This window comes from Malus domestica, chromosome 05 (assembly GCF_042453785.1).
Source record: "Malus domestica chromosome 05, GDT2T_hap1".
In the NCBI taxonomy this organism is placed as follows: domain Eukaryota; kingdom Viridiplantae; phylum Streptophyta; class Magnoliopsida; order Rosales; family Rosaceae; genus Malus; species Malus domestica.
In genome coordinates this window covers 4923583-4995230 of record NC_091665.1, presented here as the reverse complement: position 1 = coordinate 4995230, position 71648 = coordinate 4923583, and the positions used below count along the sequence as shown (strand labels likewise).

General features: G+C 38.4%; 5 protein-coding genes and 1 long non-coding RNA gene across 6 annotated transcripts; 2 read left to right on the top strand and 4 right to left on the bottom strand.

Annotated features, from left to right (window-relative positions):
• Window positions 1–18287: 18287 nt before the first annotated feature.
• Window positions 18288–20278, bottom strand: LOC103444308 (abscisic stress-ripening protein 5-like). Its single transcript, XM_008383247.3, has 2 exons — window positions 19637–20278; window positions 18288–18728 (listed from the first exon to the last, which is right to left on the bottom strand). Exons 1-2 carry the CDS (start codon window positions 20060–20062, stop codon window positions 18546–18548), a joined length of 609 nt encoding a protein of 202 aa, XP_008381469.1. The 5' UTR covers window positions 20063–20278; the 3' UTR covers window positions 18288–18545.
• Window positions 20279–34956: 14678 nt separating this feature from the next.
• On the top strand, window positions 34957–35409 carry LOC139196010 (uncharacterized). Its single transcript, XM_070821673.1, has one exon. It carries the CDS (start codon window positions 34957–34959, stop codon window positions 35407–35409), a length of 453 nt encoding a protein of 150 aa, XP_070677774.1.
• A 7897-nt stretch (window positions 35410–43306) lies between these two features.
• On the top strand, window positions 43307–54677 carry LOC103444309 (RNA cytidine acetyltransferase 1-like). The gene is made up of 26 exons (XM_008383248.4): window positions 43307–43507; window positions 43754–43845; window positions 43949–44120; window positions 44212–44334; window positions 44838–45011; window positions 45224–45334; window positions 45432–45565; window positions 45670–45763; window positions 46194–46292; window positions 47446–47582; window positions 47871–47959; window positions 48209–48332; window positions 48444–48531; window positions 48611–48710; window positions 48789–48841; window positions 49045–49221; window positions 49333–49370; window positions 50920–51010; window positions 51398–51577; window positions 51703–51793; window positions 51891–51960; window positions 52031–52178; window positions 53258–53386; window positions 53566–53691; window positions 54031–54096; window positions 54197–54677. The coding sequence occupies exons 1-26, from the start codon at window positions 43403–43405 to the stop codon at window positions 54455–54457; spliced, it is 3072 nt and encodes a 1023-aa protein (XP_008381470.1). The 5' UTR covers window positions 43307–43402; the 3' UTR covers window positions 54458–54677.
• LOC139196627 (uncharacterized) lies at window positions 50038–54256 on the bottom strand. Its single transcript, XR_011581721.1, has 2 exons — window positions 54119–54256; window positions 50038–50284 (listed from the first exon to the last, which is right to left on the bottom strand). It is a non-coding gene; the product is annotated as an uncharacterized lncRNA (long non-coding RNA).
• Window positions 54678–54923: 246 nt separating the features above from the next.
• On the bottom strand, window positions 54924–58021 carry LOC103444310 (protein SET DOMAIN GROUP 41). Its single transcript, XM_008383249.4, has 5 exons — window positions 57121–58021; window positions 56995–57034; window positions 56784–56884; window positions 56343–56441; window positions 54924–56001 (listed from the first exon to the last, which is right to left on the bottom strand). The coding sequence occupies exons 1-5, from the start codon at window positions 57892–57894 to the stop codon at window positions 54967–54969; spliced, it is 2049 nt and encodes a 682-aa protein (XP_008381471.3). The 5' UTR covers window positions 57895–58021; the 3' UTR covers window positions 54924–54966.
• Window positions 58022–61823: 3802 nt separating this feature from the next.
• LOC103444311 (thioredoxin Y1, chloroplastic) lies at window positions 61824–65303 on the bottom strand. Its single transcript, XM_008383250.3, has 5 exons — window positions 64844–65303; window positions 63139–63227; window positions 62789–62966; window positions 62257–62326; window positions 61824–62138 (listed from the first exon to the last, which is right to left on the bottom strand). The coding sequence occupies exons 1-4, from the start codon at window positions 65039–65041 to the stop codon at window positions 62264–62266; spliced, it is 528 nt and encodes a 175-aa protein (XP_008381472.1). The 5' UTR covers window positions 65042–65303; the 3' UTR covers window positions 61824–62138; window positions 62257–62263.
• Window positions 65304–71648: the final 6345 nt, after the last annotated feature.

Below are 71648 nucleotides of genomic sequence, written 5' to 3'. Positions count from 1 at the left end.
TCTATCTCTAGATATCCTCTAGGATTCTCCCGATTTAATACAAATTCTACTATTCTAAAACATCCCATCCTCAACTAGTATAAATACATCATTCTAGGATTTTCTCTGGTAACACAATTATCGCATACTTACTTTCTTGTCTACTTCTTTAATTTTATATTGCTTACTAACTTGACCATCGGAGAGCCTTTGACTGGCACACCCCTAGTTTTTTGTTAGCTCATGGTTGTTTGTTCTTTTACAGATTACTCGAATTTGTGTGTCTTTACCTTCTATGGCACTGCGTGAATTTAGTTTCAACATAATTTATTCCAACATATAAGATAGAAGTATAACACGAACAAATGGAAGAATAAAAAGTGACGAAGATGAAGAAGAAGAACTTAGCATATCGACAAAAAAGAAGAAGAAGAACTTGGCATAAAAGTGGCAAAGCAAAGAGCAACAAATTAAGTAAAAGTTGGCCTAAAAATTATGTTTCTATCCATTTTTAAATTCAGGGTAGGTTGGGAATGAAAAAATGAAAGTTGTTGACCCTAAAAACTATCAAGTTTACGTGGCGCGCAGGCCGAGTAACTAATAAGCTAACTACGTCCTTTAGTTATGCGTGGGGCATGCCCACTCGAAAGAAATATATGTCTTGATTTTAAATGTGGTTCGGCTATCGGAATGCTGAACTCTGAAACTTACTTACGAGTATCCAATCATAAAACAAAACTCGACGTTCAATGTGCCAAGCCTAGAAACATGTAACACCTTACTTCGCCGAGAAGGCTAATGAGATGACCTCTGCTAACAAGGTTTCGAAAATCCTTATCAGCCGAGACTTGGATAAATTACCAGTCGGCTTCGAAGCAGTGTTGTCTATCCAAACTGAAAGTGCTCCTCGGTCGGCTAATTATACGGCTACAGTGTTGTCTATCCAAACTGAAGATGTCATCGGTTGCCTTCACAGTACTGTTTATCCAAACTGAAGATGTGTTGGTAAAAGAAAGGGGAAGGGGATAAAATCTCAAAGGTTGTTGAGAAGCTTTGCACAAGGCAATTTGTGTGTTGAATTGGAGGAGCTTTGAATGATGCACTATCTCCTCTATTTATAATAGCGAATCCTCTCATGGCCAAACTAGAAATGGACTAGGATTAGAACTCCTCAACCCAATCCGATCAAGTTTCAACCAATCTTAATTCCTGTAGGCTTTGAACCAAGCTTCTTAACAAACCAGATTCACCCCCTAATTCTCAGTGTCCTTAGCTTTAAGAATCTTTGTTGCACTAGGATTCAACCAACTCACCCTTATCCAAACCAAACCTTTTCGTAATAGGATTCGGCTGACCTTAACTAGATGGCCCATAACAAGATTCTAAATGAATGCCATTAGGCCGAGAATGACCTAAGCTCGGCCCAAAATAATATTTTGGGCCCAAACATTGCCCCCTCGCTTCTAAGGTATTCGGCCTACAAATCTAAGCTGAGCCTCAACCTTGAAGAAGCAAAATAAACCTCTAACATATCACCAAGCTCGCCGAGGAATGCGACAACTGTTGAGACTTTATTAACCAGAATGCCATCGAATCCCTCCGGTGTGAGGATGATTCAAGTGTTTTCCACCAAACTCTGGGACCACTTTTCAAGGAAAACATCCCAGAATCAATCACCAAGATGTTGAAGACGCATTGCCTTGAACCCCTATTTCAAGGATACGATTGGTCGAAGTGGGAATTGACCAAACCCTAGGGAGTTGGCCATCAACCCTCACGGTCTGGGCTGCTTGGGTCACTCGGATGTAAGGGTGGGCACGGTACGGTTCGGTGCGGTTTCAAGTGAAACCGCAACCGAAACCGAAACTCTTTGCGGTGCAGTTCGGTGCGGTTTTGAAGCCAAAACCAAAATGAAACCAAACCGTTTGGTTCAGTTCGGTGTGGTTTCAAACGGTTTTGGTTTGGTTTTTGAGAAAAAAAATGTACAATTTATTCTATGCCTTGTCCACCTAGGGACTTACTCTAGCTGGTAAGTATTTCTTTCCCACCTACTTCCTGTTGTGTTACCAACTTAGCATTCTCTTGAGAATGTTAGCCTCGATTATCTGCAACTTCCTTGGTAATAAATGGCATACAAATGGATGTATTTTCCATCGCTCATTGTAGTTATTATCCAAGAGTTAGCATGTACATTTTTTCCCAGAATATTTCATACATATCTCATCAAAGTAAGAAAAATTCGTTGTCAATTTTATTACTAATTTAAGAATATCATGTTGGTTTGTATCACAGATTGTATAGGAGCCCCGCGGTATTAAAATTTACTGCAATGGGGCTACACATAACAAGCAAAGTGATTATGAGAGCAATGTGAGCCTGGGAGCCCTACTGCCATGAAAAACTCAGATTGGAGCTGCACAAAACAATAGATTAAAACATAACATTCAATATTCAATATATGGTGCGGTTTCGATTTCGGTTTTGGTTTCGGTGCGGTTTTGAAACCCCAAAACCGAAACCAAATCGTTTTCTTTGCTGCGGTTTGGTTTTGAAACCGTAACCGTTTCAAAATCACAAAACCAAACTGTTCGGTGCGGTCTGATTCGATTCGTGTTTCGGTTTTGATTTTTGATTCCAAGTACCCACCCCTACCCGGATGGAGCCACACTTCAGGGGCGATTGGAAGATTCTCAGTAACTTTGATGCCATTAAGCTATCAACCATTGAGATCAACATGGATCGAGAACTCCTAATGGCCACCCTGAGTTTCTAGTGTTTGGCCACCAACATTATGGTCCTTCCTCTTGGCCCCATTGGCCCAACAATGCTGGATGTCACGGCTATACTTGGCACTCCCCTTTCTGGTCTTTCAGTTGATACCACCCTTTTTCGATATCAATTCGACCTAGATCTAAAGGCGGTCTTTGACGAACATGTCGTCGAAGCTTTGATGAAGGATGGTCAGGAGCCGTTGAAAAAAAGATGTATATAAGCTGCACAAGAACTTCTTCAATTATAGCACCCTGATCACCCACTTCGCTGGCTCGGAGGGGGAAGCTCTCAAGAAGGGGGAACACGAGACCTTCTCGTTCTAGTAGTACAATAAGTTCATCTTTTGTACCAAGTCGTACAAGTGCCTGGCCAAGAATGTGCTAGTGGCTGAAGCGCTAGCTAGTGGCCACGTCCTGCCCTTCAGCTCGACCATCATTGCCAACCTTTCTCGATGCTTGGCTGAGGTTTCCGTCGGGAAAATCAACCCACACCAGAACGGCCCACTTTGAGTCTTTCAACTATGGTTGCAGGTTTACTTCTACACATTGAGGCCAAAAATCCTACACTTCAATTCTTCCAAAGCAATGAGCCTTCAACTGTCCTCACACCCTACTCCTGCCCATTGGCCGAAGATGTCTTCAAGTACTTCTTCGACCTTGAAGACTTGTTGAACGACGAGTTTCTGGTCTGCCACCGCCAGAAATATTTGTCTTCCATCAGGCTCCCTACATTGGTGTGGGAAGAAGCAGAAGACGCTGATCTCCGACAATCATATGGATCATTTGTTCTAGCTCGTGACATTCCATTTGGTTGTGATGCTCGATGGGCCAGCTAGGAGATTTGCCATCCTGACTTCATGGCCTATCCACTGAGCTATGTCCAGGCCTATCCTATGCCACTCCTTACTTCCCGCTCACCCTTGAGCCGAGAACGCCTCTTCAGCTCCTCATAAAGGGAATGTGATGAATCCGAGAGGGAATTCTTAGAGCGATGCACCAATTTCTATCTTCGGCTGATTACCCCAAAAACCCATTGCATTAGCATCTTCGCCGATTGGTGAGATGCTTACGTCAAGGACTTCTTCAGTACTTCAGTCGAGGAAATTTCAAAGAAGCTTTTCGACGACCGACCGAGGAAGACTCGTCCCAAAATCCAAAGAAACAACTAAAGGTATATATCTTTTACTTCCCTTGTTTGTTTATTCAATTTGAACATCGTTCTGACTTAAACTCAGTTTTTCCAAGTGGTCGTGCCATAAAACGAGTCAATGTGGTTACGATGGTCGCGACTAAAAAGAAACTCGCTCATCCTTCAGTCAAACCAACTTCTGCAGCAGCCCCTATTGCACCGACCGCACCGAGCAAACGGCCTCGCCCAAAGGTCGAGACGACTGGCAACATTGCCCGGTCCCAAAAGTGCCTCAAGAAAAAGGAAAAGAATGAAGAACGGGAGATATATGTCATTTCGAGTCAAACCACGGGAACAACCACTCCTAGTGCCCTTCTCCATTCTCATGTCGTCCAGGCCTCGATTGGAGTACCGCAAAATCCTCTGACAGATCAATCAACTAAGATCCAACCCATTATGCTGGCTGTTGTTGAACCCATCATCAACCCATTAGTCAAGGGTTTTCCAACCCCGAGGCCGGCCGTTATTCTTGGTGTTAGCGTGGCAGCTACTGCTTTGGAGAATGAGGCCACCACAGCCGAGAGAAACCCTCCGCCAAATCTAAAGAAGACTCCAATAATCATTGTGGAAGAATAGGTATGACCATTTTTACTAATGTTCTCCTTTTATTTTGACTATATCTCTCAACTAACGACCAATCCTCTTTTATGTATAGGATGACGAGAATGAAGTACCCCCGTTGGTGAGGCGCTCTCAACCAGCTGAACTACCAACCACCAATCCTCAACCGATAGTTGAGATGGCTGGCCAGGTCGACACTTTTGCAACTGAAATAGGTGCAGGACATGAAGCGGTGCCTCCTGTCGAGGCAGAAGCAATGGTAAAGACGTTGGTTCATCCTCAAGACCAGAATTTCGACATTCCTCTTCAGGAGGTTACTTCGACCTTTGTAAGACTCGTCATCATTTTCTTTTATTAATTTTTTGCTTTAGAATTCTAAACCAAGAAAATATTAACTGCCAGGTGCCTAATTACTCATTTCTCCAAAAATTCTATGCGCCAAATGGCGTTATTTATATTTCTTGGCCATCCCAATAGCCATCAAACATAGATAACCTTTATCGGCCACATGAATTAAAAGGTTGCCTTAAACACTAGGCTCGGCCATTAAGCTCTCTCGGTTCGAGTAACGAACCAACAGACATGGCCGAAGTCTTTTCTCGGTAGGTCTAACACAACGTCCTTATCTACCGTCCTTTTAACTTCTCTTTTCTAACAACTCTTTTTATGCAGCCTTCATGGAAAGTCAAGCTTGACACCCTCCTCTCAAACACTTCTGGGGTGACTAGGCCTTCAACAACCGCGATCTAGTCTTTTGCAATCGCGGCCGTGTCCAGTGTCTTCGCCAAGCTGCATGAGCTTTTGTCTATCTCAGCCATGCAAATCCTTGAATACAAAGGCCTCGATTCTATAGAAGAATGTATGAACGACCTTGTAAACGATGGCATTCTAAGCAATGAGAATGTCGTTCACCTATCTTATATCCTAAAACGAACCCGACAATACTTCGCTATTTTTGATGGGGCTCTTTAGGCAGAAGATGACCTCAAGGCTTCAATGGTCGTTCATGAAGCTATCCGACCAGAGCTCGAGGCCATAAAAGCAAAGAGTGAGCGGCTGGCCGATCTTGACCGCCAAATCACTAAACTTCCACGTCAAAGGTCAGCCGTTGCTTCCGAGCTTGAAATAGATTTCAATTCGAATAAACCTCGACTGGCAGAGTATGCAGCTAGCTCGAAGCAGATACATCAACTACAACTTGACAAAAGAACAAGACAGGCTGAGGTCACGATGGGCGAAGTAAGATGGCTAGAACTGAAAGCCACTTTTGAAGCTTTTCTTCCTTCGACTCTTTAGGACTTTTGTCTTTAGTTGTAGTTGTAGGCCGATCGACTCTTTGTAATTTTGCTTGTAAATGTCCTTTGAAAATCAATGAAATAAATTCTTTATTCTTGCATTTCCCAAGTAATCGAATAATACTTTTTCAAGTGGTATTCCCCCTTGCCAAGAACCTTGTGGATGACGAATGGTCCTTCCCAATTCAGCAACCATTTCCCAAATCTAAGGTCTTTAATCCCTACTGGTAACATGGTTTGCCATACTAATTCACCTTCACCGAACGTCTTTTGCCTAACTCATCGATTATAAGCTCGTTCGGTAATCTTTTTATGCACCACCAGTAAGTTATAGGCATCGAGCCGAGCTTCCTCCAAGTCCTCCAACTCTTACCTCATGGCCTGACTGTACTCGGCACTGAATAAACTACTTTGTTCGATAACTCATAACGAGTTTATGCTTAGCTCGACCGGTAGCATCGCGTCGTGCCCATAAGTCAACGCATATGGGGTCATCCCTGTTGCTGATCAGAGTGAAGTTCGATATGCCCATAATGCCTCGTTTAACTTCAAATGCCACATACCAGGCTTTTCTTTTATCATTTTGTCAAGTATACCGATTAAAACTTTATTACTTGCTCCGATCTGTCCATTTGATTATGGGTAATATGGCGTGGACTAATTGAGCTGAATTTTTAGACTCGCTGCGTATTCTTTAAACTTGTCGGCTGTAAAAATTATGCCGTTATCTGTTATAATTATTTTTGGTACGCCGAATCTTGTCACAATGTTTTCCAACCTCAATGGCTTTCTAAATTAAGATTCAAGTTGGCCGTCCTTCCCCTTTAAAACCTTATATGGTGATGTAGCCGATGTGATCATTGTAATAACGAGCCTAAATTATATTAGCTTCAAACAACTGATTGTTGGCTGGATGAACCACGACTGATTTGTCATCCCAAAAGATGAGACTTGATATAATGACGAAGGGATACAGCTTGTTTGGTGGATCCAATCACAACCAAGCAAGGAATTATACTCAGTCTTTAAATCAACTATGAGAAACTCGGTCATGTGATTGCGACATGCGATATTTACCTCTAAAAGAAGCACTCCTTTGGTTTAGGACTTGTCATCGACAAAGCTGCTCATGGTTACCCCTAATGGAATGAGTTCGTTGCTAAAGCGACGTAATGCCTTCATGATAGAAACGGGCATGATGTTGACCGTTGCTTCGTAGTCGACAAAAATTTTAGAAACCAGATATCCTTCAATACGAGCTATAACATACAATGGCTTTAAATGATGAAAATTAACTGACGAATAGCGGGGGAACAAATTGGCAAGAGCTGCCTTAAGTTTATCTTCTTTGCTTACTTGCTCGATCTCTTCGGTGGCCAAAAAATCGACTTGTGCGGCTTCCTCGGCGACTTTGACGTCGTCCATAAAGTTTGGTTGAGATGTAATTAGCTAGAACTCGGCAGGTAAGACATGGACCATGTTGATTTCCGTGTTATCAAGGACCGAAGAACCCATTGGGTCGTGATCTTTGTCTTCTAGATTTTCAGGCGAAGTATTTTGCTTATGGGCATTATCTGGCTGATCCTCTCCGGCAGCTAAGAGAACCCGTCCCTACAGTGCATCCACCAAACCCATTTCGTTCTGACCATCAACTTTAGGCTCGCTCAACGTGGGGACTTGGTGTTGCTCTTGTGAAGCCTTGTGAGTCCGCTCCTGATATACGATGCGGGCGTCTCTTGTGTCTAAGTAAGCATCTAATCACGCCATACGTTCTTTCTCATCAGTCGTAAGATTAAAGAGGGCAACTGCCGAGAAAATTTCAAAATGATACAGTAAATATTGGAGGTCCTTAAGGGAGAAAGGAAGGTCGGTTGGATCGATATCAGTATATGGGTCTACCTCAAAGTAGAGAACTCAAGCCTCGAGTATATGCTGGATTCTAGCCTTCATCCTCTGATCCATGGTCTTTTGGATGATTTGTTCGGCATCGGGGCAAGTTAATACTAGATCAAGAGCCTCTTGGCATGCTTTTGGCATGCAATATTAACCATTAGCTGAATGTTTTTATATGGAACTCTTGCATGTATTCTAAAGCTTTGTTAAGAAATGGCGGGTGAAGATTCCTTCGAACTTTAATTAATGGCTCTTGCGAGGGTAGTAAAGGAAGTTTGTTTTCAACTTCTTTCCGAAAGTGCTCGAGGCAAGCTTTCATCTCCCTAGGCCGAAGAAAGAGTTTGATTCACTTTTCAGATTCTTCAATCATGGTTTCAAAGTCACGATCGATCACTTTCTTTCCTTGAAGCAACTCAACCATGATGGCCGAAGGTTGTCAATCATCTTCGTTATCTACCGTTTCTTTCAGTTGCCACTTGGTGACCGAGGTAGTCTGGGCTGCTCATTGGCGAGCCATATAGTCCATTATTTGGCGCTGATGTTTCTACGATTTGGACAATGCAATATATACATCGGTAGGGAATTGTAGGTATACCAACACTAGTCGCATGGCTCAGGTGACTTGAAGTTTCTTTGGTTCGCGGATGAACTCGAGTTGCTGGAGTTGCACACATAATACTCTTCATTATAAAACGAAACGTCGAAATTAAGTCATTATCGGGCCGAAGACGGGCCGTCATTCCGTGTTTGAGGGCTGAGCCTATCAAAAACTTTATGGTGTTGGTCTGTACCAAGCACTTTTTGAGGTGTTGCTACAACTACAGGCGTTAGTGGTGCTTCAGTCCGAAGTGGCTTTTCCTTCAGCTTAGTTATGATGACGTTTGATTTACACCAACTGCATAAAACCATTGGCATGTCACTTTCTCCCGTGCTGGAGTTTGATATTGACTCGGTATTAGTTGGGTTTGAAAAGTATCTGGGTGGCTCACCCAAGGATAGATTGACTTTCAATTGTGATCGAGAATTCTGCTTAGGGACGTATTGCGTTGGGATGAACTCGGCTTTTCCTTTTCTCTTATCCTTGTGTAGGTGAGCATCTACCATGCTTACCGTTGTCATAGGGAAAGGATTGGTGTCAATGACCATTGGTTTCTCAGGAAATTTAAGCTTACCGTTATCTATCCAGTTTCGAATGGCATCGCGAAATACGACACAGTTGTTTGTCGTATGCTTGTTCGAGTTGTGGTATTTGTAATATGTCTTTCCTTTTAAGTCCTTGACCTTTGGAATATTATGCCCTGGCTGAAGCTTGACAATTTTTGCAAGCAATAACTGGTCAAAGATGGCATCAGCCTTAGTGATGTCGAAAGTATAGACTTTTAACGTTTTGACGGCAGCTTCCTCAAAGGCTGAACAGGTAGCATGAGCCAATGTTTTACATATGTACAGTTTGTCGATTAATATCTTGGCCACGTCTATACTAGCATATTGGGACTCCTCGCCTTTGGCCGATGCATAGCTAACCGTAAAGTTCTTGTAGATCGTTCCTCGGGATGAAAACTTCGAGATCTTTTCCTCTCAGAGAAAATAATCATATTGCTCGACATGCTGAGCCAATTCGTACATATCTCGAAAGTATGCCCTTAAGAATTTCTTCTTGTACTCCACGTCTAAGCCATTCAGGGCAAGCCTACTCGACTTCAGGAAGAGGTACTCGACACCAATTTCTGGCCAACTTAAACCTTGTAAAGTATTCCATTGGTGACTCATCAGAGGCTTGAGCCATCCTAGCCCAAGAAGATACTAATACGTCCATCCCCAGTCGATAGAATTGCTCATGAAATTTCTCGACCAGTTCCTCCTGACTTTGGATAGAGTTGGGTGAGAGGTTGATATAATATGCGAATGCTGAGCTGGTTAACGAGAAATTGAACAATCGTAGCTTATGGAAATCACTGTTAACGTCCCCACATTGAGCAGTGAATTGAGCCACGTGTTTAATGACAATAGGGACGACTCTTCAACGAAAAGGCTGAAGTCAGAGATCTTGAACCCCTTTGGGTACTCAAACTTTTCTACAAAGGCAGGATATGGGTGAATGAATTTTGGAAACTTTGGCCCATTTTTCAAGGCCGAATCAATCATTCTCTAAACTTCAACCATATCAACATATGTCGTTTCCGCTCTCTGGTCGAATCCGTTTGATCTGCTGATTAACCCACCACTTTTCTGTAAGTTAATCATTTTGAGCCAAGTGGATTATGTCTCGACCTGTACTATTGGTAGTGGGTTATTCCTGAAAAAATGATGCCTGGATCGATTGGTGGGTCCAATGTCATGGACTTTACTAACCAGAACTTCGAGCAATAAATTATGTACAGCGATATTATCACGCATTTCTTTAAATATGTTTTTTTATCTCTCGGCTGAACATCTGCTCAAGTTGTCAAGATTACTCTTCAAGTCGTCGTCGAAAAAACGACCTGGTTGGTGGATCAGAGGCCTTACCACCGTCCTCGTCATAATCATCCACTATTCCTTCAACAAAAATGCCTTTTGTCGTTTTGGTGGGGATTTCTGCACCACAAGGCTGATTGCCAAGATTCACTTCCTTTTCTCGGCATGTCGCACTTGTGGCTTCAGGTGTCATGGCAGCAGCATGAATCTGTGTCTATAACAACCCATCTTGTCATGAGTTTTAGACTGGAAGATTAGTTGTCAACTTTCCCATTACTGGTTTCTTTTTTACTGACCGTGTCTCAATGGTCATGAACTTCGTAGCTTTAACACTGGGTTCCACTGGGCATGCCAAAATGTTGACACTAAAAACTATGAAGCCTACGTGACGCATAGGCTGAGTAACTAATAAGCTAACTACGTCCTTCAGTTATGTGCAGGGCGTGCCAACTCGGTCGAGGAATAGAATGTGTTGATGTCTCGTTGGGCGCGCTGCTGACTTCTCGATCTTACGACTGCGATCGATGAAGGAACATGTCTCGGCCTTTGGATTATAATGCCTGAAGACAAGGTTGCTAGTTCTATGAAGTTCACAAATCATCGGCATCAGGTTCGATCATAGTGATTATATTCGTGAGAGTATAAGCATGCCGAACTGGTACCAAACTATACAGACACAAATACTCGAAAGAAATATATATCTTGATTGTAAATGTGATTCGGCCATCGGAATGCCAAACTCTAAAACTTACTTGTGAGTATCTAATCATAAAACAAAACTCAACGTTCAATGTGCCGAGCCCAGAAACCTGTAACACCTCACTTTGCCGAGAAGGCTGACGAGATGACCTCTACCAACAAGGATTTGAAAATCCTTCTCAGCCGAGACTTGAATAAATAGCCAGTCGGCCTCAAAGCAGTGTTGTCCATCCAAACTAAAGGTGCTCCTTGGTCGGCTAATTTTACGGCTCTAGTGCAGTCTATCCAAACTGAAGATGTCGACGGTTGCCTTCACAGTGCTATTTATCCAAACTGAAGATGTGTTGGCAAAAGAAAGAGGAAGTGGATAAAATCTCAAAGGTTGTTGAGAAGCTTTGCACAAGGCAATTTGTGTGTTGAATTGGAGGGGCTTTGAATGATGCACTCCCTTCTCTATTTATAATAATGAATCCCCTCATAGCCGAACTAGAAATGGACTAGGATTAGAACTCCTCAACCCAATCCGATCAGGTTTCAACCAATCCTAATTCCTGTAGGACTTTGAACCAAGCTTCTTAACAAACCAAATTCACCCTTTAATTCTCAATGTCCTTAGTCTTCAGAATCCTTGTTGCACTAGTATCGACCAACTCACCCTTATCCAAACCAAACCTTTTCATAATAGGATTCGGCTGACCTTAACTGGACGGCCCATAACAAAATTCTAAATGAATGCCACTAGGCCGAGAATGACCTAAGCTCAGCCTAAAATAATATTTTGGGCCCAAACAAAAATATTTGTTTGTATCACACAAAAAAAAAGGTTATACTAGGTGATATAAGTAATCAAAGGGTTAAAAATGAATTTTTTTTATTTTCCCTAAAATAGGCAAGGATTTGGGCTAAATTAACTTTTCAATATTTAAAACATACGGATTTTTACCGTAGAGGAGAATCGAGACCCATGTAGGAGGCAGAAAAAAAATTATCCTTAAAACTTTCCACTAAAAATAGAGATAAATATAATCGTAATGTGAAGACCTTAATTTACTGATACCATTCTATTTATCTTTATGCCCATATTTATTTGTTGCCATACGATGTAGTAAGTATTATGTACCATCACCACAATTGAGATAAAATTGATATGATATACATATGACTTGTCAAATCACAAGATAACATATACATGGGCAGGCCCGGCCCAGGCCCAGTGCAACCAGGGCCATTCCAAGGCCCAAAATTGAAAGGGGCACCAAAAAAAAAGTCCAAATAATTAGGTATAAAAAAAATTTGTCCAGAGCCCAAAATAAGAACTAGAGGGCAAGAGGCCCAAGTTTGAAAATGAAGGGAACGGCCCAGGTTTTGGGCATTTATAAATAATAAAAAAATTAAAAAAAAAAGACCAGCCCAGGTTTTGGCCATTAAAAAAATAAAAAATAACAACACAAGGGGACCACTCGTCCCCGCCCCCCCCCCCCCCAATTAACCCTAAGTTCCCCTTTTTCCCGATTCCCCACCCCATTGTTACCCCACTGCCCTAGCCCTTACCGTCTGATAATTTGTTGCGCTGCTGCAGGCTACAGCTTCCAAACCCGACAGCCACAGGCCCACAAGTCCTTGCATTCAACAACCCTTTTGAGTTTTGAGGTAAACTAATTTTTTAATTTGAATTATTAATTCATAATTTAATATAAATTTTGCAAGTGACAGAATTATATGATAATTGATGTATAGAATTGTTGTTGTTGATGAATTGAATTCTTGATTATCATGTGTAGGTAATTTTTGAATTGTTGATGATAATTTTAATAGGAAATTTTTGTTATATCATATGTAGGTAATTTTTGCAAACAAATTATCAAAGCCATGTCTTTTAGAAAATAACTCTCTAGTAATATGAAAAGGAAAAAAAAGGCAAAGGATAACGAAATTGCCTAAAGTTTAAGAGGATCTCTTAATAAAAAAAATTCTATAAAGAATGAGTCGGTTGAAAATTTGAGAGAAAATGATGTTGGTGAAGAGTCACAAAATATTGTTGGGGAGTCTCATGATGATGAAATTTGTGGTTATGTGGAGAAAGATGTTAATGACGAGTCTCATGACCAAGAAAATTGTGGTGATTTAGAGGAAAATGTTGGTGATGAGTCTCAAGATCATGAAAATGGTGGTGATGTGGATTTAAATGTTGATGATGATCATTTTGGTGTAGAAGAAAATATTGAATCTCTTGAACCTATTTTTCATTTAGACATTTATGATCCAATAGTTTGGGATGGTCTTAATGCAAAAATGAGAGACTTACTTGTAGAAAAAGGACCAATTTGAGAAACTAATTCACTTATCCTAAGGACAAATTCTCTAGAAAATTTTCCTCACACTACTATGATCGAAAATTACGAACGGGTAAAATTTACGATAGGAAATGGCTCGTGTACTCAAAAGAGTTGGATAAAGTCTTTTGCTTTTGTTGTAAATTGTTTAAAATAATTGCCTCAAAAAGTGAGTTAGCAAAAGATGGAACTAGTGATTGGAGACATCTTGGTAAGAAGCTTGACCAATATGAAAAGAGTAAAGAGCATCTCATTAATTCGAGAACTTGGGTTGAGTTGAAAAGTAGATTGACAAAAAATCAGACAATTGACAAAGAATTTCAAATGCAAATCAAGAAAGAGCCAAATCATTGGAAACAAGTGATGCTTAGAATTATTGATGTTATGAAATGTCTTGCCATACGTAATTTAGCATTTCGTGGAACAAATGAAAGACTTTATGAAGACTCTAATGGCAACTTCTTAGGTTTACTTGAAATGAATGCGGAGTTTGATCCAATAATGCAATAGCATTTTCGACTTATTGAGAATAAAGAGATTCATCATCACTATTTGAGCCATAAAATTCAAAATTGAAGGAAATTTTGTGAGAAACATGTTCATTTGAGCAACATCTATGGCATGCAATTAACAATTAAAGGCGGAATCATGCTTGTATGCACTCAAAACAAAACATTACCCATGAAATTCAAAGCCTAGTAGTTATGTGAACCAAGACTCAACTCAAGAACAAAGTGAGTTGAGAAATTTTATACCTTTGTTGATTCCTCTTTGCATAAGCAAAGGCTAATCACCCAAGGCGAGGGCCTTCATTCCTTGCTTCTTAGCTCCATGGATTTCTTGGATGAAGATGGTTGAAAGGAACCTCTAAGTCTCCACACCAAGGAATGACTTGAAGAAGAGATGAGTGACCTAGAGGAAGTAAGATTGCTAGCTAAAATCCTCTAGGGTGGCCAGCCTCTTAGAGAGAAAAGGGAGCTTGTGTTCTCATCTTTTCTCCAAAAGAAACCCTAAGGATGAAATGGCTATAAAGTTGCCTTTATACCACCTCACAATGGAATGGCAAACTTGCAATTAAGCCAAGTTCACTACCCCTCTCTATATGGCTGGTTTTCCCAAGCCTTTGGGCTGTTTTGGGCTTCTTGAATTTTGTTTGTTAAGTTGTCATACAACTTAAGCTAATGGGTTTGAAGATTCGAAGCCCAATTTGGGCTTTAATGCCCAAAACTAACTCAAGGTTTAACCCGAACTTATTCGTTTGATTAATTAACATATTAATTAATTCTTGTCATAAACAATTAAACCATTTAATTGTCCTTACTTATCTCCGTTGTTTTTTCAATCTCTACCTTACACGGTGTACGATCCATTAGGTTCCTTTTAGCGAGGCAGTGAGCGATTAGAACTCTTTCAAATCGATTGTAAATTGAAACTTACTTTCAATTCTCCCTTTAGTGATTATACACGTTTAGGGCTTCCACAAATCATGAGTAACACCTAGCAGTATGTCATGGTTACCCAAGCTGATCAGAAGAGGTGGAGAACCTATTTAGTTTAGGATTACAATGCAATACGGTCTTACTCTAATACAATACTCTTGACCACATTGTTTGGTTTGATAGTTTATTCATGTCTACTATCCAATGTGATTCTCTTACTTATATGATTACCTTGAATGTGATTTGGAACGACTTCTTAAATATCATTCATACTCTGGCCAGAGATTCTTAATCATATCATAGAGTATTCTCCCTCAAATAGTTTGAAGGTTAGAGATCCCTTATTGTGCATTCACTTGCCTCCATGGCTAAGTGGCTTAACCCCAACTATGCAATGGACACCCTCTGACGGAGTGACTTTGACATAGTCAAAGATCAAGGACCTAACCACAAGACAACTATGATGCCTCAGGTCAAATGACTACTTTGCATTATTCCAACCACGAGTTCTCATGTGACATGAGTATGAGAACTCCTTGTTGATCGTGTTCAGTGGACTCATTCTCTATTGAGCACCTACATGCTTGTCTTGGTGTCAGTCACACCAATGACTCGAGACCAGTCACTCTCCTTAAGAGAAGACATAACACGTACTGATCTTAACAGACTATCAATGCCCAATTGACAATCCTATGATCAGTAACGTTTAGGATATGTATACGGAAGAGAATGGTCTCATGAATCTAACTTCTTTAGATCGCATTCTCCCAATTACATATTCCTTGGACTTATCGTTTAAGCGTATAACATTTATATGAGACGGCTACAAACAATAATTTTTGCCCTTTATATTAAACTATATTAGTTTAACATGTGAAACGTTCGTAAAGTATCATCATATGATTGGTTTTAGGGCACATTTCCAACAAAAATGAGTTGATAGCTACTTTAGCTTCAAAAGTCAAAACCGCAATCATTAAAAAAGTAAAAGAAGCCAAATTTTTTTTTTGTCATTCTTGATTGTACTCCTAATGCAAGTCATGTGGAACAGATGACTTTAATTTTGTGATGTGTTGACTTGTCAAGTAGGTCAATAAATATAAGGGAGTATTTCATGGAGTTTTTAAGTGTGAAAGATACATTAGGACAAGGGCTTTTTAACGAGCTGCAAGATGTCCTAAAATCTCTTGATCTTGATATTGATCAAGGTCTAAAATATCAATGATATCGAAAATATTGATAGTCCAAAAATACGGAAATTTTGATGGAAATATCGGGATATTATCGATATCGATAAAAATTGAATAAAAACCACGGAAATTATAAGAAAAACTTGGAAATTTTTATTGAAACTTTGCAGGATGTTTATTTAGTCAATTATCTACTAGTTTATTACAAAAAATTGGAACGAAATGCATTTCATGATGGATTTAACTTATTTAAGTTGATTATATAGTGAGCTGACAAACATTTTGAGTGTAGAAAATATGTAGTAATTAATGAAAGAAGTTAAACACACCATAATCATTTATATATAATGAATTAATACAATATTTTACACTTTATACATTGCATGGTAAGATACATGAGTGACTTAGTATCACATAGAGTTCCTATCAAGGTCTAAAATATCGATGATATCGGAAATATCGGTAATCCAAAAACACAGAAATTTCGAAAGAAATATCGGGATAATATCGATATTTTAGACCTTGATATTGATGATATGAGGGGACAGGGTTATGATAATGGATCTAACATGAGAGGGAAACACCAAGTTGTCCAGAAAAGATTGTTAGACATAAATCCCATAGCCTTTTACATGCCATGTGGTTTTCATTAGCTTAATTTAATAGTTTGTGATATGGCAAGTTCATGTCTTAAAGCAAAATCTTTTTTTAGAGCATGTCAATGCATATATATGGTGTTTTCCAACTCTACAAAGCGTTGGAATATTTTGGTTGAACATATTGATGGTTTAACTTTGAAGTCATTGTCAACTACTCGATGGGAAAGTCACATTGAAAATGTTAAAGCAATTAAGTCTCAAGTAGCCCAGGTTAGAAATGCTTTGTTTAATTGGTGGAAATTACTGAAAATCCTCAATTAAGTAGGGATGCAAGATGTTTAGCATCAGGCGAACTTTCAAGTTTTGATTTTGTATTAAGTTTGGTTATTTAGTATGACATTTTGTTGAAGATTAACATGGTGAGCATAAAATTACAATCTAAAGACATGCGTCTTGATGTTGCTGTAAAGGCATTTGAAGCATTTGTTACATTTTTTGGAAAACTACAGAGAAACTGGTTTTGCTTCCGCCATGAGTGATGCTAATGAAATTGCACTTGATTTGGAAATTGACCCTGTTTTTTCAAACTAAATGTCATAGACCTAGAAAAAGACATCATGATGAAGTTGATGGTAATGAGAGGGAACAATAATCTGCTAAAGAATCATTTAGGAAATATTATTTTCTTGTTATAGTGGATATTGCTCTTTCTCAACTGAAACACAAGTTTGAACAGTTAAAATCCTTTGAATCTATTTTTGGCTTCTTGTTTGATGCACCAAAGTTAATTTCATTGGATGATCAAGAGCTAAAAGAAAATTGTATGAATCTTGAAGCACATTTGAAACATGGAAATACCATGGATGTAGATGGAGTTGACTTATATTCCGAATTGCAGGTTTTGCAAATGATATTACCTGAAGAAGCATTTCTCTCTAATAACCCTTGGACATCCATGGAAATAGCAAATTTTGTAAAAGAAACTGACATGTGTCCTAATGTCTTGATTGCTTATCGTGTACTGTTAACTGTACTTGTGACCATGGCATCTGCAAAAAGAAGTTTTTCAAAATTGAAATTATTAAAATCTTACTTGCGGACCACTATGACTCAAGATAGGCTAAATGGATTAGCAATCTTATGCATTGAAAATGATGAGATTGAAGACTTGGAGTATGATGATATAATTGATGATTTTGCTTCAAAAAATGCCAGAAGACAATTTCTTAAAGGTTGAAATTTGAAGGAGATTTGCTAGGAGTGGTTGTATATGATTGTACTTTTGATTGTCGGGGTTTAGGTACCATGTCCCCTCCTCAGTTGTATATTTTCTCAAGTAATATAATTTGGGCGTGAGGTCCTAGCCCTCCAGCTTCGACTGGGTTCCAGCCCTCATTAAATATTTTTTTTAATATATGTTTTCGTATTAAAAAATGTCACATTTTGAGCTTTCGCACTGGGCACCCAAAAACTCAGAACTAGCCCTGTACATGGGTAGCAAAGCCACTCTTGTACACCTGAGTTCGATATGTTTTTTTTTTCTCAAAATTTGGATTAAAGTATAATATCGTCCAAAACAAATGCAGTACATCAATATTGTTTTCAGATATTAATTTCCTAAAAAAAAATCAAAATTTATATTATATCAATGATAATTATATAGTCCAACCATGATGATCCGACGATTCAAAAACCATTGTGAGATGTCCATCGTTCCACGTACCCATTTGTCTTATAGGATACAAACTTGCTAAGCCATTTTTTCCTTTTCTTTTTTCTTGTTTTTGTTTTGTCAAAAATTTTCGTAGTTATATGGATACTGAGTCTTTACATTTAAAAAATTAATGGTATGAAGAAATCATTTAAAATGAGATGTGGCCACTAGGAAATAAACACCGAGTAAACAGTATTATTATGAACAATAACAATGACATACATACATACATACATACATAGATGGCATGCTAAAAGAAAACCAGATAGCACCCATTAATTGAAAAGGACATTTAACCACTCAACTATTGTAGCGATATTGTTGAGATTAAGCATCACACTCTCACTGATCACACCACATGATAACTAGTAAAAACACAACATTGCATATGTAGTCAAAAGATGATGTTCCACAATCCACATAGATCTAGAAGTGGTGGTGCTTCTTCTTTCCATAAGCCTCTTCCTCTTCTTCCTTTGTCTCTTTCTTCTCATGATGCTCATGGAAGGCAAATCCACCCGAACCAACTGCAGCTGCTGCAGCAATCTCCTCTTCTATCTTGTGCCTGTGGGCATGCTCTGGGTCTTTCTTTTCATTGTGCTTCTCATGCTACACACATCATATAGAAACTGACATAAGTTATATATCTTGCTAGCATCGATCTCACATCAATGTAAAACAAAACCTTGAAATTAACACATATTTGATTAGATTTGTCCTCGTATATATAAGATCAGGTGGTTAAGGCTTAATAATATCAAAACTCTACATGAACTATTACGAAGGTATCAGTTAACTCATTTCTTCTCCTGATTGCAACTGTACCATTTACATGAGGACTTTGATTCCGTATCTTACATACCTATATGGTTCATCAATTCCGTCCATTGTTAATGGTAGACTTTGATTCCGTATCTTACCTACCTAGTCCATCAATAATTGCGCAACTCTCCATATCACTAATTAATTTTACGATAGGACTTTAATTTTCTTCACAATTAAAGTTGCAATGGACAGAGTTGATAGATTGGAGTACTGTAAGACAAAAAAATGAAGGTTAAGGAGGAGGACGGTGATTCGGTTGCAAGAGTATGGGTAAAGTGATCAAGGGTAAAGTGATAAAGAGTAAAGTGATCAAATATTCAAAAGGATATGACAGAAAGAATAAATTTTTTTTAACTAAATTGTAAATCAAATGATATGTCGTTAATAAGAAACAAACAATCGATACTTAATTAATAATCCAATCATCTATTGGTTTGCAAATTTGGTTTAGAAATTTTGATCTCCCGTATTACCCTATCAAAATCATGAAAATTTTGAGAATGATAAAGTTAGGAAGACCAAATTTCTAAACCAAATAATGTGTCACTATTAGAAAATAAGCATGTTAATCAAGACTTGAGTAATAAGTTCATTATCAACAACCACATCATTTAGTTTTCAAAATTTGGTCTTATTAGCATTATTCTTTTAATATATATATATATAGAGGTGGGTTAAAATACAATACGTACCAAGGCAAAAGCGCCGGCAGCAGCTACACCGGCCTCGCCGAGGTGCTCGAGATGCTTGTGGTGCTTCTCCTCCTTCTTGTAATCAAGTTCAGATTCATGAGTGGTGGTGCTGCCATATGCCGCAGTAGTCTCACTGTACCGGCCACCGCCGGGTCTTTCAACTCTTTCCTCAGAGTAAGCAGTGGTCTCGTTATAGCCGCCATAGCCGCCGGGACGTCCTTCACCAGAATAAGCATTGGTGTCGCCATAGCCACCACCTAGGCCGCCGGTACGTCCTTCACCAGAATAATCATTGGTGTCGCCGTAACCACCACCGAGGCCGCCGGGACGTCCTTCATCAGAGTAGCCAGACTGAGGGTAGTCTGAGGGTTTGTCTTCATCCTTGTGGTGGTGGAAGAGACCGCGGTGGTGTTTCTCTTCAGACATGATAGGTTTTTGGATATTATGCGGAAAACAGAATGGTTATGATGAGGAGGAGGATTTGTAACGTGGGTTGTGATGGTGTGAGGGAGTTGGGTGCATGGTGGAGGGTATTTATAACGTTGGTGCCCAATATTTACCCATTTTTTCTTCAATTAATGTAACCGAGTATGCTTGCAGAATTTTTCTTACCGTCTGATTTAATCATACAGCTGAGATTGAGTGTCCTCTATAGTCACTTTTTATTTTTTTGAATACATCAATATTTTTACATTAAAGGAAATGAGAGTTCGGCTAAGCCACATAGTGAGCAATCTAATTTGATATCAAATTCGTCATCCACGAGATTCGAACTTAAAACCTCTCACTTTCAAATGAAGAAAAATATCATAAGACTGTAGTACTAAGTGGTCACTCATTTTTTATTTAGCACAATCAAATGTTGTCAAGTGCTGCTTATTTTTTAAAGTAAAACAAACATTAATAAATATGTTTATTATTTTTTAAAACAATAAAACATGTTTAAAATTTCATTGAACTAAAATCAAAAGTGAGTATTATCCTTTTGAAACAGCTACACAACCTTTGGATCTTTTTTGTGAAGATCATAAAGGTCCTTACATTATATCTGTTTATCGTATATTGTACGACTAATTTTTATTAAGTACTATATGTGTTTAATTTTAAATAAAACAATTTAAAATGATTTTTGACCAATCCGAATGGAATTCAAATCTGCCAATTGCCCTTTATTTATCATTATATAAAAGTGAAAAAAAATCTATATTTGGTGCTCGGTTGCACCAAAGAAAAATCGAATATTTACAGGTTCAAATGTAAAATACTAAATAGGGTAAAAGTAAAGGGGCTCGATCATGTTATCTAGACACACTGATATAAATTAAGATTATTTGGATTCTCTTTGTGAAGATCATGTGAATCACTGCCGTCATAAATTATTTTAATTTTTTATATTTAAAATTAAATACAAATAATAGCTCACAAAAAAGATCTGGAGAGGATTCTCATTCCACTGATAACATCCTAATACTGGTAAGTCTTACTATTATGAGTAATATTAAAAAGGTTACATTTTTTTACAGCGTCAGCATATCATACACCCTACATTACAACATATGATACATACAACTAAGTTTTAATGAAATAATTTATTGATTGACATCACTTGTCTTATCAACTAGTATAATTATATTGTGCAATGCGGTCCCCTTGCGACATGCATCGCCAGTTATGCTTACCTAGGTGGACGGTTAGGATTGCTCTATCGTAAAGTGATGGCACCCATTTAAAGTGGGCAAGGGCAATCATATATGGATAAGATTTTCTTGAATTAGGAATAAAAATTTGGTAGTGACATCTACAAATGTATTTTTAATTCATAAATACTGTTCTCAATTTTTGTATAACTGGCAAAATGAATTGAAGAAATCAATGGACAAAGTTAATAAATGTGTAAGAAATAAAAATGAGTGTAAATAGTGTATCTTTAAAAAATTTCTTAACACTATGTTTGGATGAAGAAATTTAATATTACTAAGGAATTTTAAAATGACGGAAATTGAAATGATGAGATTTTATATTTTAGAATTTGTGAATTTTCTTATTTGGTTAACCTAAAAGAACAATTGAATTGAATACGGAATTTATTATTTTTAAACTTTCAATTTGAGAATTGGAGGTCTCAAATTCTAAGTATTTTTTTTTTCCACGCGGAAATTCTAAATTTATATGTTTATGAATCCAAACAAAGAATTTGGTGTATGTCAATTTATAAAGTTTGACCTTCATCCAAATATAGTGTAAGTTAATAGTACCTTCAAAAGTAGGAAACTGTTTTATTCTTTATTCAAAGATATAACAAATTATCCCTCAAGTAGTGTGGTGTTAGTTGAGGAAATTCTCAGCGGAGACTCACCCAGTCTTATTGGAAATTCTCAAAAAGTGGTAAATAAAGGAAATTCTAAAAGAGTGTGGTTAATCCAAACTTCACACATTTTTTAATACGCGATTGGACAGAACACAGGATAAACATTATTCACAAGAAATGAAATTGTAGACATCGAAATTGCGGTGAAATAAATGTTCACCAACGCATTAAAATTTTGACGTGTCAAGGCATATATGGCATATGCCACGTGTCATACAAATTGTACACATGGTGTGTGACTCAACAAAATAAAAAGAAATACCCTTGGAGGATTACACAAGTTTTTCTTCTCATTTTGGGCAATGACAAGGCAAAGCACATTTCAATCCATTGAAGATCAAAACAAGGTTTTCTTCTCATTTTGGGCAATGACAAAGCATGCACATATCAAGTTTAAAATGATATTAAGTGGAAAATTAGGCCATAAAATTACCACTTCAAGTTTAAAATTGTATTAAGTGGGAAATTAGGCAATGGTGCTTGGAAAAGAAAAAAATATTTTGTGGTGGTGATTCATTCTCAAAGCCTATAAATAGGCTTCTACATCAAGGTATCAAAAACCAATTCACAAATACATTTCTCTACTCCCAAAATGTAAGAGAATACTCCCCACACATCCAAAATCCTTGAAGCTTTGAAACTCTAAAGCTTTCAAGCATCCAACCTCCCAAATTCAAGCAAATTCCGAAGGATCAAGAAAGCTCTCTTCGTTCTTCGTCAAATCCTTCTTCAAGATCAAGCCCCAACGGCCCTTGACGAACTTCCACCAATTCAAGATCAAGCATCGACGGCCCTTGAAGAAAGTGTTCAACAAATCCACACAACTGTTCATCCCAAGATCAAGCCCCGACGGCCCTTGGATCAACAATCATCCACCTTCAAGATCAAGCCCCAAAGGCCCTGAAGAACTTCCACCAATTCAAGATCAAGCCCCGATGGCCCTTGAAGAAAGTGTTCATTGTTCATCATCCGTTCATCCCGAAGAATCAAGAAAGCCTTCTTCGTTCTTCGTTCATCGTTCTTCCAAGATCAAGCCCCGACGGCCCTTTGATTAACAATCACCAATTCAAGATCAAGCCCCGACGGCCCTTGAAGAAAGTGTTCTTCGTTCTTCATTCTTCGTTCACCGTTCTTCCAAGATCAAGCCCCGACGGCCCTTGGATCAACAATCACCAATTCAAGATCAAGCCCCGACGGCCTTTGAAGAAAGTGTTCTTCGTTCTTCGTTCATCGTTCTTCCAAGATCAAGCCCCGACGGCCCTTGGATCAACAACATCAACAAATCCACACATCCAACCGTTCTTCAAGATCAAGCCCAAAAGCCCTTGAAGATCCGTTCATCACCGTTATTCAAGATCAAGCCTTAACGGCCCTTGAAGAAACACTCATCCTCAAGATCAAGCCCCAACGGCTCCTTGAAGATCCGCTCAAATCCACCTTCAAAGATCAAGCCCACGGCCCCTTGAAGAAACTTCCAACAGTTCATCCAAGATCAAGCCTCGACGGCCCTTAGATCAACGAAACATCCATAAATCAACACCTTACGGAGATCGAATCAGAGGATCAAGTTAAAAGAGATCGTAACCCAACAAATCCATTAACACCAAAATATTATTTTGTGCACGTTGTTCTTGTCTCTTTCGTTTCAGGAAATTTTCGTGTTCACAAATTGGCACGCCCGGTGGGACAATCTCTACCTCTCATATCTTTCTCCGTTTAAGGAATCCAAACACACCTCAAAATCAATGGCATCAAGCAAGGGACAAGCCGTTCTCGCAATCACTGAGGGAAGGATCCTAAGCACTTCTGCCGCAAATGGACAATCCATTAGCACCACAACCGCTCCTTAACATGCCACTTCAAAGTTGGTGCCGCTAAAAGAGCAAAGGGAGCATCAAAGGTGTGAGTCTGTCATCAACCTGACCTCGCTGGGGGCACCAAAGCATGTTGCTGAGGCACACAAGATGACATCCCAAAACAACCAATGACGTTCTTCTTCAGCATCTTGGATGTCTAAAGGAAAGTCACGTCTATTGGTTGCACAAGTCATGACCATCGGCGTTACCTCCATCGAAGAACAACTGGCTCAAATGAATGAAGCAATCGCAAGGCTAACCCGAACTGTGGAAGAAAAAGACTTGCAAATCGCTGCACTCATCAGTCAACTGGAGCCACAGGACAGCGAGAACCCTAACCCAGAAGATGAGCCTACGGTGGAGAAAATCGATGTGAAGCCGGAGCCAGACCAAGAAGCGGCACTCATGGGATCTCTTTCTATCCAACAGTTGCAAGAGATGATTGCCAGCACCGTCAAGGCATAGTACGAAGGGAGCTCAAATACCTCCGGGTTGTACTCAAAGCCTTATTCAAAGAAGATTGATGCCCTAAAGATGCCGATGGGATATCAACCACCAAAGTTCATGCAGTTTGATGGAAAAGGAAACCCAAAGCAGCACGTTGCACATTTCGTCAAAACTTGCAACAACGCGGGGACGGAGGGGGACTACTTCGCCAAGCAGTTTATGCGCTCGCTGAAAAGAAACGCATTTGAGTGGTACACGGACCTAGAGCCTGAGTCCATCAACAGCTGGGAGCAATTGGAGCGGGAATTCCTCAACCGCTTCTACAACACCCGCCGCACTGTAAGCATGTTGGAGCTCACAAGTATGAAGCAATGGAAAGATGAGCCGGTCATTGACTACATCAACAGATGGCGCACTCTAAGCCTCGACTGCAAAGATAGGCTCTCGGAGACCTCTTCAATCGAGATGTGCATCCAAGGCATGCAATGAGGTTTGCAATACATCCTTCAAGGCATTAAACCACGGACCTTCGAGGAATTGGCCACCCACGCCCATGACATGGAGTTGAGCATCACCCATCATGGGAAGAAGGAACCGATCGCCGACTACAAGAACGACAAAATTCTTGAGACAAAGGTGGAGAAGGCTACGTGGAAATCCACCAAGGAAGCAATGACAGTCAACACATCTCCCGTCAAAATCTCCACACGAGGCAAAACGATTCAAACCGAAGCTTTTCGTGATCAAGAGATGCGTAGACGCACTTTGAAGGAGCTTAAAGAGAAGACTTATCCATTCCCTGACTCTGATGTGGTTGCCATGTTGGATGACCTGTTGGACAAGAAGGTGATCAGTTTGCCTGAGTGCAGATGGCCGGAAGAGATGAATCGTACCAACAGTCCAAGATACTGTAAATTCCACCGCTTCATCAGTCATCCGACAGAAAAGTGCTTTGTGCTGAAAGATCTCATCATAAAGTGGGCTCAGAAAGGAATCATCGAGCTAGATCTTGACGATGTGGTGAAGTCAAACTATACCACCATCACTTCTGGCTCTTTCAACACAAAATTTTCACCTCAACCGCCGGGGGCATCCTCCAAAACAAGCAAACTTGAAGGATGGACTCAAGTCACTCCTAAGAAATGGCACAAGAAGCATACGTCTCCTCCACAAGTCCGCCAATCGGAAAGGGGGCAAAGCAGCTCTTGTCAACCTTCAAAGCAACGTGAACGTGTTGAAGATGATGAAATTACGACACAAAGATCGTCTGTTGCCATCACGATGTGCGACTTCTTTCCCGAAGACTTCTTCAATCACTCGGTCAAGGCTCCTTGCTATGAAGATTGTAAGGAACGCCTCTCCAAAAGTGCTTGACAAAATTCACAAATTCTCCTCACCCGCACGAGTCTAAACTGCATAGCACAAAGCTCCTGGTCTGCACGAGCATAAAAGGCAACACCAATGCTCCTTGTTCGCACGAGCCTAAACTGCACGAACCAATGCTCCTTGTTCGCATGAGCCTAAACTGCACGAACCAAAGCTCCTTGCCCGCACGAGTCTAAACTGCATGGCACAAAGCTCCTGGTCTGCACGAGCATAAAAGGCAACATCAACGCTCCTGACCCACACGAGCATAAAAGGCGACATCAACGCTCCTGGTCTGCACGAGCATAAAAGGCAACACCAAAGCTCCTGGCCCACAAGAGCATAAACTGTGTACGGCAAAATCATCATCAAAATCACTATTAAATTCATCACTCATTTGAACTACGTTATGGCTTGATCTCTTCTTTGGAAGGGTACGTAGGCGGCTCGAACATTCAATTTCGAGTTCAGTCATATCAAAATAAATAAGAAAAATATAAAAGTTTTATTAAAGAAAGTCAATTTTATTACAAAAGAATAAATAAATAAATACATATGTTATTATGTATTTACAAAAAAAACAAAAACAAAAAAACAAAAAAAACAAAAACAAAACAAAACAAATGCATTGAGAGAAATAAAGTCCGTTTTTATTTATTTTTTCTGGAAATTTTACATAAATTTGCATTATACATACTTAAAAAAAAATCAAATCAAATTTACAAGAGGGGATCTTCAAGGACGATTAGGTGCCACCTCACCACTCAGCAGAGCTCCAGAAATGAGAGGCGTCGGAGGTTGACTGTTTGAAGCCACACCACTCGGCGGAACTCCAGGAAGAAGAGGAGCCAAGGGTTGATCATTTGGAGCTTCATTACGCGGTACAGCCCCAGAAGACGAAGGCAAATGCTGCTGGAACAAACCCACAAACCTCTGATGATCAAGTAAAATCTGACCATCAGATTCCTGCATCTGGTTAATCTTCCTCTTCATGTTTGTCGCATAGCTATGTGCGAGCTTATGCAACTGTTTATTCTCCTGCTTGAGCCCTCTAATCTCCTGTTTGAGACTCATCACTTCAGCCGCCAATGATTCAACTTGACGGGTTCGAGCAAATAGGCGTTGGGCCATATTAGACACAGAACCTGCACACTGCACACTGAGAGCCAGAGAATCCTTAACAGCCAACTCATCAGACCGTTTGGAAAGTAGTCTGTTATCTCTGGGAGTGACAAGGTTTCGGGCCACCACCGCAGCGGTCATATCATTCTTCACCACCGAATCCCCAACGGTAAGAGGACCAGTAGGGGATATGAAAGATGGGCGTCATATGTTATCTGGAGAAGACGGGACTACCTCTTCACCAAGGTTCAAATCAAAATGACGGTCGGAGGGTCCAGACATTTTCAAAGGTGTTGAAGAAAGAAGAGGTCGGACAAATCAAGATCTTAGAAGTGCAAGAAGGGAGTTTCTACAAGCGAAAATTCAAGTGTGCTTTGAAACGAACTGCGTGCCTCTATAAAGATCAACACTCGATGGGATTTCAAAGATCGAAGAGGCGAGCTCAGAATTCGAAGAGGCCAATTCAAAAATCAAAGAGGCAAGCTCAGAAATCGGAGAAGCATCTTGCTTTTCCAGACGCGTTAGCACCCGTCACGTGCAAACTCAGCTTTGCAGAAATCATGGGCAATTTGTTAAAGCGCCAATCCCAGATATCGAAGAGGCGCCAGTCTTTTTCAGCCTCGTCAGCACCCGTCACGCGCAAACTCAGCTTTGCGGAAATCACGGGCAATTTGTCGAAGCGCCGATCCCAGATATCGAAGAGGCACCAGTCTTTTTCAGCCTCGTCAACACCTGTCACATGCACACTCAGCTTGACGAAAATTACGGACAATTTGTCGAAGATTTCTGATAAAGAAGAAAACACGTGAAGCCATACTGATCAATCACACATTGGTTGCCGACACGAGTAAAAGAATAGTACCTCTACAGGTACTAAAGAATTTCCTATAACTGTCCACCTTTACCCTCCATAGCAAGGCAGACATACATAACCTTTCTTCATCTCCGAGAACCTTTCTTCATCTCCAAGAACCTTTCTTCATCTCCTAGAATGCCTTCCCAACAAAGCCTCTCGAGTCACTCAGTGTTTCTTATTCCTTGGGGTACCTCTGCAAACAAATGACACCAAAGCAAAAGTATCTCATATCACCAGGGTAGAAAGCAAGAGTATATCATATCATGCGTTCTCCCTGTCCTTTCCTTTGTCCTTGTTCTTACCTACAAAGACAAGGATAAAGAAAACAATATGCCAGAACCTCCACTCAAACTCGGATGCCACATTTGCCTGGAAAACAAATAAGGCAATTGAAAATGATACCTTGCAGCATGTGGAGACAACGTACAGAAGAAACAAGCAGATAAGAATGCAGTCTTCACAATCAGCTCAGCAGAAGGAGTCCGAGCTGAGGAACTCAAGAAGCTGCCACATCTGCCTAAAGAAACAAGCAGAGAATAATGCAGCCTGCACAGTCAGCTCAGCAGAAGGAGTCTGAGTTGAAGAACTTAAGAAGATGCTACATTCTGCTAGAAGAATAGATAAGACAAGGGAAAATGATACATTGAAGCATGTGGAGACAAGCACAACAAAGCACGTGCCGATTCATCCGCTACTTCTTCAAAATCAAAAGTATCTCATATCATCAGGTTTGCAATCACTCTGGGTGGAGGACTCGTTTTAACCCTCAAATTCTTGGGTCGACTTGCTAGGCGTTGTGGGCTGCATGTGCCGTTTCACCACCCTTGAATCAAATCCTTAAAGATCAAATCACCAACTGGAAGAAGAGCCCATCAATCTTGAAGATCATACCGTTGACCAAACTGCTCAGGTGTGAATTAGAAAGATTGAACAAAGCAACAAGTCGTCACCTTCACCTCGTGCCTGCTTGCCATGTGTTCGAGTCAACCTTCAAGAATCAAGCCTCAACGGCCCTTGAAGAAGTTTCCGGCCAAATTCAAGATCAAGCCTCGACGGCCCTTGAGGAAATCACAAGTCCGATTCAAGATCAAGCGTCCACCATATTTGAATCAAATCCAGTTCAAGAATAAACTGTGGAAAATCAACAATTGGAGGAATCCAAAAAATCCTCCAACCCAGTTCAAGATCAAAGCTGTGGAAAGTCAACAAAGCGCAAAAACAAATACGTGCCGATTCATCCACTACCAAAGCCAAAGATCATCTACCACATGAAGCTCCTTGTGGTCCAATTTCAACCTTCAAGATCAAGCCTCGATGGCCCTTGAAGAAATTTCAAACAAAGTCCAAGAACAAGCCTCAACGGCCCTTGAAGAAATCTCCAGCCCAATTCAAGATCAAGCCTCGATGGCCATTGGATTGACATCTACAGTAAGGGACTTCAAAACGCATCTCCTACACGTGACAAGCACATGTATACGACGCACCTTGAAGTGGGGGCATTTGTAGACACCGAAATTGCGGTGAAATAAATGTTCACCAACGCATTAAAATTTTGACGTGTCAAGGCGTACATGGCATATGCCACGTGTCATACAAATTGTACACATGGTGTGCGACTCAACAAAATAAAAAGAAATACCCTTGAAGGATTACACAAGTTTTTCTTCTCATTTTGGGCAATGACAAGGCAAGCACATTTCAATTCATTGAAGATCAAAACAAGGTTTTCTTCTCATTTTGGGCAATGACAAAGCATGCACATATCAAGTTTAAAATGATATTAAGTGGAAAATTAGGCCATAAAATTACCACTTCAAGTTTAAAATTGTATTAAGTGGGAAATTAGGCAATGGTGCTTGGAAAAGAAAAAAAATATTTTGTGGTGGTGATTCATTCTCAAAGCCTATAAATAGGCTTCTACATCAAGGTATCAAAAACCAATTCACAAATACATTTCTCTACTCCCAAAATGGAAGAGAATACTCCCCACACATCCAAAATCCTTGAAGCTTTGAAACTCTAAAGCTTTCAAGCATCCAACCTCCCAAATTCAAGCAAATCCCGAAGGATCAAGAAAGCCCTCTTCGTTCTTCGTCAAATCCTCCTTCAAGATCAAGCCCCAACGGCCCTTGAAGAACTTCCACCAATTCAAGATCAAGCATCGACGGCCCTTGAAGAAAGTGTTCAACAAATCCACACAACTGTTCATCCCAAGATCAAGCCCCGACGGCCCTTGGATCAACAATCATCCACCTTCAAGATCAAGCCCCAAAGGCCCTTGAAGAACTTCCACCAATTCAAGATCAAGCCCCGACGGCCCTTGAAGAAAGTGTTCATTGTTCATCATCCGTTCATCCCGAAGAATCAAGATCAAGCCCCGACGGCCCTTGGATTAACAATCACCAATTCAAGATCAAGCCCCGACAGCCCTTGAAGAAAGTGTTCTTCGTTCTTCGTTCATCGTTCTTCCAAGATCAAGCCCCGACGGCCCTTGGATCAACAATCACCAATTCAAGATCAAGCCCCGACGGCCTTTGAAGAAAGTGTTCTTCGTTCTTCGTTCATCGTTCTTCCAAGATCAAGCTCCGACGGCCCTTGGATCAACAACATCAACAAATCCACACATCCAACCGTTCTTCAAGATCAAGCCCAAAAGCCCTTGAAGATCCGTTCATCACCGTTATTCAAGATCAAGCCTTAACGGCCCTTGAAGAAACACTCATCCTCAAGATCAAGCCCCAACGGCTCCTTGAAGATCCGCTCAAATCCACCTTCAAAGATCAAGCCCACGGCCCCTTGAAGAAACTTCCAACAGTTCATCTAAGATCAAGCCTCAACAGCCCTTGGATCAACGAAACATCCATAAATCAACACCTTACGGAGATCGAATCAGAGGATCAAGTTAAAAGAGATCGTAACCCAACAAATCCATTAACACCAAAATATTATTTTGTGCACGTTGTTCTTGTCTCTTTCGTTTCAGGAATTTTCCGTGTTCACAGAAATATCTACATTTTTCAAGTGGAGAGATGCAAGTATTAATCTTGTTTTTTAACACATCATTTAGTCGATCAATTTTTTTTTACCTATAAGACTGCTAATTTCATGATCCATCTAGTGGTATTCCTATTTACTTGTAAATGATAAGTTTTAGGTTCGATTATCGCCAAAGGCGAATTTGAACCACATTATGCTAGCCCATTGTGAGGCTAAGATCACCTCCTCTCCCTTAATGTAGATAAATATAGTTTGTTCAAAAAAGGAAAAAAAAAACTTATCACAAAATGTAGATAGAAAGGAATATTAGAAATGTTATCACAAGATTTTGTAGTGTATTTTTCAATCCTCATATATAATAGTTTGTGTGTATTTCTTCCTCACTTGAACTAAATTCAATCGTGTGAGACTTGATGATCAATCATTCAAACATTCAAAGATTTTGATAATAGATATACAAAGTATTTTCATATCCCTCTTTACGAGATTAAATTTGGAATTTCTTCCAATGTAAAATAAATACTAATGGATAAAAACTAATGTTACACAGATTAATTTGCGAGCATTTGGTTTTCTTTCTCTTGGTTGAATTTTCTAGAATTTGTAAGCAATATTTGTTGATGTACTAGGTTGTGGGTGAGTGAGGTGACCTAACTGCTAATGGATAAATGGGTATATGCCCTTGACAAACAACAAACGCCATTATTATACCACCCCACAAAAATGGGTCCGCTTAGCAAAAAAATATGACACGTTATCAAGATATAACAAATTATCACTCGAGTAGTACCTTCAAAAGTAGGAAACTGTTTTATTTCCTTCATCTAAATTCTAAGTTTATTGTTCTCATTCAAATATAGTGTAAGTTAATAGTACCTTCAAAAGTAGGGAACTGATTTATTCTCTATTCAAGATATAACAAATTATCACTCAAGTAGTGTTGTGTTAGTTAAGGAAATTCTCAGCGGAGACTCACTTAGTCCTATAAGAAATTTTCAAAAAGTGGTTATTTAAGGAAATTCTCAAAGAGTGTAGTTAATCCAAACTTCACACATTTTTTTAATACGCGATTGGACGGAACACAGGATATACGTTATTCGTAAAAAATGAAATACTGCATTTTCCAAGTGGGGAGATAGAAATATTAATCTTGTTTTTAACATTTTTGAATATGCGATTGAACAGAACGCATGATATACGTTATTTGCAAGAAATGAAATATTTGCATTTTCCAAGTGGGGAGATGCAAGTATTAATCTTGTTTTTTAACACAGCATTTAGTCAATCAATTTTTTACATATAAGACTGCTAATTTCATGACACTTCTAATGGTATTCCTCTTCACTTGTAAGTGAGAGATTTTAGGTTCGATTCTCACCAAATGCAAGTTTGAACTAGATTATGTTAGCCCATTATGAGGCTAAACCCACCTTATTTCCCTAGTATAAAAAATATCTTTTGTTAAAAAAAAAAACAAATAAAAACTTGGTTCACAAAAAGTAGATAGAAGAGAATATTAGAAATGTTATCACAAGATTTTGTAGTGTATTTTCATTCCTCATATCTAATAGTTTGAGTGTATTTCTTTCTCACTTGAACTAAATCCAATTGTGTGAGACTTGAAAATCAACCATTCAAACATTCGAAGATTTTGGTGATAGACATACAAAGTATTTTCATATCCCTCTTTACAAGAATAAATTTGGAATTTCTTCCAACGTAAAATTAATACTAATGGATAAAAAACTAATCATGTTACACAATTTAATTTGCGAGCATTTGGTTTTTTTTCTTGGTCGAATTTTCTAGAATTTGTAAGCAATATTTGTTGATGTGTTAGGCTGTGGGTGAGTGAGGTGACTTACCTAACTGCTAATGGATAAATGAGTATATGTCTTGACAAACCACATACGCCATTATTATATCACCCACAAAAATGGGCCCGCTTTGCACAAAAATATGACACGTTGTCAAATTATTAAAAGTTAGTTGAATAGTTGTGGGCGAGTGATATTGACAGAGGATGAACACTAATATAAGCTGGTTTTCGGGAAAAAGGAGAAAAAATCCAAGAAGTTGGAGAATAATTTGTATGAAACAAATTTATCGTTACGGAACATTTTAAATATAATAATGTAATGTTATCTAAAGAAAAATTTACACATAACTTATATAATTGACCGAAACATTCTGATAGCGATAAACTTGTTCTTTCTCAAAAAGTTGAGGTGAGGGCCAAGTACCTCTTTTTCTTCTTCACTAAAGAAAGAGAATTTATTATGGCCGGTGGTGGTGGAGGGCTCATTTGAATGGCAGTTGGAATTTGGGCATCTGTCGGCAAGAGTATATTCATCCCCAGATACTCCCTCATAGCGTTGTGGCCGACAAATTATCCAATATTTCGGCAATTATTAATTTATTACTCTCAACAGGAAGATCCTACCAAATTGTGGTGCATTTTATTTTAGGAAAACTAATGAAAAGGGCTTGAAAACTTTGAGTTTTAATGATAAGGACAAAATAAAGGGTAAAGTGAATAGTACCAGGATTGACTTTTTAGTGTAAAAATGTGGTTTTTCGTTAAAGTGAACAGTACCGGGTGCTTTTCGTTAAAGTTCCCTTTTATTTTTGGATGTGCTATTCACATCATCCACTTTCCATATAAAAAAATTGTAGCAATTGTTTCTTAATTTTAACTCAATTGAAGTAATAGTTTTTCAACTAAAAATTCATTATTATTGTTCTCTCAACTCATTAAAACGTGCAGCTATAGTCCCCTCAACTAAAAATTCATTACCATTGATCCTTCAACTTTAATACAACTGAAGAAATGATCTTTCAACTTTAACTCAATTGAAATAATAGTCCCTCAACTTTAATTCAATTGTAGCAATGGTCATTCCAACAAAACTCATTTTGATAAAATTCTAACGAAATTGATGAAAATGACCATAGCTACACGTTTTGATGAGTTGAGGGACCCCAATTGTAGCAATAGTCATTCCAATATAACTTATTTTGACAAAATTGTAACGAAGTTGACGAAAATGACCATAGCTACACATTTTGATGAGTTGAGGAACCAATGGTAATGGATTTTTAGTTGAGCACCCTTGCTCCAATTTGATTAAAGTTGAGGGACCATTGTTATAATTTACTCGTCCACACACCATCTTAATTTTCGGTCGTCAGATCGAATGAATTGAAGAAGATCAAACAATAGAAATTAATTAAGACTGTGTAAGAAATAAAAAAAAGTGTATGAATACTACACCGCTTTATTTTCGGTTGGAGAATGTGACTAAATTAGGTCTAAGTATGCTGTCTCCTTAAGTTAATAAAGAATAATCAAATATATAATACAAACTGTCAATTAATTTCAATATGATCGCAACACTGTCTTATGATATTTCTAACTCCGGATATGTTAAGAGACTTGTATCATCATAACACATTGGTTATTCACGTAAAAAGATAAAACATATGCCAAATTGGGTAAGTGGCCTACAAACTTTATAATATATAAGCTAACACTGTATATGCCTTTATGTATAATACACATGCACGTGAAACACGATGTTGTAGCTCCCATCTATATATTCAATGGACGTGAGGACGCACGCTTTATTGCTATGGTCGTCCGTGTGTCGTGTCATGTTGCTTCTCACTTATTTGCCCTTCATCTTTTTTCTTCTTTTCTTGGTTAAGTTTATCCATTCTTAAATCATCTCCAACCTTTGGGTTAAAATTTAAAATTTTTAATCTAAAAAATTTAGCTTTTAACACAGAAACAGTTTTTCTGCTCCAACCCTAGCCTAAAATTTTAGTTCGGGATTATTAAAGAATGAACTTAGGCTAATTTTTTTTCTTAAATTAACTTTTAAAAAAAATTATGTAGCCTATGGTAAATTAATTTTATGAACATTTTAATATAAAAATATTTAAATTCCAATAAATATTGAAAAAATCACTAAATCTTTCCACAAAGCAAGTCTTTAACTTTCACAAATCTTCAACTTTCACCAACCGTTCAACTTTCACCAAACTTTCAACTTTCATCAATCATCCTCTATATAAACACATGTTCAATATCAGTTGGTCACACAATCTTTCAACCTTCAATCATTCCCTATATTCACTAATCTTTCAACTTTCAAAGTGTTTTTGTTTCATAAAAATCCTCAATATATCAACAATGGATGATAGAAGAAGGTGTAGCAGGGCAATGCAAATGACATAATACCAAGCAAGCCTTGACATTGAGGATTCAAAAATGATCAACGCATAAGCTAAACTTCCAAACTCGCTTATGCAATATGAGCACCATGTCGAATCTAGCTATTGTGGTTATGTCACGAAGCGTTCATTTGTGCAACGTGATAGAGAAGAGTGTCATGACCGAATGATGAAATATTATTTTATTGAGCGTCCGAGATTTCCTGCTCATGATTTTCGGAGACGGTTTCGAATGAGGAGAGAGATTTTTGAAAGCATCTTGAACACAGTTGTCAATCATGACCACTACTTTGCAAGGAAGATAAATGTCGTAGGCCGACAAAGTCTATCACCTCATCAGAAGCTCACATCTGCATTTCGGATGCTAGCTAATGAGTGCTCTGCAAACTCAACTGATGAGTATTGCCGACTTGCGGAGACTACTGCTATTAAAAACCTGGAGCGCTTCTGTGGGGCAATTCAGGCCACATATGGAGCCACATATCTCTGCAAGCCAAATCATGAAGACTTGAAGAGGCTTTTATGACACACCCCAACCGAAGTCGAAACATGATGCCCGTCACGTAAGAGTAACGTAGCCAAAATGCGCAACAGAAGTAATAATAAAAGAAATGCGAATAAATAAAAACCTAAAACCAAACTTATCTAAACTAAGATAATATAAGTGAGTAAAGATGACCAAGCAAGTTATACAAATATCAGAGCATGGGTAAACGAAAGTGCAATCGAACCAACTAAGTACTAATTATACAAACAGGGAAAAAAATCCCTACTTATTTACAGAGATGTCAGAACCGCCGTGAAAGTCCTCGTGAGCCACCAAGGATGACCAACTACCTAGAACCTGAAAGGGTGCAAAACAAAAAATGTGAGTAGGCAAAAACAAAGTTTTTGAAAACACAGTTGTCTTTATGAACATACTAACCCCTCACTGTAAACCCATATAATTTTCCAGAAAATAATAACAACTAGGTACATAAGGATAATGCTTAGAGCAGTGAAAACAGAGGTATGCCATGTCAAGATGTTCAACCATAAAATGTGTAAGCCAGGTGATACGAATCAACCTAAAATAGTATGCCAACCGGAGTCACCTAATGTAACCTGTACAATTGAATCTATAGCTCATCAAGTATGCATGCACATAAGTCGGAACCACCTATTGTGGTCTGTACAACAGGGCTGGGTGTAGATAAGTACGCTTAAGTGCTACGATCACGTGAAGGCTGTGCAAATAATTGCAGGTCACCTACGAGTCGGAACCACCTATTGTGGTCTGTGCAATATGGCTGTGCACCAAACTTGGATCCAAAGTGAGCGTGCGGCCCAGGAGGTGAACATCATGTGAAAAACTATGCCCTGGCCATGGGCGAGAACACTAACACCAATGTGCAGGATAATAAGCTCAAAATGCATCAACGTATAACCACACACAACGCACCCAATACCATCATGATGTACTCACCTGAAACTTACCTGAGTCTGCGCAGTCTCATCCAATACTATGCATAGCTATACTAATGCAATACTAACACATAATGCACACGACATGGCATTTAAAACATACGTTCATTTAAAGTAGTTTATGGGATTCATAAGCATATTTACATATATATAGAAAAAAAAAGCCCGCTCACTGGTAAGTAGTAGGATCGTAGCCCCCAAGTCTCGTTTGACCACGTTTGTCCTCCGGGTAAGTCTCACCTATATGCGAAATAACTAATTTTACATTAATTTTAAGGCACATACACAAACCCTAGGAATAACTTCTCATACGTTGCTCAAATAGGGTGTTTGAATATACCAACATGACCTACTCAACAACTCGAACACCCCAATATTTTTAGATTAATTTCCTGACGTCTCACGCGCCCTCATAAGCCGGCACGTGCAGGCACGGAATCCCTAACGGCGTTAGGGAATATTTCATTAAATAGTAGAATATTTTGTTTAAAAACTAATAGAGTTACCTGACGCTGTTAGTATATTCTGTCAAAGTTAGACATAATATTCTCCTCCTTCTCCGATGGCTTTGTCGGAATCCATCGCTGGCCGTCGGGCGCCGTTTGTGTCGCTGATTTTTGGAAAAATCTTAAAACTTTAATATCTTCATCATTTTTCAACCAAATTCCATGAATTTTATATGGATTTGAAACTCTCAACTAGAAGAATACAATCTTACCTACTTGAGGTTCTAAAACCGACAGAAAGTGGTCGGAGTAAGGCTTGGATCAACCGGCCAACCTGCAACTCCATGTTCTCACCTATTCCAACGTTCAAACTGCTCCAAAACTAATCTAGGGTCCCTATAAAGTTGATTAGGACCCACCTCAAGCCTTTAAACCATAGAAAAAGACCACGATCACAAAGTAGAAAAATACACCTCGCCAGAGCTCCCGAGTTCTCGAATTCCCGACGTCTATTCCTCGACCTAAGGGTATCAATGAGTTCGTGGGATCGAGGTGACTGCGATGGTAGTGATTTCCAATTCGATCCATAATGTTTTGATGATGATTGTGAGGTAAGGGTGGCTCGGGTGTACGGAATGAGAAGAAAGAAGAAGAAGGTCCGAGAGAAGAGAGAGAGTGATGGTGTGTATGTGCGTGATTGGGCAGAAGGAAAAATGAGAGATATTTTTAATTCAATTAGGCCAAAGAAATCAGGAATTAAGGTGATTGGTGGGTAAGGTATAGCCAACCCATAAAAATATATTTCTACGCATTTACACACTCGTCTGTTCGTAACTTCTTCGTTACGAATTTGTTTTAGCCCTAGGTCACATCAACACACTCATGGCGTCGAGTACAATTTAACTACGACAATAGAAATAATAATTTAAAACTACATATGTACATCCACGTCACTAAATCACGAGGGCATTACCGTCACTTTACACACTTAGGGAGAAAAATATATAATAATTCGGGACATGTCGTCACATTCTACTCAAAGCAGACAAAATAGGCTTTCCTGACATGATAGGAAGTCTCGATTGTATGCTTTGGGAGTGGAAGAATTGTCTTACTGCTTGGGATGGCCAATTCAAGGATCGTGTTGAACAATTTGGAAATGGAAAGAAATGGTAGAAAGAAAAAATGGAAGAATTGTGGGAGAAAATTGAGTTTTGTGTGGATGTTTGAACAAATACAAAGGTATTTATAGAGTTTTTGGGTGAATTTTGAGTTAAATAATTTTTTTTAAAATTATTTTAGCTGTTGGATTTAAATTTGGACTGTTATATCTTTTTTTATCTTTTTTTATTTTACCGTTAGATTTGATTATATTCGATCTCAGCCGTTGGATTCAATGTATTTTAAAATAACATTTAAAAAAACAAAATTTGAATCTGGACCGTTGGATCAACCAACGGTCCAAAAATGCCAGTCGTGGGATGCAAAAAAAAATCGTTGGGCTCTGGGTTGTGGCCAACAACGGCCCTAACAGTAGGCCCCCCTATCAGGCACTGAAGACTCACGGGCCGCGTGGGACGAGTGGGCAAGTGAACGGGCCGAGAGTGGGGTAATTTTGGACGAGTCCACGCGTTTGTGGGCTAGTAGAATGAATGGGATGGTGTGTCAAACACAATACTGACTTATGTGTACAAACCAACTTTTGTGTACAAACCATCACTGTCGAGGAAGGAATATGTCTTGGCATTGGGTTCTAAAACCTGAAGATAAGATTGCTAACTACTGTGAAGTTCAAATAAGGTTCGACTTTCAATGTGCTGAATACTCAAGTAATTCAGTAACACCTCACTTCACCTAGAGGGCTAATGAGACGAGAAGACTAAGGACTCCTCACTGACAAACAGTGATGTTAATCCAAATTGAAGATGTGTTGACGAAGTTGGGAGAATCAGGAGTTTCTCAGAGTGTGTGAAAGGTTTGAAGGTCCTTTGTACTTTTTTATTGTGCGCAACTCTGTATTTATAGAACCCATGCACTTGGATGCGTTGTAAAATCCAGTCGTGAACATCAAACCATCTTTGATGATAGACCAAAACCATCCTTATCCCAATCCACACTTGCCGCGCCATCGGGTGAAATCACAACCATCAAAATGTACAATCACAAATGGATAAAATGGTATATGCCATCTTTTATCCCATATTTCCACTTGAGGGTCCATGAAAAATGGAACCTTTTTATTTGCTAATTATCCAATCATTCAGACCACCTGATCCAATATAACCAGCAACTGCCTATTTAGGATAGTTCCATTTCTTCACCCCATCGCTATTAGCCTATTACATTAATATCCTTAATTTTTTTGTTGTGATAGAAGATAAAGATATCTTTTCATCTTCTTTTGACCGACAAAGAAAATTTCATTAATATAGTTTTACATTTAGAAAATAATTATTATGGTTATCACAACAATAATATAAATTAATTGAAAATCATCTAAAATTCTCTCATGCAATGGCCTCAACGTCAACGGGGTCTGTAATTCCATCTTTGAAAATATATATCATTCCAAATGGATAAATATAATTAATTGTTGCATTTGTTAACATAATATGATTTGCATAACCATCATGAATGTGCATTTAAGTTGAAAAGGATAGATTACCTAATCTATAATTGAACTTTCTATCTAGCCATTGTTTTTGGGTGCGGGATTTGTCCGATTGGTATGAATAATATGAACTTTTTTTTTGGAGGCCTTACGACTTACGACCCAGATATAAGTTTTGTATTCAGTAGGTCTGGCCACGATTTGGTATGGTACAGTATGAGGGATGTATCAAAACCAAACTCAAGAAATTTTTTTTGGTATGGTACGGTTCGGTACTAAGGGGTGAACCGAACTATACAAATTCGGTTCGATTACGTATGAACCGGTTCAAATTCGGTTTTCTCCTTTAGTAACAAGAATGAAGATCGAAGTTCGAGTTCTGTTTCCTTTTCTTCTCTTTCCTAACCCCAATTTCTCGCATTCTTTATAAAGATCAAATCCAACATATTGTACACACACACAAGCTCGTAGTGTATTCTCAGTGCTCACAAAACCAATTGACAAAATATGAATTCAAAACCCCCAATTTCCAATTGAAAAAATGGAAACAAACACAAGTGATTTACTCACCATTACGATTGGAGTGGTGGAGATTGCTACGGAGTCCGGCGAAGTGACCCCTGAGGTTAATCTTTTCCATATACACAAATAATTTTCAATTTATATTGTCCAAATTACTCTAACAAAGACAACTTTACAATATTGATACATAAATTGAGCATAATTCAGCTTAAGGGAAAATAAATGATACCAATGAATTAAAGAGAAAGTAGGCACCTTAATCAGGTTGTTCGGCCAAATTAATCTTCTATTGCACAAGAGTAAATTGTAGCAATGGTCCTTTATTTTTAACTCAATTGGAGTAATGATCCATTAACTAAAAATTCATTATCATTGATCTCTCAACTCATCAAAACGTGCAACTATGATCCCTTAACTAAAACTTAATTATCATTGGTCCCCCAACTTTAATCTAACTAGAGAAATGATCCCTCAACTTTAACCCAATTGGAGCAATGATTCCTCAACTTTAACCCAATTGCAATAATGGTCATGCCAACATAACTCATTTTGACAAAGTTGACGAAAATGACCATAGCTACATGTTTTGATGAGTTGAAGGACCTTAATTGTAACAATGGTCCTTCCAACATAATTTATTTTGACAAAATTCTTACAAAGTTGACGAAAATGACCATAACTACATATTTTGATGAGTTGAGGGATCAATAATAATGGATTTTTAGTTGATGGGTCATTGCTACAATTTACTCATTGCACAAGAACTTAATCGCGTGATTAAACTTTATGAGAAATTTTGTTGGACCCAACCTTTTTATCTCTACACCCAACTAACAAATTTTCTCTACTAAACTTTCAAATTTGCCCTTAAATAAATAAAAATGAGAAAATAAATATTAAAGTTGTTATCTTTACACCCAATAACCCTAAACTCACATCACCACTGCACCTTCATTTTCTCCGGTGAACCTGCGACCATTGGTGCTCTTGTTTTCCTCTCTCCATTGGATATAACTACTCAGAAAAGAAAAATATATGGTGTGGAGAGGATCTCTTTCCTTGGTATTCCCACTTTTTATGAGAATAATAGTATTAATTTTCCCTTCCGTAAATTAATGAATGAAGAAAAAGGGCTTATGCATATGATGTGGAGGGGACCTCTAAACCCTAATAGGTTCCTTATGTTCATAACCCAAGGTCCTTTCATCGATTGAAATAAAAAAGGGTTTTGCAACTTAAGTTTGCTTTAATATTCACATTAGGACTCCTACACCATTTGTTCTCCAGTCTTGATTTGTCGATTTTAGTGTTGCTGGCGTTTGAGTTGGGTTTGTCGGAAATAATGGAGCGCCCTACAGTGGTGGATCGTGGGGTTTGGGTGTAGAGATACAAAGAAAACTTCAATGTTTGTTATTTAAGGACAAATTTGGAAGATTAGATAAGAGAAAATATTATTTGGGTGTAGAGATAAAAAAGTTGGGTCCAAATAAATTTCCCAATATTTTTTTTTTTTTTTTTTTTTTGGGTACAGAAGAGGGCAAAGCCCAACAAGCAAAACAAAAAAGCTACTAAAAAACAGCTCTAGGGAGGGCCCTGCCAATAGTATTAGAAACTATAAAATTAGTAGCAATGGTAGAAGGAGAAGCAAAAACATGAAGACCAAGTGATAACCCATGACCTAAGTCAGACGTGTGATTAGCTAAGACATTATTTTCTCTATAGATATGAGTAACTTCACATCTTCAATTTCTTTCAATGGCTTCTTTGCAGTCAATAATGAGATTGTAGAGTGGGAACTAAAATAGGTTGTTGGATCAAAGTAACAGCAGCATAAGAATCACATTCAATAATCACTTCCTTGCAACTCTCATCCCAACCTATAGAAAGTCCCATGAAACCACCCTTAAAGCTCACCTTCCATGATGGTTCCTCTGCCCAAATTAGCAGCAAATCCCTTAATCCATTTCCCTTCAGAATTACGAAGCAAACCTCCAGCACTTATGTGGCTAAATGGGTCTTTACAACTCCCATCTGTATTGATTTTGTATACCAATTGGCAAACGAATCCAATGGATTGAGATGATTTTGTCTAGGAGGCTTACTAGAAGAACACTTGTTCGCATCACACCATTCCCTTGCAAATTGAAAAATGAAATTCTGGGGTGAGTCAAGCGGTTGTTGGCCATCATTGAAGACAAAGTTATTCCTCCATTTCCAGCAATGCCAGAGAGTTGAATTAAAGATAAGGTTCCAAGGTAAACCATGTATGGTGGTACAATGTGTCCTAAGGTTTATAGCTATCCAACTCTGAAAATCAAGAGCAAAGGAATGGGCAACTTCAGGACGGATTCCAACACCATTCCAAAGGAAAGAGAATGCCTACGAAACTTGAAAATGTGATCCCTTGATTCCTTAACCTGAAAATTTCCCAAACTTTAATCGTCAACCTTACTACAATCTCGGAAAACCCCTTAATTTTATGATGCAACTGTCGGAGCTACTTATTCGATCGTGTGAGTGTAAATGACAGAGGCACCTTTTTCAATGTCTTATTATACATATGGGTTGTCTCAGCAAGCAACTAAAGATCATTTTAACTCTATGGGAAACTTTTTTTGAGTACATCGTTATTTTTAAAGTAAGGGAGGAGGAATTCGGCTATGCCACACAATGACAGCCTAATTTGGTATCAAATTCGTCATAACTCTATGGGAAACTTTAAATTAGAAAAGAAATTACTATACCAAATTTATTCTTATAGGTAAAAACTTGAAAGGTTTTATGTTTAGATATCGTCAATGACAAGTTCGATATTAATTTATCTTTTACCGTGAGTACATAATTTAGTTGTATTCTAGAAAAGATTTATTTATTGATATATCTCATGAAACTGCCATTTACTCTCACTTTAGCCTTAAATTGAATTTGTCTCATTTTACCCTTCATAAATTGCCAAAATTGAGCAACTTTACCTCATTTACGTTCATATTCAAGATACCTTTTAAGTTTTAAAGGTTTAGGAAAGTTTGAAAATTTCGTACCTCACCAACAACAGTGGCTCATCTTTGCTAGCATGGTATGAAATGTTTAGACTCCCTTTTATTTAACGTTTATGAGATAGAATTGACAAAACATGGGTGAAATGACTCGATTTTGGTAGTTTTAGAAGATAAAGTAAGATAAATTCTGTTTCATGACCTAGAGTAAGACAAAAAAAAATAATTTCTGGGGCAAATCAATAAATAAGCCAAAAAAGAGAGAAAAAAAATACTTGGCCACGTGTTGAGTTTTCATTTTTATGTCAGCTTTGATAACAGCCATCAGATAGCCAATCAACGGTTGAGATGAACTCAATATCTCTCCGCGATGTCTAGTCTCTCTCTCACTAGTTCGGCTTAAACCCTGCCCGACGACGACAACTGCCCTATGGTATAAACCCTAAACCTAATTGCACAGAGAGAGAAGAGAGAGAGAGAATGAGGAAGAAGGTGGACGAACGAATCCGAACCCTAATAAGCAATGGCGTCAAAAACCGGCACCGCTCCATGTTCGTCATCGTCGGCGACAAATCCCGTGACCAGGTACTCCTAATTTCTTCTGCCTTTCCTATCCCATTCCCTATTTGCTATTCCTATTCAATTTGAGGAGTTATAACAATGATTTAAATTGAATTGGGTAGAAAATTTTACCAGTTTTACTGTTTCTTGTTTTCACCTGCAATACTCACCGAGTAACACTAAAAACCTCAAACAAGGTAAGAAATATCATCGAAAATCTATCGAAAACTAACGGAAAATGGCTAATATGGAGTTTTATATGGTCTTCAGATTGTGAATCTTCATTATATGCTAAGCAATGAAGTAAAGAAATCGCGCCCGACTGTGTTGTGGTGCTACAAGGACAAGCTCGAGCTCAGCAGGTTGATTTCTTCTACCTTCCATTCTTCACCTTATTATAAGGCAAGGCGGAATTTCGTTTTTAAAATATATTGATTCGTTGCGTTTGACTACTTCATGATGCAGTCACAAGAAAAAACGTGCTAAGCAAGTAAAAAAGATGATGCAGAGGGGGCTGCTTGATCCCGAGAAGGTTGATCCTTTCTCACTTTTTGTTGAAAGTGGGGGATTGACTTATTGCTTGTACAAGGATTCAGAAAGAGTTCTTGGTAATACCTTTGGAATGTGTATACTTCAGGTAACTTGAAACTTACAAATTTACTGGTTTGGCCAAGACCCCTTGTATAATTGATTTAAGTTTTATGACTAAGTTTGATCTCCTGCATTAGGATTTTGAGGCCTTGACTCCAAATCTACTAGCAAGAACGATAGAGACAGTGGAGGGAGGTGGACTAGTCATATTGTTGCTTCATTCTCTAACCTCACTCACCAACCTCTACACCATGGTTATGGTATGCATATAATAATACCTCTTTCTCTTACGCATGCACACAATTAATGCTTAGTTTTTAGGCCAGCATGGTTATGCTTATTATATACCGCAAAATCTTGAAAACTAGCCATGTTAAAAGTTTCCGAATTTTTTCGTAATGATGTGCTTGGCTACAAGAAGACTTTTGGTAGATTCAATTGCTTGACTTTCTTTAAGAGAATGCTGCTGAACATATAAGTTTCCCAGTTGGGCCTATGTAGACTAGTTGTTTCTTTTCATGTTCTAGCCCCAAAAAGAAGAAGAAAAAACAACTAGGTTTCCTCATAATATTTGTTCTTCTTGTTGAGGTAGTTTCTAGTTTTACTACATTATGGACTTAGAACGAATATAGCAATAGCCATGCACCACATATTATATTTGATAACAATTCCGTTATGTCATGTTTTATTTGCAACACTGTCTTTCTCGTTCTCTCAAATGCAAAAATCTCCATACAGTCTTATCAGCGCCTCTTGATTTCAGGATGTTCATGATAGGTTTCGAACTGAATCCCATTCTAAGGCTACTGGACGTTTTAACGAGCGTTTCTTATTGTCACTTGCGTCATGCAAATCATGTGTAGTAATGGATGATGAGCTGAATATTTTACCAATTTCATCTCATATGAGGTCAATTACCCCAGTTCCAGTGAAAGAGGTAACCTTTTAGCCTTGTAACTTTTCTATAGGACGGAACTGATAAATCGAGGAATGCTTTATTTTCGTGGCATCTTATGCGAGATGACAAAAAGAATAAAAGTAATTTTTCAAGTGTGTGTATACCGAATGGTTATTAGGATACTTTCTAGGAGTTTGTGAAGCTTTGATAACTTTGATAACTTTTTTCTTGTTTTCTGATCATGATTGAAGGACTCTGAAGGGATATCAGAGTCACAAAGGGAACTGAAGGATCTAAAAGAGCAGCTGAGTGATGCCTTTCCTGTTGGCCCTTTAATAAAGAAATGTTGTACGTTGGACCAGGTAGGCACTCTCTCTGATTTGTATTAGTTTTGAGTTTTTCTATCATGTGTGATTTACTAATATGACTCATAGTTTGAGTTGGTAAATGTTTCAACAGGGAAATGCTGTTGCTACATTTCTTGATGCAATCTTGGACAAGACACTCCGAAGTACTGTTGCCTTGCTTGCTGCTCGAGGCCGTGGAAAATCGGCTGCACTTGGTTTGGCAATTTCCGGAGCTATTGCTGCAGGGTAGTATGCCTTTTACAATGTATTAAAACTGTTTTGGTGTATGTGTAGCTGTCTACACTCATATTCATGTACTATGTTTTGACGATACAAATATATCTTCACAGGTATTCAAATATATTTGTAACTGCACCCAGCCCTGAGAACTTAAGAACCTTGTTCGAATTTGTTTGCAAGGGTTTTGATCAACTGGACTATAAGGTATGTCGTTTTTTTGTATTCCTGCGGGTGGTTCTAATGTGATCTTTAGCTTCCTAGTAAAATATCTAATTCTAATGTGATCTTTACGCCTTCTTGTGAGATTTAACTCCCAAATAATCCTCGACAATTAGCAAATAACAATATCTTAGAACGTACCCCACTAATAAACATTTGTGACAAGAGTTGCTAATTGAAAATTGTAGATTCAAATGTTAGATAAAGTTTAAATTTTTTTTCCTGCTAAGTTTAATAGCTTTTACAGTGAAATTGTTTAACTATCAAGATGGTGGTGTTTGAATGTTTTATTCTGTGAACTACATTTTATCTTTCATTAATTGTTATAAGGTCACTCCGTTTTCTTCATTTTTCAATCATGTACTTCGAACAGTGCACTAGTTATTGAGCTTACAGTTGTAAACTATGTTTGCAGGAACATATAGATTATGATGTACAGAAAAGTAGTGACCCTTTGTTGAAGAAAGCAACTGTACAGATCAATATATACAAGCAGCACAGACAAACAATTCAGGTAAACTTATATGCACAGTTGGTTACAATTGAGGTAAAATTATATTGATGAACTCTTAATTTGTGCCCAATATTGATATAAAAATAGGAGTATTTCACTTCCTTGTTGCCAGGATATAATCTATTTCTATATTAACGTACAGATGGGCCAGTGGGAAGTGTATACATAACTTATTCTTAGTACCAAATCAAGTTAAGATGACTGAGAGAATTCTGTGGTCTTCCCTTTCCTTTTGTATTATTCCATACCCTGAAAGTTGCTACTATGCCTACTCTCTGCATATATGCCCAGTATTATCCTAGTTGACTCTGAAGCCAGTTACCTTCTATGTTAATTTCAAGTTTGCAACCTTTGAAAATTAGAGTGGGGATTTACAAGAGAATTCTTGGGAAAGAATTGGGCATTCTTATGGCTTCTCTCTCTCCAAGGTTTTGGGATCTTTCATTTTATGTAATTTTGTTGGATTGGGGAGTTGCAGTGAGATAGTTGCAGATCTGTTTTATAATGATGGAGGTGAATGTTGAGGCATATGTCAGGGCTGTTTCGTTTTGATGGTGGACTTCCTAGTCCACTAAGTGTTGTATTGTTTTTTAGCTGTTTAATAAAATCTCGTTTTCTATAAAAAAATAGCAATAAAGATTTTGTTTAGTCAGTTGATACCAAAATACAAATACATGGAGGAATTGTTACTCATGAAAAGTTGATAACCAAGTTGTAATAGAGAATATTCTTCTATTGGATAGCCGCATCACAATAGCCATGAGTGTGTTCACCTTTTGCCCATCAAATGTCGTATGCCCTCATATATGATTAGTGGTTGTCTTTGTTTGACTACTCCAAAAATTCTATTGTACTTTTGCCCAAGTGCATCATTTTTGTTATTGGTGTGAGCATATTGAACATAATTTAGATGGTTTGTGATTACTGAAGCTTGCTTCTAAAAGCATGTTCCTGAAACGCCAAACTTTTTGGTCAACCTAATGTGTCTTCCTGGCACTAATCCAGTATGTATGGTATAGAGGCACTCAACATGCCTGTGAGATTGTGAGGTGGTCTAGACCTTTACACCTCATGTAGCCTAAAAGAAAGAACTTTGTACTGCTCATTGCTTTTGGGGCTATTTGTTTTTTACTTTTGTTACTTGTACTTGCAGTATATACGGCCACATGAGCATGAAAAGCTTTCCCAAGTTGAACTGTTGGTTGTTGATGAAGCAGCTGCTATTCCACTACCAGTAGTGAAGTCTTTGCTTGGTCCTTATCTGGTCTTCCTTTCATCTACTGTTAATGGGTAAGATTCATCCATGTTCTTCTTCCTTCATGTCGTGTATTCTTATCATGTGTTCTTTTTTGGTTTTAACAGTCTCATGAAACATATTTCACTTCACTTTTTCACTTTCTGTTACGGCCGCGGGGGGGAATGAAAGATCTTTCACTTTTCATGGGCTGTTTCCACTTTTCCTTGACTCATGCTTGATGTCTTTCTATTTATAAGTCAACTCTGAATTCAACTTTTGGTAAAAAAAAAAAAATCTAAGTGCAATTTAAATACTAAAGGACATTTATTTTACACTGAAAGCTATGAAGGTACTGGTCGGTCTTTGTCCCTAAAACTTCTACAGCAATTGGAAGAGCAAAGCCAAGTGTCTGCTAAGGGGCCTACATCTGGTATGCTTATTCCTTATTGGCCGTGTTTTGTATTCTCATCTTGAATTAGGTTGGATCAAAATCCCCCTTTCCCCCCAAAACTTGAATTTATTTTCAAAATTCAATGTTTCTTCTGCTTTCTCTTAACATTATTGTTTCTGAAATACTTGAACTGTTGGCGCTTGCAAGTGAGCAATGTATAATTTTTTAAAAACTATTTTGTGATATTTGGACATAATTTTCTGAATTGATAAATGTCCCTGATTGTAGGTCGTCTTTTCAAAAAGATAGAATTGAAAGAATCTATCAGATATGCTTCTGGTGATCCGATTGAATCCTGGCTTCATGGTTTACTTTGCTTGGATATCACAAATTATATCCCTAAACTTAACGGGTAAAAACATTTGCTTAGACAGTCAGAACCGAGGAAGATGTAACCATCTCCATTATAACCCTTACCTTTATTAATGATCTCTCTCTCTCTTCTCTCTCTCTTGGCGGCTAGGTTACCTGCACCCAGTGAGTGCGATCTGTACTACGTAAACTGTGATACGCTTTTTTCATATCATAAAGATAGCGAGTTGTTCTTACAGGTAATTACATGTTCAAGTAATGTCAGACTAGTGATTCTCATTTTCATATTAGTGAACTTACATATTCTAATACTTGCAGCGGATGATGGCTCTATATGTTGCCTCCCACTACAAAAATTCTCCAAATGATTTGCAACTAATGGCTGATGCCCCGGCTCACCACCTGTTTGTGCTACTTGGTATATATGTTACGTTAGAACTGGTCTTTCTTTTTTTGCCGCTATTTGGCTGGACTTGATTATAATTTGCACGTGCAGGCCCTGTTGATGAGTCAAAAAATCAGCTTCCTGATATTTTGTGTGTCATTCAGGTTTGACTGTCTTCCCCTAGTTCAGGACTATTATTTCTTTTAGTTATTTAACGCATACCCAAAATTTTATTAGTTTTTTTATTTATAATTTTACCTTATGTGAAATAGCAATAAAGGACAACACTTTAAACACGTACTTCATCTTCTATAAAACACTAATTCTTTGATGCTCAACATTTTATGTGCTATCATTTTGTTCTTAGGTCTGCCTTGAGGGAAAGATCTCTCGTGAATCTGCAATGAAAAGTTTAAGTGATGGTCATCAGCCTTCTGGTGACCAGATACCATGGAAATTCTGTGAGCAATTTCAGGACACAGTTTTTCCCAGTCTTTCAGGTGCTCGGATTGTACGAATTGCTACACATCCAAGTGCCATGAAGGTATTCTCTCATTATGGTTTCCAAAGCAATATGTATAACCAGGATTTTGTTGAAATGGTAATCTATAACCAGGGATCTGTTGAAATGGTAATTTATTTTTCGTTGTTGTAGATTGGATATGGATCACAAGCAGTGGAACTATTGACAAGGTATGCTCCTCTTTGAGTTATTCCCCACCTAAACGTTTTTGTAGATCACATACATGATCCCAATGTGTATGTGGATGCCTAAGGTGTTGAGAAAGATTGACTGAGTGATTCTTTTAGCCCCATATTGCTACACTTTGAATGAAAAGCAATCATGCATATGCACCCTGGTGCGGGTTTGATGCCCATCGATTCCCCTCCCCCTAACAAATAAACTTTTAACCCACTAACGCTACTGTTTGTCATAAAAAAAAAGGTGAAAAGATTGAAGATTATATGTCTGAAGCAATGCTTCAAATGATTTCTAAAATGAATGAAAAGCAATCATGCATATGCACCCTGGCTCAGGCACATAAAGTCGCAACTCAAAATGTGAGTCTCATGCTTTCAGTTCACTTGGGTTGAAAGCTATAGAACATAGACCATGTGGGTGCTGAAGAGATGATCATTTGATTTCAGTTTTGATATACAGATGACTTTCTCACAATACAACTCTCGAGTCATATGATGGTAGTTGGAGAAACAAGTGGAAAGATATAGAGGATTAGAAGTGATAGCATATTAAAATACGGTCATGTTGGGGGTTTTCATCTTAGTTTGGGTTACATTTCTAAGAGTTACGAAAAATTCAGCAAAGCAAAGCATTTTCTAAAGGAAAGGAGGAGAAGTTGTCCATTGCAAAGAAAAGGAGTCCAACTAAAACTTACTTCAGAAAAGTTACAATGAAATTATAACCCCATCCATCTGGAGGAAACAGCAGGGATCTTCCCAAATTGCTTTGGCAATAAATCCACAAACACATGGAATTCGCTATCTCAAATAAAACCCACCTCATCCGCATTTATCTTGAGAAACTCTAGCTTATTTCAATCCCAACAATGGCCAAGAGTCTGCAGTGCCAACAGTTGAGTTTAAATCTGTATGTTTAAATGAAGATTGGATATTTCGTTAGTAATTGAAATTTCCAACAGAGAAAAACCAGAAACAAGCTTAACCAGCAGCACTTTAGGATATAATCCAAAGATAGAGCGTTTTAGGATAATAATCCAAAGATGGATCCTCGTTGTTGACTGCACAAATTAATGTGGGGTCCTAACTTTTTAGATGGGTCACACTGATTCTGACCTTGTATCCTATTTGGTCCTAGATTTTTTCTTGAACTTACTTTACTTGGTTTATCTCTCAAGTCAACCCATACATGTCCGTTATCCCTTTGTGCTCATAAGTCCATGTACTTTTTACTGCAAATGTTTTTGGGGACACAGATATAAGGAATGGCTGATGTGGACATTCTAGGGACACCTCTGGTATGTATCATGTGCTATGTGGGTGACATTGGATTGCTATTGTTGGGGATCCAGATATAAGGAATGTGTGTGATATGTGGGATGCATTGCTCTTGTATCAATGTAACTCATAAGTACTTCATTATTGAGATAAAAGTGTTTTGACATGAAAATTGCACTGAATCTCTTTGGTTCTAAAAGTTGATGCTTCACATTTATGTTTTTATATTTGAAAAAATGGGTGTTAAGGGTTTATTTCTCCTCAGGTACTACGAAGGACAGTTTGCTCCTATTTCTGAACTGGACGTTGAAGATGTTGAGACTCCCCCACTCAGAGTCACAGAAGCTGCTGAGAAGGTGAACTACAATCACCAAGCTTAGTTTTTTTTTTTTTATAAATATTTTTAATTAATAGGTTGGAGAACTGCTTATACGAGACTATTCTATGTATTATTATTGCAATTGGAGGCAATTTTGTAACTCATAGGTTTCTGGTAATGCAATTCTTGTTCTGTCGAAGTGTTTGAGTTGGTTAAGCTTCATTCCGGTGATTGTAGAACAATTTCTGTGTTTGAATATAATTTGACAAACTTTTGTGAATGATCATTTGTTGTGTTAATTTTAATCATAATGACATCAAAGTATATTATCATGTATTGGTTTGTTTGTTTGGTATTAATCAACCTGCCGCCTGTGCCTTGATATTGTTTATCGGAATGATACCTATGTCTATTTTATTTATAGGTTTCATTGCTGGAAGAAAGTATAAAACCTAGAACAGATCTTCCTCATTTGCTTGTTCATCTTCGTGAAAGGCGACCAGAGAAGCTCCATTATATTGGTGTCTCCTTTGGGCTTACCTTGGACCTTTTCAGGTTTTGGTGGAAACATAAGTTTGCTCCATTCTATATTGGACATATTCCAGTTAAGATGGATTCCCCTCTCCATACTGAATCCTTTTTTCCGTTTACTGTTTTTTTGAATATTATCATTTGTGAATGAATGACTGATTAAACAATAATTTTTCATTTTTCTTTTCAATGTAATAGAGTGGTGTGACCGGGGAGCATACGTGTATGGTCCTCAAATCTTTGAAGAATGATGAACTTGAAACCAGTGATTTTCGTCCATTCAACCTAGGTGGGCCCATTTTTCTTTGGAAAACCTTTGTTCTATTTAAATTTGTGCAGATTTTTTGTATTTCAGTTCACAGCTTGATTATTTGTTGGCTACCTAGATTTCAGGAGAAGATTTTTGAGACTATTGGGTTATAGTTTTCGTACAATGGATTATAGGCTCGCTATGAGGTACTATTAAAAGTTCCATTCTGATAAATGCTTATTGTTCAAGTGCTCGTACTAACTAATAATTTTCCAGCATCTTAGATCCTAAGATCAATTACAAGGATGGAGAACCCAAATCGTCTACCACAGATGGATTCTTACGGTCTATCACAGACTTACTTTCGCCTTATGATATGAAGCGACTGGAGGCCTACACCAGCAGTCTTGCTGACTTTCATATGGTAAGTTCTCTGAACAATGGTTGATTGCCAACTTGCCCTGTCATAGTGCTATGTAGTGTTTTGGGATTTTTTTATCTTAGGATTACTAATTGATTCCATACATTCATATTAAAAATAGAAGTAATGTTTGCATTACAGAACAAGAAATACTTCCCTTAGAATCAAAAAAGATATTTGCGTTACAAGACAAAATATGCTTTCCTTTAGAAAAAGAAAGTAATATTGCATTACAAAAGAAAAATTGTATTCCTTTGTGATAGAATTATCGTCTCAGTGTGGCAATATGATTGTGATTGTGATACAATTTTTAGTTGACAGTGGTGAAATATTTGTTTTCTTACTGTGGACAATCTGATACCATGATTGTGAACATATATTACTCTTGCAATGTTTTATGAATAATCTTTTTCAAAAGTGAACTATTAGGACATTGTGTTTAGTTATTGATCTAATTATATGTATATATATGTTCAGTTACACATTAAAAGTTCAAAATTGCTTGTTTGAGAAGGGGAATTTGTGTACTTTACAAGTAATTTGTGTGTAGGATTCTGTGGCCGATGTTTCATCCCGTGCTCTGTGTTACATAAAAAGATGAAATCAACAGCGATTAGGCTATTAGACCCCTTCTCTTCCCCTCCCACCCAATCCCACCCCCTTGTGGGTATGCCCCTGAGGGAGGTGAACCCATTTGTTGTGCGGTTCTCAGGAAGGTGCAGTGCATCCTGGTCAATGGCATGTCGTCCATTTTTGTTGATTATGGTTTGAGTGGATTATCTGCTTCCTTCTGTTTTTTGGGAAAGGCTGCCAGTTTGAATGTGTCAAGATGTTCTTCCTCCTGTTAGGCATAGATGATAGTGGGGAGGAGGGATCCGAGGGCTTATTGCATTTTCATCCTTAACCAACAGACCTTACTTTCTTCAAATTACCTGCGAATTGTTTTTAAAATTACAGTTTAAACCCTGGGGTCCATTTGAATTTGAAATTAAGTGTCATTTTCTAAACTGAGGTCCTCTTGTACTCTAGTTATCGTTTGTTTATAACTTTACACATGTTAAAGTTATGCTTTTATTTTACAGATTTTGGATCTTGTTCCAACGCTTTCACATCTGTATTTCCAAGAGAAACTTCCAGTGACATTGACAGGTGCCCAGGCTTCCATATTGCTCTGCATTGGCTTACAGAATCAAGATATCTCCTATATTGAGGTTTGTTTCTCTACTTGTTACTCATATGGTTTGCTTGGCTATACCAGTCACATAGATGCAATGCGAGCACGCAATCAAACCCACTTGCAAAGACAAAACACTCTACTTGGTGGCGTCATTTCTGCTCTTTATTTCATTCTTATCAGGTGTAGATTTTTACTTACATTCACGTTTTCCAGGGGTTGATGAAACTGGAAAGGCAGCAAATATTGTCTCTGTTTATAAAAGTTATGAAAAAGTTTCACAAATATCTATACGCTATTGCATCTGAGGGCCTTGTGTCAACCTTGCCTAAACCAAAAGAAGTAAGTTCAGCAAAGCAGTAACCCTTTTTTTTCTTATGGAAAGTACATGATATGTTGGTGGTTTCCATCTCTTTCTAATAATTTCATGTCGTAGGATGCATTATGATTCTAGTTGGCTTAACTATATGATATTGACATGTGTGTTGCGCGTGAGCCACTTTGGTACCTGAACTATTTTGTTTGATATGTAATCGCTAAGTTTACATTATTGTGTTTCTTAATGCAAGCTTAAACATCGTCTATCACATTATAATTGTGCGTGCGTGCGTGTATGTATGCTACTGTGCTTTTCTTCTGCCTATGTTGTAACTCCACTCTGATTCGGAAATTTTGGTTCAGACTCTCTTGGAACCTCACAAGATCTCTGTTGATGATGATCTCAATGATGCTGCAAGAAAAGTTGAGGTACGCTTTATTCCTTCCTTACCTTCGTGTTACCTGAACTGCCTCTCTTTCCCGCGTTCTGAATCCCAAGAGTTGGGCTGACTTGACTACGCACATACAGGATGGGATGAGATCCAACTCGGAGGGGTCATTAGATCCCAAGTTGCTTCAACAGTACGCGATTGGGGACAGAGATGCAGACTTTGAGAATGCATTACAGAATGGCGGTGCAAACCTACCTGCTGGTGGTCTCGTTAGCGTGAAATCAAGTAGAAACAAAATGGATAAAGGAAAACAGAGAGAGAGTCACAAGAGTGGGGAAAAGCGACATAAAAATGAGCATGGCTCCAACTCAAAGTCCAACAAAAAGAAGAAACATTGACATTAGCGACGGTCTTGTATGCATCTATTGTAACATTCAGTAGGGCGTCGCTTTAAGTATGCAACTGTTATAACATTCTTACGATGTATTTTTGACACAAACACGAACACAAATAGAAACAGGGATGCATCAGGAGATGACAATTTTTGTTCTTTAATTCGATTGTGGTTTCAATTTTGTATTTCAGATGTTTCCAAATCGAATCCAATTGTGATTTCAATTTTGGTTCTTTAATTTGACTGAACCGAAATGATATATGAAACAGCTATAGCGGATTATTCTATTTTGAAACCCACTGTAGTCTATCAAATTGAATCCGTTGACACAAACTTCTGATACGTGTGGCTGATTCCTTGGGGCATCATGCAAGACGAATAGAGTTCGAGGCGAAAAATCACAAGCAGAGAAGACGATATATGCAACCAACATTTTTAACAGATTCTTAACGAGTATAATAACACAGCAATTAACACCAAAACAGGAATAATTTAACTTCTAAGATCTCAAACTCAATTTGGTTCATGACAAGGATTCAATAATATCCCTTCCATATCTAAAATATTACGAACATAACAGGTCAAATGGGAATTACCATAACATATGCTCGCTAGATATCCTCCATATAGTAAGCAATGGACACCGAGCTTAAAAATACATATCCGTACCTGGGCTGTGTATCCCTCTGCTTCACTTCCAGAAATGCTTCTCTCAGTCCCACAAGAACCCGCTTTAGTGCCACTAGACCGAATCAGAACTTCCCCTACACTGGAATCTTTTGTGGTACCAAGCCAACTGAAATCAATAGGACTCTTAATCAATCTAAGGTACTGGCAACTGAGAGCCAAAATATTCCAAACATTCTGTGTAAAGTTAGAGACGCAATCAATGAATTCACTTGAGACATCGTCAAAATCTGCATGTTGAACTTGACCATAGAATAAACAAGCTTCAAATTTGTCTATCAATGAGCATTTTGGACATCTATAACTTGCAGTGGAACATGGATTTGACACAGGCAGATCCCGGTGGACAAACTCACTCCAGACTGAGCTTTTAGCAAGAGTTAACAATGACTCCCCTGCGCTTGTCCAGAAATTTGCAACAGATACAATTAGAGACGATTCAGAGCGGAACAGATGGTGAGTTGCACCAGCAAGTAGTAAGGAGTATGCTGCACTAGTCCTGCTTAAGTTCAAAGCTTTTAACAGATGATCATCCATTTTAGAACATAAAGCTATCATGTCAGTTGCACGGATTTTATACGCTGAAGCCAATGTTGTGTAGGCATTTAGGGAGAGGTAATTTAATGGGTGCAACCAGTATCTCAGCTGAGATGTTTCTCCGTTGCAATCTAATTGCATATCAGAGAGTCCTTGTGTGAACGCATGCTCAAGCCTCTCACAAGAAGATTCAGGATCGCCACTCGACAGGTAGTCGTCAATAGCATCATCAAAGTAAACACTCAACAATTGCGTTGCCTTATCTCTATTGAAGTTTATTTCTAAACTCAAACTGGAGGAGTTGGAATTGACTGCAAATATTTCCTGGAGTTTTGAAACCGAAGGTTAATGATTATTCAAAAAACACCAATAAGAACATTAGCTACATCCTAGGAAATAAAGTTGACTGCCAGAGAGGAAGAAAAATGGTTAGGAGGTAATTCATGTTCAAGTTGAAAAAGAGCTTTTGTTCAAAGTGAAGGCCAAACTATATACAGGGGGGGATACAAAAACAAGAATCTAGAAGTACAAATATCCTAGTGCATTTATAATTTCTGTAAAATCAATAGTATAAAGATATTACGGAAGAACTCCAAATAGACTTAAGAATTAGTATTTAATTGAGAATATCAAGAAAGAAAGAAAAAGTTTTCATGAATTGCCACCTCCAAAGCTTGATCCACGTAGGTTAGGGGTGATGCACTACATCGCGTACAAGAGCAGATAAACCGATACCTTGACCATAGCTCTGACTGCCTCATTGCCTGGAGGAGCTCATGAGAAGAAAAGAAAATGTGACGTTAAAAGAAAGGGATTAAAATATAACATCAACACAATTAAAATTGGAAATAAGTAAAAGAAAAGTCAAATGGGGCAAGATTTAGCTAATCCCTAAAGTGGAAAGAAGTCGGATTGCCTTGCATTGTCTCATCAAGTTTAGTTTCCTAAGACAGGGACAATAAGCAGAAAATGACACTAGCAAATTCTCATCTCACAGTCATCGAAACATCGCTCAGTTAACTTGACAAAACAGATGTGGATTATATGAATTCAAAATTCCAATCGCTGATCCATGTATAATGTGTATATAGATAAAATGCAGATACCTTAGGCTGCAACAAATCAGTGTAAGTAACAGTCACTTCTTCGCCTTTCTTGATTCTCTTGATGCTCCTAACCGTCACTCTTGGACCATAACCTCGGCTTTCTACATTCGTAATATACACGAATGGTTCAATAATACTGGTAAATTTGGTGTACTAATTCAAACAAACAAAAACCGAAAAGAAGCACGAAAACTTAAAAAAACCACAACACCTTTTGCTAACACATTATTGCTACAAACACCATTCTCAATCTGCAACAAATATCCATCTCACAACCCTGAATTTCAATCTTATTCCACTATAAATTAAACAAACGGTGCAAATTTGCAGGGATTACTTGTGTGGCACGACCGGAGGAGCGGCCGAAGGGGACAATGCGCAGCAGCGCCGTTTCGGGCCAACAAGGTGGCGTTGGCGGTGTCATCAAAGAAAAGCGGTAGCAAGCATTCGGGGAGCAGCTGTGGTTGATCCAGCAGAAGCTGGGACCGTAGACGGAAATTCCAAGGGTGCGCCCGGTCTTATCCTGCACCTCCACGGCGTTCGTTAGCACCAATGACAGCACGGCCTCCTCCAATACGGCGTCGTGCGGAGCAACGTTGGCAATAGTCGCATCGATAGAGAAATTCGGAGATTCATCCCGCATCTTCCTGGCGAGGAACATGGCTCTGGCGCCGTCGCGAACCCTATGGTCGTGGTGGTGGAGGAGTTTGTGGCGATTCGTCAGGAGGCCGGCTACGCGAGGGTAGGGGGAGGTGGCGGGAAGGGATTGGAGGAGGCGGAGGGCGGCGCGGAGGTCGGAGGAGTCGCCGTTGGGGTAGGCGGAGGGGTGGGATTGGAGAAGCAGGAGAAGGTAGGGCTCGGCGCTGGAGACGTGGAGGGGAGAATCGGCGGAGGAGCAGAGGGAGGAGCAGTAGTAGGAGGAGGGAGTGTTGGGAAAGGTAGGAGTAAAGAGGGGAGGGAAGGGTTGGGGAGGGAGAGGGGAGAAGCAGGAAGAGCAGTGAGATGAGAGGAGGGAGTGGTGGAGAGAGGAAGAAAGCGGAGGGAGCGGTGGCGTTATGTCTTGTCCTATCTCTATTTCTTCCCCGGCCCTCATCTCCATCTCCACCTCCATCTCCGTCACGGCGCTTTCGGTTCAACTCGTCAAAAGTTTTACACCATTTCCATCTTCATCTCCGTCACGGCGCTTTCGGTAACTTTACAAAAGCTACTTCACATTTTGAATTAAATTACTAAAAAATTCAATGCATAATCGATAAGTACTTCCGTGCCAATAAAAGATGTACACATCCGTACTGATAAATACACCTCACATTCAAATTCGATATTAAATAACTTATACACTCTATACAATGTCAATTTTGACCTTATTAGTTTTTTAAAAATATAAAAAAATTCTGAATAAACCTCAAATCACTTTTAACGTATTATTTATCTATTTTTTTTGTCTTCCCAGCAAAGGCAAGCAAAATGATGAAACTACAAGGTTAGAACTTGAATGGAGTGCGAAGAAATTAACAATATTTCCTTATGTATATCATCTCACGGCATAACCCCAATTTAAAGAAATGATAATAGTAATAAAATGGCTAAACACAATCTTTGTTCTGCAATTCAACACCAATAAATAAATATGTTTTTTTTTTTCATACATCTGAAAATGCAATAAAACTACATCAACATTCAGCTACGTTTTTGCCAATCTGGGCAAAGTCCTAGTGCCATTCACATTACAAGAGACCCTCTAATTGTTCTCCTTTCCCTTGCTGCTTTTACCCTCGAATTTTTGTCATTAAACCTCAGCGTATAACCTCGTCTGCCACCTTCAACAAAGTCTCAGCAGCCTTATCTTCCTCCAATCTTGATTGTGACTGAGTTATAAAAAATTTGGGGTGTATATAGAAAATGTAAGGTGTATGTTGAGAATGGGGGTGGGAGGGTAATATGGGAAAGTAAATGGGGTGTATTAAGATAAATTTTAATTGAAAAAGTAAATATGAGGTGTATTAAGTATATAAGGTTTATTCAACAATATGTAGGGTATAAATATAATAAGCCTAAAAATATGACTAAATATTTTTTTTTATTTAATAAAATGCCTGTTCTTCCATTTAAAAAAAAAAAAAAATTACCTAACAGAAAACTACATGAGGAGCTAGACACAGAAATAGTAGCTAGCTAGGCAGATCTCCAATTTCCAATTTCCAAGCAATGCTGCTACAGACCATATCTTCAACGTGCTTGATGGAGTGTTCCCCCTCAGAACCTCAATCAACACGCAGGGGGTTTTGCATGCTCGCTGTAAGTAGTTCCAGTAAGACCCAATGCGAGTTGCAATGCAGGGTCTAGATTGACTTAAATCGCAAACAATGCAGTCGAACTTGTTCCTCAAGTGATAGTGTGTGCACAGGAAATACATTGACTAATGCTTTCCTACGTAGTACAGTTACAAGTTAAGGCCGCACGCAGGAGAAAGCAAATACAGAAAATGGGATAGAATTGGAAAGTTAACCTTACCGACGAAACTTACAGGGCAAAGCAACCAAGCACGGCTGCGTGAGCAGTCTCAAAAGATTCTCCGCACCAATCGTATTCAAAGTTGCGAGTGGAGAGGATGTCGGCTTTGAAAGAGGAGAAATCGAATGATCTTTTTGAATCGCAGCCTCCATCATTATAATTATAATCATCACCATCATCGGCAGCATTGGATGTCAGATATCTAGGCAACTTTGGAGGTGGTTAGTATGTTAATTTGGTACATTTTTGCCTCTTTCAGATTCTTTGGTTGTTTTTTGGGATGTCTATGTCTGTAAGCCATTTTCCAAACAGTTGCACAATCTATGGATTTTTGCGGGTCTTTCTACTATTTCAGCTATTTAGAAGGCTCAAAATAAATTTATTTTTTAGGGTCGTCCAATCTATTTTCATCGTCTTTTGCATTTCTATCAATTCGGCGATTGTTCATGGTGGGAAGTTTATTTCTGGTTATTCTCAAGGTTTTGACACTCGGATCATTTCTTCTTTGGGGATCCAACCTATCCCTCGCAAGGCACCTACTATTCTTCCTGTCCTTTGGTTTCCTTGGTTTAAGCTTAATACAGATGGTTTGTCTAAAGGAAATTCTGATCCTGCTACATGTGGAGGATTTTTCAGGAATTGTCATGGTTGTTTTCTTGGAGGTTTCTGTCAATGCATTGGTCATCGCAACTTTTTTTTTTTTTTTTGCAGAGTTATTAGCAATTATTATTAGTATTGAGTTTGCATATCAATAGGGTTGGCATTGTCTTTGGTTTGAAAGTAATAGTTCTAGTGTTATTTATGCTCTTCAATCGTCTAATTTTGATCCTCCTTGGCCTCTTCATACGCAATGGTCTATTTGTTTAGATCGTATTCGGAAAATGACTTTCTATGTATCTCATGTACATCGTGAAGTAAATCTTGTTGCAGACAATTTTGCTAACATGGGATTGTCTTCTCCATCTTTAACTTGGCATGATTCTCCTCCGATGGCGGTTTGTGCTGCTTTGTTTTCAGACTATGTTGGCTTGCCTGGTTATTGCTTCTCAAATTAATGTGCATGTCGGCATCCAGGTTTGTCTCACTTTTTTTTTTCTCCTAACTTTATGGGGTTGTTTGACTTGTTTTGCAAGTTTAGACCTTTAGGTTTGGTTTTAGAGGGATTATGTTTCATGTCCCCCCCCTCTTTTCTTTGTATCATTCTCGTTTTTTATTTCTAGAAGGGTAAGGTTTATGTTCCCCCTTCTTTTTCGTGTATTCCTATTTATTGTCTCTGTTTTATGAGGGGTAAGGTTTATGTCCCCTTCTGTCTAGGTGTAACTTATTTTTTTGTTATCAATAAAATTACCCTTATACCATTAAGGTTTTCCAAAAAAAACAAAAAATAAAAAACAATAAAATAAAGCAGCACTAGTGAGGGTGGTACTTTGTTTGGAGAAGGAAAACTCAAAAGTTTGAACAAGAAGACGCACCTTCCAAAGACAAATTTTTTTTGGGTGCGAGATGGGATTGGAAAGAACAAAGCATACTTTTGAACCTCCTAGATGAGCAAAGCTATAAGTGTGCATCGCCCCCAAAATTCACTCGGCAACCTTGGCTCCAGAATTTGGATGGGCTTAATCCAAGTTCCGAAGTCATCGGAATCGGTACTGGACAGTTGACAGGCTACTACACCCCAATTAGAACCAGAAGCATTATAAACGCCGTGGTGGTCGGCGTAATAATCATCATAGTAATAGTAGTTATGTTCCAGGCAACTAGTGAAGGCTTGTTTACTAAGTGCGAAAGCTTAGGTGAACATTAGCTGACCATCAAGGAGGACTAAACCCGTGCCATGGGTAGGAAGACGAGGAGGGAGCCGTCTCCATGGTAGAGCGGGTTCAGCAACGTCGAAGCAGAAGAGCGGACTTTCTGGGACGTCGATTGACTGGTATAAACAATCGGCTTCTGATTAGATGATTAAGAAACACTCGAGTCCATGCATGAAGGCCCCGAATATGGACTTTCTGGGACCTCCTTAAGCTTCCTAGTGTATCAAGTTCACTATTTGTACTCATTATTCTCAAATTTCAGTTATTAGAGTTGTGGATTGATCGTTGAGTATGAAACTATCATAAACATTTTCAAAATATGAAAACTCGTCGATGATAATTTTGGACTTTGTAGATTGTAATAACATTGTTTACACTATTATTTACGAATGAAAAGAATTATCATTTAATTCCTCAATGTTACTTTTGTCTACATTTTTTCTGAAATTTTTTCCATTGAGACCTCCTGAGGTCAGTCATGTCCGCAGCTAAACATAAGATACCAAATTATTGTTCATTCAATCTCGATGAATTTGATCTCGTATTTGCATATCTTTATTACAAATGATTTGTGTGCTTGCAAGCTAAACAGCCGTAGGAAATGGGAAGGGAGGCATGCAGAAATAACTTCTTACTAGATATGCCATTGTTAATTATTGACTCTAATTTGACAAGGTATCCAAATTAAGTAGTAAATCTTGTGTCCACAAACCAATTGCCAATAAGGTCTAAGTTGCATTGCAAATGAAATGAATGTCCACAAAATTTCATTAACTTTTCCAAATCATGAATTTCAATCAAATGCAACTGATGTGGATGTGTATATCACAACAGAAACTGACATCGTAAAATTGTTTTCACTAAGCTTTACCCGTGCGATTACGCCAAGTCTCGTAACTTTTTTGTTGGTACAAACCAGTTACATACAAAAAATAAAAAAGCAGAGGAAACATCCAGTGCCTTTCTTCATAAAATCCATTTTTCTTGCAATGCGGCTGAATCGATCAGCTTCTCGGTTCAACCTGAGAAGCTGGACCAATAAATGAAGAGTGAAGAAAAAGGAAAGGTTAGGAAATGGGGAGGAGGAAGCAGAGAAAGAACAGCGGACGATACGAGTGCTCTCAACTCACGAATATTATAGAGCTCACCTGTCTCCTACTTAACTTTCAAAGTAGTTTCTATTCGTTCGACAAGCTGATCAGCAGTCATAGCACCCTCCTGCAAGTAATGAAAGCAAAGTCATCATAGATATTTAAAATCGACCAAAAAACCAAAAAGAAAAACCGCCAAAACTAATCTAACAGTGCCTTGCATACATGCACGGAGAACATACATTATTTATTCTATTTAATATTTTGGATCTAAGAGAACATAAATCCTTAAAATTCAACATCTTCGAATCAAAACTAAGCAAAAGAAGAAGAAAAGCATGCAAAGCAACACACCTGACGAAATTGTAAACCAATGCAAGTGCATAGGATATCTTACAAAATCTAAAAAGTGGAATTAACAGCAAATCGTAACAACTTGACAATACCCGTCCATATTCTGGCCGTATAAAAAGCATGCAATCAGTATGAGATGTTATGTGACAGATTACACATTTCTAGACATTTGATCGTCTACCAAAGGCAAACATATTAATCTCCCAAAGGAAAAAAGAGAACAAATTCAACTTACAAAGCGGTCAAATGGCTCTCCATCCTTAAATATGATGAAAGTAGGCAATGCTTGTATGTTATATTTATCAGCAATGCTAGGATACTTCTCTGTGTCAATTTTCACAACCTGGATCTTGTCATTCAGCGTAATACTGACTTCATTGAGGATGGGTGCCATAAATTGACAAGGTCCACACCTGTCAACCAGAGTTTATTACTTAATTGTCTATTCTTACCTTTATATAGAGAGGGAAAACCTAAAAGGTGAATAGCTACCACCTTGTTTAGGAATTAAAGTTTAGCTGACAATACAACAATAATGACAAATTGCAAACAAAATAAGAAGTGAGATACACAAGAAAAGCTTACCAGGTTGCATAGAAGTCAACCAACACAGGTTTTTCAGAGGTAGCCAGCAAATCTTGGAAGGATGAAAATGTTTGCTTCTTTGCTTCAACCTACGAAAAGTAATTTTTTTTCCACATATACATGTAATTACTGAATCACCAATTCAGTCACACTTCGTAATTCAGCTATACAGGCTAAATATTCCAAAGACAGCAAAGAAAGAGTACACGCAGCTATTGAAACTGTCACAACATGGTCCATATGGATAACCACCTAAGTGATATGTTGAGGAAAAACTAGAATACACAGCTCTAACACAAGTGTTGGAGAGACAAAACAAGTAAACAAATTACTTGTATTAACTCACAGAATATTACAACACAACAACTATCAAGGACACAATTTAGAACGTATGACACTCTCTCACTTCTAGAGACAAACTCTAGACCACTCACACTCTTTACAAGACTACTCACTTACAAGGCTTCTCACTCTCTTACTTAGCTCTCTCTTGGTTTGCTCTCTTACTTCTTCTTGGTTACATTACAACACTCATACATACATATTTATAAGGCATGTTTGCCGACTTATACTATCACTAGAACTTTCTAGTGCATTGATCATGCACACAGCCTTCCACCGACATAAGAAACATCCTTCTAATCCTTTCTACAAAAGACTACTTAGCTTTAGATAATTCTATAGAAAAATCTAGTTCCATTGCACCTGGACAAAGTGCAAGTCTTCAGGAAGCTCTGCCCTCTAGACTTGCTGCTAGAATCTTCTAGAATCCAAACACCAATTGGGCTGGTGTTGATCTTCAACATGATAGGTCATCATCCTGAATTGAAACTTCACTTGTAACTTGAGGCAAAGCCAGTAGTGATAGGAGGACCGTCGATTGACTGGTATAAACAATCGGCTTCTGATTAGATGATTAAAGAACACTCGAGTCCATGCATGAAGGCCCCGAATATGGATTTGCTCACTGTCTCTATCATTCAAATCGTTACAAGATATACTATCCAAGTTTTACAATCTACACCTTTCATCCCATTCAATAATTTTGGTTCTAGGTTGTCCCTTCCCAACTTTATGCCCCAAACGGTTATCATGAAAAGGTACTTTACCTGGAAAATGGGGGAAGATCAAACTGATGCAACCTAATATCCTATATCGGTGACATTGTGCATTCTAATTGTTTGAGAGAGGTTTGATTCCAAATTAGTTTACCGATAGTCTAAAAAATCAACTGCGTGCGCCAAAATCAAGTACAAAACCATTTCAAAGACAATCAATAGTGAGTTCCATGTCCTTAAGCTCTATATTCCACATGCCTCCTGTAGCATGCTAAATCTATGTCTTGCAAACCATCCTCTGAGTTTACTTTTCCTGCACTTTTCGATTAAATGTCTTTATTCTCTTGAAAAGACTAAAATTTGGAAACTCCGAAAACCGACCCATGTGATTTTCTCACAACTCATAGGAAACGGCAAGGACCAAAGAAATACAAAGCAATTGGTGTTTGGGCCATAAATATGATAACAACAAGATTTGCAGTTGTATGCTTTGCTTCCTAAATTTAAATTTTGCAATCTCTTCCACTACAAAACACAGAAATTTTAGAACAGGAATTTTAACGCTACACAATTTCATCAGGTTAAATTCCTCGATTTTCTCGGGAAACAAACAGACTACGAAACTACAAAAACGGAAAATTCATTACCGGAGGAAGAAGCCGAGGCCGTGAGTCCTGAGTTCCGATCCGAACACGTCGAAGCTGCGCCGGAAATCGCAGAGAAGTAGAGGAAGACAGCTTTGAACAAGAAGAAGAGGAGGAGGATGAGGCCGCCGCCGCAGCTAAGCGAGTCGTACGGTCAGAGCTGAGAGAAGGAATCGTGGACGCCGTCACGGAAACCGCCATTTGGATTGGATGCTCCGGTCAGTGAGATTTTGTCCGACGGATTCTTCTTCCTCGCTCCCGTTTGGATAATCGGAATTCGGAAAAGAAAATGAATAGAAAAATATTTCCAGCGAAGAACAAAGACACTTGCTCTTCCGGCTCGCCAAGAGGAGATATATTACGGTGTTGCTTCAGGTGTACGATGCTATGGTGGCGTTTAATTATTTACGGCTGGATTGTTGGAACAAGAAAAGTATGTTGATCGGACGGACGTAGTTAACTCATGTGACCCCAAATTGAAGACCTTTCGGCGATTGTCTGTATGCTTAATTCCTGAGTTCCTGGAAGACGTTCGTGTGAAGTCACGTGCCACTGCATGATGCACCCTCCTCCACCTTTTTTATTTTTTTTATTTTTCCAATCAAAAAAATCAAAAAAAAAAAAAAAAGGAACTTTAAAGAAAAGTTTCTAGTACTGTTCACTTTAACGAAAAACCACATTTTTACACTAAAAAATTAATCTTGGTACTATTCACTTTATATCGTTAAAACTCAAAATTTTCAAACCCTTTTAATTAGTTTAAAAAAAAAGTATAATTAATTATTAGAATTTAGATGGTGTTATAAACTTTCCTAATTTAAGTGTGATTGTGTAAATCCTAGATTAGATTTTATTTTAGTTATTCTTTCCTATATGGATTTGTATTACTTAGGGATGAAGGAATTATTCTTCCTCTTATTACTATAAATAAAAGCACTGCGTAGGGAGATAACACATTCTCAACACACATTCCCCTATGATTCTACAAACACGTCTCTCCCTGCCATTGCCCATACCCTGTAGTGAGATAAAATAAGCTACAACACGCTCTTACTGCTGCACTTAAGAATCTAACAATGAAGCTTTTTTTGCAACAAACCAGTTCATCTATATCATCACGTAATCAGGTTCTTCCAAAACAAAGGTTTTTATCTTGATATTTTTGCAACCCTGATAGCATGAACATTCACTGACACACCCCGACCGAGATCAAGGCATGCTGGACGTCACGTGAGAGTGACGTAGCCATGTGCGTAGTGCTGAAGCAATAAAGATAAGAAATATACGAATAATTAAAAACCAAATTACTAGAGTGTACTACTAAACAGAAAGTGATAGTGTTAGTTACAACAGTGAACACTCCTAATCAGAGCATAAAGTTTAGGTGTAGTCCAGTAGGACAAGTACTAGTTATACAGTACCAGAAATGTCCTACTATTATTTAGATAAGTCAGAACTGCCAACATCCTCAAGCCACCAACAACAAGCTTACTTAAAACCTAAAGGGGCGCAAAATAGAAAACGTGAGTGGGCAAAAACAAATGTTTTACAAAACCATTTCATTTATCAACATACTAACCCCTTGCTGTAAAACATGTAAAATTTTCCCATAATTAAGATATAAGCATATACATATACATATATATATATATATTAGACTTGGCATTCGTATCGTGTTTTCCGTGTTCGTGTCGTTTTCGTGTCATATCTGATATCTTAACGGGTCGTGTCGTGTAACACCCGTTAAAATAAACGGGTAAAATGACCCGACCCGAAATCGACCCGATAATATTAACAGGTAATATGACCTGACCCGTTACCCGTTAAGAAAAATATATTTTAAACCAATAAATAATCAAATGAAAAACATAATACTAAATAAGTATATACATTCCATATTATCACATCCAAAACATAAAAACACAATTTTGTTTGAAGTATATTTTCGCTTACCTAAAGTCTTTAATAGTTTTTTAATTAATGTAGAAGTGTAAAAAAATATAGAAAAAAATATATAAACACTCTTAATGATAAGCTTTATAACTTTTATGAAGAGCTTAACTTCGAAATTCGCTACTATAATCATATAATTCATAGATCAAAATTTAACCGTTGATTGTTGTTTACATTTATGCTTCATTGTTCTTATCAAATTTCGTTTTTTTAGATTTTCATTTTTGAAAACATGATCTATTAGAGGGTGTAGGTAGATGAACGGTTTGGATCGTTGATATTATATTTAGAGTTTTACGGTTAGTGAAAATATTGCTTGATGTTTATAAAGTTTCTACAAATTATATGACATTGACTCATATTTCAGTTAACCGTAAATATAGAAACATGATATCATCTTCTTACATCCGCCAGATGATCATGTTTTCAAAAAATAAAATTTTAAAAATGAAATTCAGTAAGAAGAATAAAGCGTAAATGACTGTAAACACGGAAAATTCCTGAAACGAAAGAGACAAGAACAACGTGCACAAACAAATATTATGTATTTGATGATTTTGGGTTACAATCTCTCTCAATTTTGATCCTCTGATTCGATCTCCGTAAGGCGTTGATTTGTGGATGTTTCGTTGATCCAAGGGCTGTCGAGGCTTGATCTTGGATGAACTATTGGAAGTTTCTTTCAAGGGGCCGTGGGCTTGATCTTTGAAGGTGGATTTGAGCGGATCTTCAATAAGCCGTTGGGGTTTGATGAGTATTTCTTCAAGGGCCGTTAATGCTTGATCTTGAATAACGATGATGAACGGGTCTTCAAGGGCTTTTGGGCTTGATCTTGAAGAACAGTGATGAACGGATCTTCAAGGGCTTTTGGGCTTAATCTTGAAGAACGGTTGGATGTGTGGATTTGTCGACGTTTGTTGATCCAAAGGGCTGTTGGGGCTTGATCTTGGATGAACGGATGATGAACGATGAATACTTTCTTCAAGGGCTGTCGGGGCTTGATCTTGAATTGGTGGAAGTTCTTCAAGGGCCGTTGGGGCTTGATCTTGGAAGAACGATGAACGAAGAACGAAGAACGAAGAACACTTTCTTCAAGGGCCGTTGGGGCTTGATCTTGAAGTGGTGGATGATTGTTGATCCAAAGGGCCGTTGGGGCTTGATCTTGGAAGAACGATGAACGAAGAACGATGAACGAAGAACGAAGAGAGATTTCTTGATTCTTCGGGAACCTGGATGCTTGAGAGCTTCGGAGTTTTAGAGTTTCAGAACTTCAGAGCTTTAAGAATTTTGCCTAATGATTTTGGTTCCCCCTCAAATGAATGAAATGGGCTTGTATTTATAGAATTTTCCAAGGCCTAATTTTGAATATAATATCCCAGATGAAATAAGTCGTTTCTGCCAGGTGTTGACACGTGTCCTATTTGATGACTTTTCCAACTCATTTCAATTTTCGTTGAGTCACACGCTACGTGTAAAATTTATGTAATACATGAGCGTTGACACTTTGATTTATCGGTCAACATTTATTTACCGAAATTTCGATGTCTACAAATGCCCCCACTTCAAGGCGCGTCGTATACATGTGCTTGTCACGTGTAGGAGATGCGTTTTGAAGTCCTTTACTGTAGATGTCAATCCAAGGGCCGTCGAGGCTTGATCTTGAATTAGGCTGGAGATTTCTTCAAGGGCCATTGAAGCTTGATCTTGAATTGGGCTTGAGATTTCTTCAAGGGCCGTTAAGGCTTGTTCTTGAACTTTTGTTTGAAATTTCTTCAAGGGCTGTCGAGGCTTGATCTTGAAGGTTGAAATTGGACCACAAGGAGCTTCATGTGGTAGATGATCTTTGGCTTTGGTAGTGGGTGAATCGGCACATATTTTGTTGCGCTTGTTGACTTTCCACAGCTTTGATCTTGAACTGGGTTGGAGGATTTTCTGGATTCCTCCAATTGTTGATTTTCCACAACTTATTCTTGAACTAGGTTTTGATTCAATGGTGGTAGACACTTAATCTTGAATTGGACTTGTGATTTCCTCAAGGGCCGTCGAGGCTTGATCTTGAATTTGGTTGGAAACTTCTTCAAGGGCCGTTGAGGCTTGATTCTTAAAGGTTGACTCGAACACATGGCAAGCAGGCACGAGGTAAAGGTGACAACCTGTTTCTTTGTTCAATCTTTCTAATTCACACCTGAGCAGTTTGGTCAACGGTATGATCTTCAAGATTGATGGGGCTTTCTTCCAGTTGGTGACTTGATCTTTAAGGATTCGATTCAAGGGTGGTGAATCGGCACGTGCATCCCACAACACCTAGTAAGTCGACCCAAGAATTTCAGGGTCAAAACGAGTTCACCGTCCAGAGTGATTGCAACCCTGATGATATGAGATACTTTTGATTTTGAAGAAGCAGCGGATGAATCGGCACGTGCTTTGTTGTGCTTGTCTCCACATGCTTCAATGTATTATTTTCCCTTGCTTTATCTGTTCCTCAGGCAGATGTGGCATCTTCTTAAGTTCTTTATCTCAGACTCTTTCTGCTGAGTTGACTGTGCATGCTGCATTCTTCTCTGCTTGTTTCTTCAGGCAGATGTGGCAGCTTCTCGAGTTCTTCAGCTCGGACTTCTTCTGCTGAGTTGACTGTGCAGAACGCATTCTTCTCTGCTTGTTCCTTCTGCACCTTGTCTCCACATGCTGCAAGGTATCATTTTCACTTGCCTTATCTGTTCTCCAGGCAGATATGGTAGCTTCTTTGAAAGTACAGCAGCAGTGGAAGACGAGTACTCGAGAGCAGTGCTAGGCAGGCACTCAGGGAAAGGTTCCAAGCAGTCGGTTTCTTACCCGAGTTTGAGTGGAAGTTCCGGCATATTGTTTTCTTTATCCTTGTCTTTGTAGGTAGGAACAAGGACAAAGGAAAGGATAGGGAGAACGCATGATATGAGATACTTTTGCTTTCTACCCTGGTGATATGAGATACTTTTACTTTGGAGTCATTGGCTTGCAGAGGTACCCCAAGGAATAAGGAACATTGAATGACTCGAGAGGTTTCGTTGGGAAAGCATTTTTTTGGAGATGAAGAAAGGTTCTGTATGTTTGCATTGTTATGAAGGGTGAAGGTGGACAGTTATAGGAAGTTCCTTAATACCTGTAGAGGTATTATTTTTTCACTCGTGTCGACAACCGTTGGATGATTGAACAGTAAACTTCACGTGTTTTCTCCTTCACCGAAAATCTTCGACAAATTGCCCGTGACTTACGCAAAGCTGAGTGTGCATATAACAGGTGTTGACGCGGTTGAAAAAGACTGGCGCCTCTTCGATATCTGGGATCGGCGCTTCGACAAATTACCCGTGACTTCCGCAAAGTTGAGTTTGCGTGTAATGGGTGCTGACGCGTCTGGAAAAGCAAGATGCCTCTCCGATTTCTGAGCTTTGTCGAGTGTAGAGGTTGCATGTGACAAGTGCGGACAAGTCTGGAAAGTAAAATCGCCCGTGTCTTTTTTAGCAAGCCCAGCTTTTGAGAAAGCTAGCACCTCTTCAATACTTGAATTGGCCCCTTCGAATTCTGAGCTCGCCTCTTCGATCTCTGAAATCCCGTCGAGTGCTGATTTTTTATAGAGGCACGTTGTTCGTTTCAAAGCACAATTGAATTTTCGCTTGTGAAAACTCCATTCTTGCACTTCTAAGATCTTGATTTGTCTGATCTTTTCTTTCTTCAACATTTTGAAAATGTATGGCCCCTCCGATCGTCGTTTTGATTTGAACCTTGGTGAAGAGGCAATCCCTTCTTCTCCAGACAACATATGACGCTCATCCTTCATATCCCCTACTGGTCCTCTTACCGTTGGGGATTTAGTAGTGAAGAATGATATGACCGCTGCGGTGGTGGCCCGGAACCTTGTCACTCCCAGAGATAACAGACTACTTTCCAAACAGTCTGATGAGTTGGCTGTTAAGGATTCTCTGGCTCTCAGTGTGCAGTGTGCAGGTTCTGTGTCTAATATGGCCCAACGCCTATTTGCTCGAACCCGTCAAGTTGAATCATTGGCGGCGGAAGTGATAAGTCTCAAGCAGGAGATTAGAGGGCTCAAGCAGGAGAATAAACAATTGCATAAGCTCGCACATAGCTATGCGACAAACATGAAGAGGAAGATTGACCAGATGCAGGAATCTGATGGTCAGATTTTACTTAATCATCAGAGGTTTGTGGGTTTGTTCCAGCAGCATTTGCCTTCGTCTTCTGGGGCTGTACCGCGTAATGAAGCACCAAATGATCAACCTTTGGTGCCTCCTCCTCCTGGGGTTCCGCCGAGTGATGAGGCTTCAAACAGTCAACCTCCGGCGCATCTTCTTCCTAGAGCTCTGCCGAGTGGTGAGGCGCTACTTGATCGTCCTTGAAGATTGCCTCTTGTAAATTCGATTTGATTGATTTTTTTTTTTAGGTATGTATAATGCAAATTTATGTAAAATTTCCAAAAATAAAATGGACTTCTATTTCTCTCAATGCATTTCTCTTTTTTTATTTTATTTTATTATTATTATTATTATTATTTAAATTTTTTATTTATTTATTTATTTTTATTTTATATATATATATATTTTCTTTTAGATGGTGCAATCCGCACCATTTATTTTTTTTTATATTTTTTTTATATATTTTTATTTTTTTTATTTTTATATTATTTTATTATTATATATTTTTCTTTTCAGATGGTGCAATCCGCACCATCCCCTTTTATTTTTTTATTTTTTTATATTATTATTTTTTTATTCTTTTCAGATGGTGCAATCTGCACCATATATTTTTTATTATATTTTTTTTTGTATAAATTTGGAGGACGGGTTTGAGGAATTTGCAGGGATGG

What these genes read in the sequence shown, in the direction of transcription:
- LOC103444308 (XM_008383247.3), bottom strand. Translation starts at nt 20,062, where the DNA reads ATGTCTGAAGAGAAACACCACCGCGGTCTCTTCCACCACCACAAGGAT. An exon ending in CTGCCGGCGCTTTTGCCTTG is followed by an intron (nt 18,729 to 19,636) that starts GTACGTATTGTA and finishes TGATGTGTGTAG; the next exon opens with CATGAGAAGCACAATGAAAA.
- LOC139196010 (XM_070821673.1), top strand. Translation starts at nt 34,957, where the DNA reads ATGCAATATGAGCACCATGTCGAATCTAGCTATTGTGGTTATGTCACG.
- LOC103444309 (XM_008383248.4), top strand. Translation starts at nt 43,403, where the DNA reads ATGAGGAAGAAGGTGGACGAACGAATCCGAACCCTAATAAGCAATGGC. An exon ending in CACATCCAAGTGCCATGAAG is followed by an intron (nt 49,222 to 49,332) that starts GTATTCTCTCAT and finishes TCGTTGTTGTAG; the next exon opens with ATTGGATATGGATCACAAGC. An exon ending in GTCTTGCTGACTTTCATATG is followed by an intron (nt 52,179 to 53,257) that starts GTAAGTTCTCTG and finishes TTTATTTTACAG; the next exon opens with ATTTTGGATCTTGTTCCAAC.
- LOC103444310 (XM_008383249.4), bottom strand. Translation starts at nt 57,894, where the DNA reads ATGGAGGTGGAGATGGAGATGAGGGCCGGGGAAGAAATAGAGATAGGA. An exon ending in CCTCCGGTCGTGCCACACAA is followed by an intron (nt 57,035 to 57,120) that starts GTAATCCCTGCA and finishes TATTTGTTGCAG; the next exon opens with ATTGAGAATGGTGTTTGTAG. An exon ending in ACGTGGATCAAGCTTTGGAG is followed by an intron (nt 56,002 to 56,342) that starts GTGGCAATTCAT and finishes TCAAAACTCCAG; the next exon opens with GAAATATTTGCAGTCAATTC.
- LOC103444311 (XM_008383250.3), bottom strand. Translation starts at nt 65,041, where the DNA reads ATGGCGGTTTCCGTGACGGCGTCCACGATTCCTTCTCTCAGCTCTGAC. An exon ending in GGCCTCGGCTTCTTCCTCCG is followed by an intron (nt 63,228 to 64,843) that starts GTAATGAATTTT and finishes TACTTTTCGTAG; the next exon opens with GTTGAAGCAAAGAAGCAAAC. An exon ending in GAGAGCCATTTGACCGCTTT is followed by an intron (nt 62,327 to 62,788) that starts GTAAGTTGAATT and finishes CATTACTTGCAG; the next exon opens with GAGGGTGCTATGACTGCTGA.